This window comes from Elaeis guineensis, chromosome 2, assembly GCF_000442705.2.
Source record: "Elaeis guineensis isolate ETL-2024a chromosome 2, EG11, whole genome shotgun sequence".
In the NCBI taxonomy this organism is placed as follows: Eukaryota; Viridiplantae; Streptophyta; class Magnoliopsida; order Arecales; family Arecaceae; genus Elaeis; species Elaeis guineensis.
The window spans coordinates 17388799-17460887 of record NC_025994.2 but is presented as its reverse complement, the minus strand read 5'-3'; the positions used below and the strand labels follow the sequence as shown (position 1 = coordinate 17460887).

At 36.5% G+C, this 72089-nt stretch overlaps 1 protein-coding gene, 1 long non-coding RNA gene and 1 pseudogene across 2 annotated transcripts; 2 read left to right on the top strand and 1 right to left on the bottom strand.

Annotated features, from left to right (window-relative positions):
- The first annotated feature begins 25068 nt into the window (after positions 1–25068).
- On the top strand, positions 25069–30960 carry LOC105060203 (uncharacterized; annotated as a pseudogene).
- Positions 30961–31372: 412 nt separating this feature from the next.
- Positions 31373–39806, bottom strand: LOC105060211 (kinesin-like protein KIN-14R). Its single transcript, XM_019848875.3, has 17 exons — positions 39519–39806; positions 39276–39356; positions 38434–39017; positions 38172–38340; positions 38030–38085; positions 37718–37913; positions 37564–37640; positions 37319–37418; positions 37098–37205; positions 36838–37014; positions 36464–36749; positions 36221–36382; positions 35919–36134; positions 35792–35829; positions 35525–35688; positions 35275–35400; positions 31373–32542 (listed from the first exon to the last, which is right to left on the bottom strand). Exons 1-17 carry the CDS (start codon positions 39559–39561, stop codon positions 31721–31723), a joined length of 3405 nt encoding a protein of 1134 aa, XP_019704434.1. The 5' UTR covers positions 39562–39806; the 3' UTR covers positions 31373–31720.
- On the top strand, positions 35646–37226 carry LOC140855587 (uncharacterized). The gene is made up of 3 exons (XR_012138539.1): positions 35646–35806; positions 36474–36725; positions 36853–37226. It is a non-coding gene; the product is annotated as an uncharacterized lncRNA (long non-coding RNA).
- Positions 39807–72089: the final 32283 nt, after the last annotated feature.

Here is a 72089-nt window from a genome sequence, read left to right as displayed (position 1 = left end):
CCTGAGGTACATCGATAATTCATCTTAAGTGTGTTATAGTTTGACTACACCATAACTCGATCTCCTAGTCATTCAGAACCCTGAGGTGTATGTTGGCTGTAGCATATTCATTGTAGGAACCAGATCGCACCAAGAAGGGATCGATCAACCTCGGTAGATGAGAGTAGTCCTAATGATGATCGAAAGATCGAATCCTTAAGCCCATTGCCATGGCAGAGTAAAATAATGAAAAAGAGTTTTCCATTGGAGTTTCACATCGGACTCAGATCAATTGATTGATTCATATGATTGATGTTGGGTTTGATGAGTTCACCTTAACCCTAATTCAGTCGGGACTCATGATAGAAGAACTCAATCACACAGGTAGCTACACCGAGAGGTTCGTCTTTATTTTTGATGGGTTGCACCATATATTACTAGGTGTCACTGGTAGATTTTGGGAGTAATTAGAATGATCTTGATGATTGATCATTCTAATTGTCTGAATCAGAAGAGTTCTGGTCCATTGAAAGGAGTTTCGATGATGTCGATGATGAGATCACGATATATCTCATTATCATACAAAAATGAACCTAACTGGATCACACAAATAAGAGTTAGGGTCTGGATATCATCAATTGAGCTAGTCCAGTTTGATTGATTTGGATTAGATCCAATTAGGTTCAAGAAAATCTTGCTAGCACACGATTGAGCCTAACTTTTTCCTCGTATAATCTTTTCTATCTCAACTGAGCTAAATATGATTTGACTCACCCAGAGAACCTTGAGAAAGTTTTTCACAGTCTGACTGAAGCTAGTCCAGCTCAAAAAGGACTTGTCTTAATTCATGAATGAATTCAGGACAACACCTGCTAATTCCTGTCACCTGCCATTTTCGTTTTAGGACATCGATCAAACGTTGACCCATGGACTTTGGACTGAAGGCCACTTGGCAAGAGGTCATTGGAGATTTTTTATGGAGTGTCCACCTGCTAAATTGGGCCTCAAAGTGGGTGCCATATTCAGATTGGACGTGCGCCCCAAGTGGATAAGGATAGAGTCCCATGAGATGAGGACTCTGATCCCTTGATCTACTTGGACTGTGGGGCGCCAATCTCACTGTGCTTATCCAGTGTTGGTGCCAACAGTAGGAGGGATTGGGAGATTTTTATCTGATATGATCAGATGACATCACTCTACCAATCAAAATTTTTTTTAGAATTAATTAGAATTTTTTGATTGGTCGAATGATGTGGCACTGCATGGTGCAGCAGGGTCTATTTAAACCCTGTCTGCGCCTAGGGTTTAGAGACTCTGCTCAATAACCAGCAAAAGCCTAAATCCTCTCCACTTCTCTATACCCCTATACTCCTCTCCCTCCCCTCTTCACGTCCAAGAGGTTGGGCATCCATCTGGTGCTTGTCCAAGGCATGGTGGCTTCCTGATTAGAAGGTTGTAGAGATTTGTCGAGAAGCTGCTGCTCCAGCTTCAGAAGATCTTTTGAAGATCTTCCAGATTAGATCCAGATCTGATTTTTGGAAAAAAAATTTGTGAGGAGAAGGTGATCCAGATCTTGCTTGAGTGGATACCGGTAGAGGCAAGCGACTGCGTGGCTATTTTAGAACCTCGGGCATTGCTGCGATCATCTACAGGATAATCTAGTTACCCTAGAGGTATTTCTCTATTCCTCATATTTTTAGATTTAATTTTAGATTTAATATCAGATAATAGGAATTAGATCTAATAGATCTTAGATCTAAAAATTATAGGATAATTTTTTAAAATATTCCACCCTAGATCTCATTAGATCTGGAAGATCCTACAAGAAAAAAGCCGGTTTTTCCTTCAACTGGTATCAGAGCCAGGTTGATGGCTCTATTTCAGATCTAATTTAGATCTAATTTTTATTTTATATTTATTTGATATTAATGAATTTTAGATGTCATATCAGATGTGATAGGATCTGAAATCAAAAAAATTTAAAATTAAATCTAAGTAGATCTAACATGTATGAGATGCATGACTAGACTAGGAGTAGTTTGATCTATGAATAGTCTTATAATTTTATATTTTAATATGATTAAAATATAAATTAGATCTAATTTATTTTTTATTTTTTTGATATTATAAATATTATATTCAGATCAAAAAATAAAAATAAAATTTTAATTAATACATAAGATTGATCTGTTGCATGCCTAGACTAGTTGTAGAATTGTTCTAGTAACTATCTATAATAGATTTTATATTGAATAGTTTAATTTAAATTATATTTTTTAGATATTATATATGATGTATCAGATTTGAAAGTATGCTAATTAGATCAGATTTTAATACATGAGATGTATGTAGGAACCAGATCTAGGGTTTCAGGGTTAGATCTTGAAACTTTTCAAGATCATACAGCGGAAGACTAAAATAAATCAAAATTATTTTTTAAAATTAGAAAATCTCTAGATCTAAGATCCTATTACATGATTATTATATAGTATTAAATCAAAAATTAAAATATATAAATATAGCATGAACTACATGTTGATCATATCAACATGTTTCTATACTATATCTAATGTATGTATTAAACAATAGATCAGATCTATTACCTTGCAAGTTAGATGTTCTAACCTCACTGATTCAGGCTTGAGGATGATGTTGCAAGCCACACACACATCCAACCTCTAGGAGTTGTCCACACGAGCCCACAAATCTCGATCAGAAGTCCTGCTTCAGAAAATCAGCACAGTATGCTAGTACTGCGCTGATCCTTCTTTGATGGTTGATTAGGTGCCTCCTTCTTCTTAATTTGGACTCTTCTAAAGATAAAAAGTAGAAGGAGGAGTTTCAAATCTGAGACACTCTCAGAAAACTCAAGATGGAGGGAGGAAAGATATGAAAACAAACAACCCTAGAAGAAGACCCTCTTCTTCTTCTCGTTTCTCTCTCTAGACACCCTAACTTGTGTCTTTTATATCTCCACGACCTAAAGGTATTTCTCTCTAATTTTTGGATGGCCCAAAGGTCTCTAAAATTTTATATTCTCCAAAACTTTCATGAAGAAACTCATTTTATACATAGAGATATGATAGAGTCCTTGTCTAGGTCAAATACCTAGTCAAGGCTTATCCAAATATGGCAAGATAAGGGGTGCCCAACTCTTGAGCACCTCCTCCTTATTTTTGTGTATAGATCACTAGCAAAGAGAGCATAATGTATACCCTAAAATCCACAAAAATTAAAAAAAATTTGGATAGATTCGGTGCAAAATTGAAAGAGTTTTGGATTTCTAAAACTCTATCTCATAGAATTCGAAATCCAAAACTTATTCCTTTTTTATTTGATCCAAACCACCTTCCATGTAAGAAAGAAGAGAGGAGACCTTTTGTGAACATAGGAGAGACCTGGGAGAGGGCTTTTGTCACACAAAATAAGAGAAGATTGGCGTTGAATGAGAGAGAGGGCGTGGGGAAGGCTTATGTGGTGCAAGGTGGAATCCTAGTCTTATTAGGATTCTATCTTATGACTTGTTTTAATTTGGTTTCTCAAACCAAATCAAACCAAAATTAGATCAACCCAATTAAAATAGGTCTTAATCCAATTAAAAATCTAATTTAATCAGATTAAATTAGATTAAAATCTGATTTAATTTTCTAATCAAATTAGAAATTAGATTGACCCAAGTCCTAGTTGAACTAGGACTAGTTTTTCCTTGCACTTGGCTTATCCAATAAACCAATTGGACTTGATCCAATCAAGCCCAAATCAAATCTAATTAAATCATATTTAATTAGACTTAATCTCAGCCCATTGACTTAATCAAATTAAGCCAATTAGCAATCGAATTGCTAATCGATCCTCCTGCAACACTTGCACTGGGTTAAATGTCAATCGTATTGATCATTTAACCTTAGAACGATTCTTATTCATTGATCAACCATCCGATCGGATCATGAACTTGAATATGTGTGACCTCATAGGTCCAAACCTAAGCTGGTAGCACAGGAATAAATTTTTGTACCAATCGAAGTGACCATCTAGCAATGGTACCCGACGATCGGATAGGTCGAATGTGTAGAACAACATCCTTAGAATCCATGCGGATATAGTTTTCATATAATTTATCCCCTTGACCAATATGATCATAGGACACCCCAGAGTTCAACTGTCAACTCTGATCAGGTTGTCCATATTGTATTTCAAAATATCAAATCCATCTGATGGATTATCCTGGCCAAGGTTTTGCTAAATTGAAATACAGCGTCTCATTCTTCTCCAACTCTTGGAGTGGTCAATCCCATCTCGATCACACTCTGACTTTGTAAGTACTTGACTGTGCCCAGAAGCCTTCCATCCCTGAATTAGAAATTCAGTTAGTCCAGTACCAAAGCACAGTGAGTTGCTTGCAAGTCACTGAGGTGATCTCAAGTCTAAGGGACACTTATACCTATATCCCATCAGAGATATTCTCGATAGCAGAATACTCTGGAGTTGGTCACGTTCAATGATGATGTACCAGTACATCTCACCTGTATGCCATACCAGTGTCTCCACACTCTTTGGTTAAGAGAACAACCAACTCATATGACCTACAGTGATCTATGCTCGATAGAAGCTATCGTCCTTATTAACAGCCTATCATTTGATCGTGAACTATTTAAGGACTAATCGATAAATCCTCTCTTTATCGAATCTAAATAATCCTAAGGACTTCATCATAACAACGGAGTTCATTAGAAGATGAAAGCTTATGATGAAAATACCAAATATATTTTATTTATTAACAAATCAATTACAATACTTGGTTGCTCAACCGTCAACAGCTTGACGATTGGCTTTTTGGGACATATGTCCCAACAACTCCCACTTATCCTAAAGCCACTCGCACAGTATCTAATACCCATCTTCGACTTGTGATTATCGAACTCCTTTATCGCCAGAGCTTTAGTGAAGGGGTCGGTCAGATTTTTCTTTCCGTCGATCTTCTGAAGGTCGACGTCACCTCGATCCACGATCTCTCAGACCAGGTGGAAGCGGCGCAAGATGTGCTTCGTCCGCTGATGTGCTTTGGGTTCCTTCGCTTGAGCTATGGCACCAGTGTTGTTGCAGTAGAGCAGGATCGGACCATCAAGGGACGGTGCTACTCTGAGCTCGTTGATGAATTTCCTCAGCCACACAGCTTCCTTCGCAGCATCCGATGCTGCGATGTACTTTGCTTCACAAATAGAGTCCGCCATAGTATGTTGCTTGGAACTCTTCCAGCAGATGGCTCCACCATTCAGAGTAAAGATATAACCCGACACGCTCCTGCTGTCATCATGGTCAGATTGGAAGCTAGAGTCTGTGAACCCCACAAGTTTCAGATCTGACTCGCCATAAACCAACCATTGGTCCTTAGTATTTCTCAAATACTTAAGGATGGCTTTAACCACTTTCCAGTGATTTTCTCCAGGATCAGATTGGTATCTACTTACTACTACTAGTGAGTATGCCACATCTGATCTTGTACATGTCATGGCGTACATGATAGATCCCATGGCTGAAGCATATGGGACTCTACTCATACACTCTCTCTCTTCAGGAGTTGTCGAACAATCCTTCTTAGAGAGAGAAATTCTTTGGCCTATCGGTAGATAGTCCTTCTTAAAATTCTCCATACTGAACCTCTTCAGTACAGTGTCTATGTACATGGATTGGGATAACTCAAGCATCCTTTTAGATCTATTCCTATAGATCTTCATCCCTAGGATGTAGGATGCTTCACCCAAGTCCTTCATGGAAAACTGTGATGACAACCAAATTTTTATTCTCTGTAGTGCGGAGATGTCATTCCCGATTAAGAGAATGTCATCCACGTACAAGACAAGGAATACCACAACTGGACCATTTGCCCATTTATAGATGCAGGGCTCTTCTCCATTCTTAATGAAGCCATACATTTGGATCACCTTATCAAAATGCATGTTCCAACTCCGAGAAGCTTGCTTCAATCCATAAATGGATCTCTGAAGCTTGCACACCTTAGACTCATCTGTGGATGTGAACCCCTCAGGTTGTATCATATACACCTCTTCGGTCAGCTCTTCATTCAGGAAAGCTGTCTTTACATCCATCTGCCAGATCTCATAATCCAGATGGGCAGCTATTGCAAGCATTATCCGAATAGATTTGAGCATTACCACAGGAAAAAATATCTCGTCATAGTCAATACCATAACGTTGACGATACCTCTTGGCGACCAGACGGGCTTTATAGGTCTCCACCTTTCCGTCTGCACCCCTCTTCCTTTTGAAGACCCATTTACACCCAATGGATTTAACCCCTTCAGGTGGGTCAACCAATGTCCATACATCATTGACCTTCATGAATTTCATTTCGGATTTCATGGCTTCAAGCCATTTCTTAGAATTAGGTCTCTGCATTGCATCCATATAGGTGATCGGATCCTCATTATTCTTATCAAGTTCGATGGGATCACCGTTTCGGATCAAGAAATCATAGTATCTGTCCGACTGACGTGGTACTCTATCGGATCGCCTTAATGGTGTAGGTACATTGGGCTCCGGATCTGATCTAATCATATTCGACTCAGGTCAGCTATTGGTGTCGGTCCTTCTACCTGTTGAACTTCATCAAGTTCAACCTTAGAGGCAACGGTTCCTTCACCAAGGAACTCCTTTTCTAAAAAGATTGCCTTAAGGCTGACGAACACCTTTTGTTCATCAGCATGGTAGAAAAAATATCCTTTTGTCTCTTTGGGGTACCCTATGAATGAGCATTTGTCAGACCTAGATCCAAGTTTGTCTGTGACTAATCGTTTGACATAGATCGGGCAACCCCAGACCCTAAGGTGTGAAAATGCTGGCTTACGTCCCGTCCATATCTCATATGAAGTCTTAATTACAGACTTATTTGGAACCTTATTTAACAGATAACAGGCCGATTCGAGTGCATATCCCCAGAAGGATATCGGCAAGCTAGCAAAACCCATCATGGATCGGACCATGTCTAACAGAGTCTGATTCCTCCTTTCAGACACACCATTATGCTGTGGTGTTCCTGGAGGAGTCCATTGGGAGAGAATCCCATTCTCTCCTAGATATGTAAGAAATTCACTAGAAAGGTATTCTCCTCCTCGATTAGATCGAAGAGTTTTAATACTCTTTCTAGTTTGTTTTTCTACTTCACTTCGGAATCGTTTGAACATTTCAAATGAATTTGACTTATGTTTCATCAGATAGACATATCCATATCGAGATAAGTCATCTGTGAAAGTTATGAAGTAGAAATATCCACCTCTAGCACTGGTGCTCATGGGCCCGCATACATCAATATGTACTAGGCCCAAGAGCTCAGTAGTTCTCTCATCTTTTTCAATAAAATGTGACTTGATCATTTTACCAAGAAGACAGGACTCACAGGTTGGAAGTGATTCACAATCACTGACTTCGAGGATTCTCTCTTGAGTCAACTTGTTTATTCTGTTCTTGTTTATATGTCCTAGCCTACAGTGCCATAAGTAGATATTTGACACACTATCTAATCTAGGGTACTTGCCAGTAGAATAGACTCTTATCAGGCTTGATCTTTTTGGTCTGGCTCTGCACTGATGTCCCAGCCTGAACTTGCACCTTCTTCACTTTCTTCTTCTTGTTCTTCTTCCCTTTCTCAAAGGATCGAGAACCAGAAGACGAACCTCCCACTGAGTTCACCGACTCCTTGAGGAGTTGGTGATCCTTCTCAAAGTTCTGAAGCAACCCCAGTAACCCATGGTAGTTTACTTCAGGCTTTGCCATTCTATAATGAGTGAGGAATGGAAAATAAGACTTGGGCAGCGAGTTCAATATTGCATCTTTCCCAAGCTGCTCATGCAAGGAAAAGCCGAGTTTGCTCAATCGTTCCATCAGCTCGATCATGTACAATACATGATCAGTGACAGAGGCACCATCCCGCATTTTGACGTTGAAGATGGCACAACTAGTCTTGTGCCTCTCCACGTCATCAGGTGTACCAAAGGCATCCTCCAACACTTGAAGCATGTCCTTTGGCTGAGCCATCTCGAATCTGCGACTGAACTTGCCGCTCATGGCAGCCAGCATGATACAACACACCGTGGTCCGGTCACTAAGCCACTTCTGGTAAGTGTCTCTAACTGTTCCACGTGCATTGACAGCTGGCCCCTCAGGTGCAGGATCCATTATCACATATAGGATCCGTTCATGCTCCAGGACTATCTTCAACTTTCGGTACCCGCTACCGAAGTTGGGTCCCACCAACTTATCATTGTCCAACAATGATCGGAGCGATAGGGAAGTGGCCATATTTGCACAAAGGAGAACCATAACCTAATTAGTAATTGATTTATTAAACCTAAAGATTTGGACTTTAATCAAAAGGTTTCTCTCACTATTTTATTCGAATTGGTAGCCTCTACCTCCAATTCGAGAAATTACCCTAATTCCTTAGTGGGTACTAGAATCCACTTAGACTGCACACAAGCCCAACTTTGGTTGGCCAACCCATGTACATCTAAGGGTAGGTTCATAACCAATTGTTTCTCTAAATAATTTCTAGTAATTTTAATTTTGCCCCAGAAACCTAATCAGTAGGCTTTGGCCTCCACTGTAAGGATCCGGTTAGGTCCAACCATTAACATGATCATACTTAGTGTATCTAACCAACGAATGATTAAGCCCAACTTTGGTTGGCTCACCTAACCACCATTAGAGAGACACTTCCAAGTCGTCATATGATGAGTGATAATTCCATTAGTCAACAAGCACCAGGTCTTTGGGTCTGCAATGATTATTGAGTAAATGGACTCATTATCAAACACCTTAATGGGAGGCTATGACTCAGTTATCTCCATAACTTTATCATTTTAAGGACCTAATAATTTTAGAAAATTAAATAATATAGAGGATGAGGTCAGATGAACCAGCTTATCATGATCCTCCCACTGGCTTCACCAAGTCAGCTTAAGGGAGACCATTAAAAGGGCCGGTCTAGGAGCACCTAAATCAGTCACACTGATTTACCTAGCTGACATGGGTCAGCTCGAATAGTCAAGTGATCCGATCAAAATATAATTTCACCAAGAGGCCAGGTAAGTTCGATCAGTGGGAGGGTCTGCCAAAGCTTGCCTTAGACACCATCAGAAATAGCCAGGTAAGCGGGCTCCCAATTAAAAACCACCGGTCTGGTTTACCTTAGACACCAACTGGTTTAATTAGTTTCGATTAGATCAACCTAACAGTTTGTGCTAGACCGCTTAGCCAAGAATCAAGTCCATTTGGTTCTCGTTAAAGACATGGACTTGACCAACTACAACTATTGTAATTGATCTAGAGAATCCTTGACCTAATCTAAGACAACAATTGATTAGATTTAGTTAATTCTCTAATTAAGTCCATCTTCAATCTAACCATAGGTCTAACCCAATTAATGGACCTAATTCCCACTAACCCATTAACCCAATGTGTTATGGTTTGTGTCTTAGGTTCTTCAATTCACAATCCTAGAACCTAATCAAACAACTTCTTAATTCTTAATTAAGTTTTGGGCTGAGGGTTGGGTTCAGCTTTTCAAAAAAATAATTTTCATATTTGTAAAACAATTTTACAATATGATTCTACCAACCATATTGCATGTTTGATTCATAATCAAGATACAAGTGAAATAAATATGAAACTACTTTAGATCTAATCTAAACAGGTTCATGTAATTGAAATAATTTCAACTTTAAACAATTTTTTTGCACAAAAATTATTAACAAAAAGATTTTATTTCAGATTTAAACATCTTTTAAATCTAATAAATCATAAATTTAATCTAGATCATATCTAACAAATTTTTGATTAAAGATAGATCTACACAAACTAGGACAACCTTTGCACTGTAAGGGGTAAACCTTACAGCAGGACAACCTTGCAGTTCGTGATTGATCTAAAATTTTAATTTTAGATTTAATAATTAGATTATAAATTAAATCTAATCTAAAAATAATCTAAGCATGTATAAATAATCATGTAATAAAGAACCTAGGCTCTGATACCAATTGTAGGAACCAGATCTAGGGTTTCAGGGTTAGATCTTGAAACTTTTTCAAGATCATACAGCGGAAGACTAAAATAAATCAAAATTATTTTCTAAAATTAGAAAATCTCTAGATCTAAGATTCTATTACATAATTATTACATAGCATTAAATCAAAAATTAAAATATATAAATATAGCATGAACTACATGTTGATCATATCAACATGTTTCTATACTATATCTAATGTATGTATTAAACAATAGATCAGATCTATTACCTTGTAAGTTAGACGTTCTAACCTCGCTGATCCGGGCTTGAGGATGATGTTGCAAGCCGCACACACGTCCGACCTCTAGGAGTCGTCCACACGAGCTCACAAATCTCGATCAGAAGTCCTGCTTCAGGAAATCAGCACAGTATGCTAGTACTGCGCTGATCCTTCTTTGATGGTTGATTAGGTGCCTCCTTCTTCTTGATTTAGACTCTTCCAAAGATGAAAAGTAGAAGGAGGAGTTTTAGATCTGAGACGCTCTCAGAAAACTCAAGATGGAGGAAGGAAAGATATGAAAACAAACAACCCTAGAAGAAGACCCTCTTCTTCTTCTCGTTTCTCTCTCTAGACACCCTAACTTGTGTCTTTTATATCTCCACGACCCAAAGGTATTTGATGTATTGCATTTTTATAGTAATTATTATTATTAGTTTTTAATGATTTTGATGAAATTGGTATAATAATTAACTAAATAAATGTAAGAACTGATATGTTTTATGTCAATTGCAGTAATTGAGTCAGGTCACACCTAATTGGGCTTAACCATATTTTAAAGGTCAAATTAAGTGAAATTGGTTGAGTCCGATTCAGCAGGATTTGTCACCGGAGTCATCAGGTCTTGCATCAAAATCAGAGTCTACTCAAAGCAGAATAACCAAATCAAGATATCAATGGACCCCACACCTTATCCTTTTTGGCATCATCAGTCCAGAAAAGAAACTAGAGGTGCAGAAAATAATCAAGCAGTTAATCTCTCCATCTAGTCAACCAATCTAAATTCTGATATTTGGTGTGAGGACCCCTAAAAGGTAAGCTACAGGACTTCAAATTGAGCAAGATTAGATCCTACAGAATTTTGAGAGAAGCAAGAAAGGAACATAATTTACAGAATTGAATTTGATTTCAGATGAGGTGGCTACAGTAGGTTGAAGTTGGTACAATGTTGGACACAACAAGAAACACCGATACACCCAGATTCTTCTTAGTGTTTCTTGGCACAAAGATCTGATATGGCAACCAATTTTGGGTGGCAAAGAGCTATCTTAGAAAGAATTAAATGGAAGAAAATCAGAGTCCAAACTAATTCTGCATGAGGAGCAACTTAGAAAGAATTGGAACCAATTCTTGGAAAACTTGATTTGGGCAGCCAAACCTTACTTTGTTTTGCAGATTTTGTGGACCCAGAAAGGAAGAAATTCTTCTCCTCTAATTAACCATGCCTCCTTTCCTTCTTTTACTATGAAATCATAATAAAATCAAAAAATTTGGGCAGCATAAGGAGTAGATGGCTGGTGGTTGCTTAAAGCCTATCCAAAGGAGGAGAGATTCTATACCAAATAGAAAGAATGATATATAGAATAAAATCATGAAAAAATACACCTTAACCCTAGCCCTAGCCCTATTTAAGGATCCTAAAACACAGCAAAGGGGAGGAGAATCATCTTTGAAAGCTAGAAATCAAGCAAGGAGAGTTTGGAGTATCTGGAAGATTTGAAGAGAGGATTCATTCGGCTCTGCAATTCCTTCGAGTTTTTAATTCTTTCTCTTGTTTACTTTGAATTTATTTTCTAGAACTCATTGTTAGGATGATTTTGAGTTTTATTCAAGTAAACTTGAGTTGATTTTGATATGATGAAAAGCTAAATTTCTAGCTAGGGTACCTGATGTAGCTTGGATTAATTTTAATTCCAGAATCTTGTATTAATTTTCTTTGTTAATGCAATTATTTGTTATTTGCACTTAATACTTTTAAGTATTATTATCTTTGGTACTTATTGATTTCGATTTATAATTGGTACTGGGAAGGAAGATTATAAATTGGAGTTAATAACAAACATCATAGGAATAATAATTGGAGCAGAGTAGAAGATTTGACCTGTGGGATCTTGAAAATAATCACTGTGCTTATTGAATAATTGAAATCTATTTTACTATTGGAAGATAGATTATAGATTTTAATTAGTATATTTAATAAGACTCGGAGAGATTATTAAATAATTTAGGATTATTTATCCTTGCATTAATAATTAAATTTGGATTATTAATCGGAATAGCTAGAATTGATAATTGGTCCAAGTGAAATCAGATATACCCTAGTGCTTTATCAATCGAATTTTGATTCAGCTTTTATTGAGTTCTTTAGAGTTAATTTTATTTTCCACTGTCATTCAGTTTTGATCGTTTAGATATTAGTAAAATTAGCGTTCATTTTTGATAATTAAACTCAGTCCTCGTGGAACAATATCTTATTTATCATTATATTATTTGAGCGATTTCATGCACTTGTGAAATAGGCTAACAAGTTTTTGGCCCGTTCCGGGGACTGGTGCTTTAATATCAAGAATAGTTGATTTTACTAGTAATCTAGATATTTTATTTCTTAGATATTTAAAAAAAAAAATCACTGACATTTCATAACGCTTAACTAATATAGTATAACCAAAAATATAAAAAAAAAATCAAACTTGATTGGACATCTTGTTTCTTTGCATTGCATCTCCATAATTAACTTTAAGGGCACTTAACCCATTAATCAGATAAGGTGGGATTTGATCACCCTTCCTTAGCCCAAAAATACATCTTTCATCCTGCATAACCTAACCTTAATCTAAAATCAATTAAACGTTGGCCCTAGGATATTCGAGCTCAATAGGACAAGAAAGCCCTAAAGTTAGACTGGATTCGAATTGATTAATTGCTCGGTGTCTAAGGCAAGTGGTTTAAGAAGGTGGTTTTCAATTGGTTCCGTTGTCTGACCTGGCCAACTCAGTTAGTGTCTAAGGAAAGCAACAAGCAGGGGACCTCCCACATCTTACACTTACCTGGCCGAGATAGTTAGTCATTTTGGGCTTGGAGTGCTTGAAGGCGATCTTGGAACAGTTAGGAGCTGTCTAGATCTAGGTTAATCCTAGGATAGAAAGTCCATTTTGTGCTAACTTGTTTGCCATTAAAATTTAAACCTAATTAAAACACTCTTCTCTTTCATCTCTAGATTTAGGACTCCTTAGGACTCATCTCTAGAACTCTTTTCTCTCTCTTTCCTCTTCTCTCTCTCTTAAAAAAAAAAAGGATAATAATCTTTCAAAATTACAACTTAGAAAAGAGAATCGGGTCGACTTGTGAGAATTGAATCAAACCCCATTTCAAGTCAAGAAATTGAACGCATTGTAAACAAAATATTAAAGCAGTCAGAGAAGGAAGAAATCTGAGGCAAAAGTAGATCCAGAAATGTCTGAAGATCCAAGGAGAGAAGTAATCCTAGTAGGGAATAATGAGGTTGCTAGAGAGGCAAACCCCAGGGCACTGCGGGATTATGCCATGCCTACCGTGAATGGAGCTTCATCTAGCATCACAAGACCACCTGTGCAAGCAAACAACTTTGAGATCAAGCCTGCTTTGATCCAAATGATCCAGACAACAGTTCAGTTTGGAGGATTGCCCAATGATGACCCTAATGCGCACATTGCAAACTTTTTGGAGATATGTGATACCCTTAAGCATAATGGAGTGTCAGATGATGCAATTCGGCTAAGATTGTTCCCATTCTCACTTAAAGACAAAGCTAAAGCATGGTTACAGTCTCTTCCTGCTGGCTCGATCATCACTTGGAATGACTTAGCATAAAAATTTTTGGCAAAATTCTTTCCACCTGCTAAGACTGCCAAGTTGAGGACTGACATCCAAATCTTCGTGCAATTCGATATGAGACCTTATATGAAGCCTGGGAAAGGTTCAAGGATTTGCTTAGGAGGTGTCCACACCATGGGCTGCCTAAATGGTTGGTTGTGCAAACCTTCTACAATGGACTGAACAACCATACCAGAATTAATATTGATGCTGCTATTGGAGGTTCATTGATGGGGAAATCGCTTGATGAGGCCTATGATCTTTTGGAGGAAATGGCCAACAACAATTACCAATGGCCCAATGAGAGAAACATAGCGAGGAGACCTGCTGGGGTTCATGAGATAGACGCTATTACTGCACTCAATGCAAAGGTAGACACTATTTTCAAAAAATTAGATCATTTGTCTATTAATGCTGTCAATACTTGTGTGCAGACTTGTGAGATGTGTACTGGACAACATGCTACTCGAGATTGCCCGATTGACAGCTCATTCATGCCTCCAGTACAAGAACAAATACAATATGTAGCAAACCAAGGAAGGCAACAGAACAATCCATACTCAAACACCTACACGCCTGCCTGGAAGAACCATCCAAATTTCTCCTGGAGAAATCAACAGCAACAACAGAATTATCAGAATAGAGGACCACCTGATTTTCCACAGCAAGAAAAGAAGTCTAACCTGGAAGAATTGGTTGCAACTCTCACCAAGGCCACTACTGATTTCATGGGTGAAACTAAGGCAAACTTTCAAAACCAGCAAGCTGCCATTAAAAATTTGGAAATACAAATGGGACAGGTGGCCAACATGGTAGCTAACAGAACTCAAGGGTCATTGCCTAGCAATACTAAAACGAACCCGAAGGAGCATGTGAAGACAATTACCTTGAGGAGTGGAAAACAACTAGGGGAACAACAAGGGAAAGAGCCTGTTAAAGAACAAGTAAAGGAATAAACTCAAGAAGAGACTATGGTCAAAGAGAAGCTAAAAGAGAAAAAGGAAGAGCCAGTAAAGCCTTACAATCCACCAGTTCCTTTTCCTCAAAGGCTCAAGCAAAGTAAGGATGACATGAACTTTCTGAAGTTTTTGGAGGTCTTCAAGAAACTACACATAAATATTCTATTTGCGGAGGCATTAGCTCGGATGCCTAGCTATGCCAAATTCTTAAAGGACATCCTTTTCAAAAAGAGAAGGCTAGAGGACTATGAGACAGTCATGCTCACCGAAGAGTGCAGTGCAATCATTCAGAACAAGTTGCCATCAAAATTAAAGGATCCAGGGAGTTTTACAATTCTATGCAATATTGACAATATCGAATTCACTAAAGCATTGTGCGATTTAGGTGCTAGCATTAACTTAATGCCTTTATCTATTTTCAGGAAGCTTGGACTAGGGGATGTGAAACCGATCAGTGTCTCATTACAACTAGCTGATCGATCAGTGACATATCCTAAAGGCATAGTGGAGGATGTATTAGTCAAGGTGGACAAATTTATCTTTCCAGTGGATTTCATTGTCTTGGATATGGAGGAAGATAGAGAGGTTCTTTTGATATTGGGGCATCCATTCCTTGCAACTGGCAAGGCACTTATAGATGTCCATGAGGGTAAGCTTACTTTAAGAGTGAGACAAGAAGAGGTAATTTTTAACGTGCTTAATTCTTCTAAATATCCTCTTGAGAATGATGAATGTTTTAGATTAGATGTGATTAATAAATTTGTTAGTGAAATAATTGACAATTCTGAATATGACTTGATTGATGGTGTTAAAAATAAACAGCATGTTGATGTATTAAATGATGTTGAGAAAATACAGGATTCAGTAGAGGCTAAGCCAAACCCCAAGCTTGAGCTTAAGCAGCTCCCTTCTCACTTAAGATATGCATTCTTGGGAGACTCATCTATTTTTCCTGTCATTATATCTGCTCATTTGTCTGCTGAACAAGAGAAAAAATTATTGCATGTATTGAAAAAGCATAAGAAAGTACTAGGCTGGTCTATTGATGATATTAAGAGAATTAGTCTTAGTATATGCATGCATAAAATTTTAATGAAAGAAAATTACAAACCTTCAATTGAGCATCAACGTAGGTTAAATCTTAATATGAAGGAAGTAGTTAGAGCTGAAGTAATGAAATTACTTGATGCAGAAATTATCTACCCTATTTCTGATAGTAGTTGGGTGAGTCCTGTTCAAGTAGTTCCTAAGAAAGGGGGGATGACTGTTATTACAAATAATAAAAATGAGCTGATACCCACTAGAACAGTCACTGGTTGGCGTGTGTGTATTGATTATAGGAAGTTAAACAAAGCCACACGAAAGGACCATTTTCCTTTGCCTTTTATTGACCAAATACTTGAGAGATTGTCCGGATATCCCTTCTACTATTTTTTAGATGGTTATTCAGGATATTTTCAAATTTCTATTGTACCTGAGGATAAAAAAAAAACTATATTTACTTGTCCATATGGAACATTTGCATATAGGAGAATGCCATTTGGGTTATGTAATGCACCTGCAACTTTTCAAAGATGTATGATGTCTATATTCTCTGATATGGTTGAAAAATTCATTGAAATCTTTATGGATGATTTTTTAGTTTTTGGTCCTTCTTTTGATATGTGTTTGACTAACCTCTCCCAAGTTCTACAGCATTGTGAAGAAACTAATCTTGTGTTGAACTAGGAGAAATGTCATTTTATGGTGCAGGAAGGAGTAGTTTTAGGCCATAAGATTTCATCTAAAGGGATAGAAGTAGACAAAGCAAAGGTGGAGGTCATTGAAAAATTACCACCACCAACATCTGTTAAAGGAGTGAGGAGTTTCTTAGGGCATGCTGGCTTCTATAGAAGATTTATAAAAGACTTCTCTAAAATTACCAAACCTCTTTGTAATTTATTGATCAAGGATGCACCTTTTAAAATTACTGATGAGTGTTTGGTTGCTTTTAACAGGTTAAAGAGAGAATTAATCTCAGCTCCTATCATCACTGCACCTGACTGGAATCTACCATTTGAGCTCATGTGTGATGCAAGCGACTATGCTATAGGAGCAGTCTTGGGACAAAGAAAGGAGAATAGACTTCATGTGGTGTACTATGCGAGTCGAACACTGAATAATGCACAGTTGAACTATGCCACCACAGAGAAAGAGTTGCTCGTCATTATTTTTACTTTTGATAAATTTAGGCCATATCTTATAGGAGCAAAAATAATAGTTTATATTGATCACTCAGCAATTAAATATTTACTTGAAAAGAAGGATGCGAAACCGAGACTAATTCGTTGGGTGCTCTTATTGCAGGAATTTGACTTGGAGATTAGGGACAAGAAAGGAGTAAAAAATCTTATAGCAGATCACTTGTCTCGGTTAGAGTTAAGTAAAAAAATTGAGAACAATGAGGTACCCATTAATGAGTCATTCTCTGATGAGCAATTATTTGCATTACTCACATCTAGTACACCCTGGTATGCTGATATTGTTAATTTTAAGGCATGTGATATTATTCCTCCGAAATTTAATTACCAGCAAAAAAAAAAAATTTTACATGATGCAAAATATTATTTTTGGGAGGATCCATATTTATATAAGTATTGTCCAGATCAGCTTATTAGGAAATGTGTGCCTGATGATGAAATTAAAAATATTTTAAAATACTGCCATTCATTAGAGTGTGGAGGCCATTTTGGACCCAACAAAATAGCTGCTAAAGTATTACAGTGTGGTTTTTATTGGCCTAACCTGTTTAAAGATGCTATTACTTTTGTTTCTTCTTGTGATCGATGTCAAAGAACTGAAAATATTTTTTTTAGACAGGAAATGCCACTAACCAATATCCTTGAAGTAGAACTGTTCGATGTATGGGGATTAGATTTTATGGGGCCTTTTCCACCTTCTCATTCAAATTAATACATCCTGGTGGCGGTGGATTATATATCCAAATGGATTGAGGCAGTAGCACTTCCCTCTAATGATGCCAAGAGTGTGCTCAAGTTCTTAAAGAAATACATATTCACACACTTTGGTATTTCAAGAGCTATCATCACGGATGGAGGTAAGTATTTTTGTAATCATTATTTGGATTCTCTATTGACAAAATACGGTGTTACTCATCGTGTAGGAACACCATATCATCCTCAAACAAGTGGACAAGTAGAGATCTCCAACCGTGAAATTAAAAGAATATTGAAGACTACTGTCAACTCATCAAGAAAGGACTGCTCCCTAAAATTAGATGATGCGTTATGGGCATATAGAACATCATTCAAAATGCCAATTGGGATGTCCCCGTATCGTCTAGTTTATGGAAAGGCATGCCATTTACCTGTGGAGCTAGAGCATCGAGCTTACTGGGCAACTAGGTTGCTAAATTTCAATATGGAAGCTGCTGGAGAGAAAATGTTATTACAGCTTAATGAACTTGATGAGTTCCGTCTCCATGCATATGAAAATGCAAGAATTTACAAGGAGAGAATGAAAAGATGGCATGACAAACATATTGTGAGGTGTGAATTTCAAGCAGGATAAAAGGTGTTGCTGTATAACTCTCGCCTAAAGCTATTTCCAGACAAGCTCCGGTCTAGGTGGTCAGGTCCATTTGAGATTATACAAGTTTTTTCACATGGAGCTGTTGAGCTGAAGAGTGGTGATAGGACCTTCAAGGTCAATGGGCAAAGGTTGAAGGAATACATAGATGGAGGATTTGAGCAACCAAAAACCTCCATATCACTGACATAATGCATTGGGATAGTCAAGCTAACGACTATAAACTAGCGCTTCTTGGGAGGCAATCCAAGCAAAATTCTTTTTATTTTCTTTATTTTTTGAGTCAATTTTAATCTTCACTATATTTTCAAGGTTTGAATAGACGTTATTCACTTTTTGTAGGCACATTGAAGAAGACAAGAGAGATGAAATGACTGAAGACGAGTTGCAAACTCACACAAGCGCATAGGCACGCTACAAAGAGGAGTACCCCTAACCTTTAAGAATGCCTTGCTATAATATGTATTGTGATGATGATCTTGTCATTGAGCACAATGTCTAATTCAGATTTGGGGGTGCATTTGCATGAGCATTTCGTGTTAATAATATAGGATTGCCATTATGTTTGTATTTTTGTCTTTATTTTTTAATAAAATTTAATTAAAAAAAAATTGGAATGTTGATTCATCGATCACTTGTAAGGATATAGAGGGGGACAATTTTACTTTTGTGTTATTGTTTGGCTATCTTAGCTTTAAATTTGAAAGTCAAATTCAGGGATTGATTGTTTTAAACTTGTAAATACTTAAATAAAATCTCGTATAGGAGATAGTTACTTTGCTTCGCCAATCCTATTTGTGAGCTTTGTTGCAATAAAATGTAGACAATTTACTTGTAAGAAATGATATAGGCATTCCTTTGGCATACCCTTTTTGACTCCTTGTATTTTTTTTTCATCCTATCTCATATCTACTGTTCATATTTTTTGAGAATAAATTGATTATAATGGTTAGAGCATACTGAATTTTTAGTTTTTCTTCCATTCAAAAAAAAAAAAAAAAGAAAAGCACAATCTACTCTGCTGTTTCAAGTTGCCTAGTAACTAGGAGCATTCATGAGCCCCATATTTGCTTTTATGTCAAACAGTGACTTGAATTATGAGTATGCAAAGCACTTTGAGTATATGACTTGCTGAGTAATCGGGTGCCTTCATCGCCAATGTCAGTATTCGCGTAAAAAGACAAATGATGACTTAAGGAAGAGTGCTAAAGTGTATAGGCTGTTCTAAAAGTATAAAATAAAATAAATAAAGGAAGGGATGTAAAGTATAAGTAATTGAGTATACTCTGATTTATTATGGTTAATTTATTTTTACTTATGTGACCATAACCATCATTCTTGTTGCTTGTTTTCTATTTTTTAACCTGAAAAAGTCCTATTGATCTCTTGAGTACGTTGTTTGCACTATTGGAGATGGGCTGATAGGATTTTACATTCAGGATTGGATGTTTGAACCGAATTATTTTATTAAAACCTAAAGGAAGCAAGGTAGCTATTGATTGTGCATAATTTTGTTTGAGTATGAATGAGTTTGGAATAGTTAGCTTGTGGGTTTGCCTTTCGGTTTTGGGTTGAGGTGGTTAAGCCATGGCATTTGGGTATTACTCCTTTGTGTCTAGATGGATTTTGAGTATATTAATGTTAAATAAAGTTTTTAGCATTAATTTTTTGAGATTCTCTATTTTTTATTTGGATTTTTTTTTTGCTTGGGGATAACCAAAAACTTAGGTTTGAGGGTATTTGATGTATTGTATTTTTATAGTAATTATTATTATTAGTTTTTAATGATTTTGATGAAATTGGTATAATAATTAACTAAATAAATGTAAGAACCTGATATGTTTTATGTCAATTGCAGGTAATTGAGTCAGGTCACACCTAATTGGGCTTAACCATATTTTAAAGGTCAAATTAAGTAAAATTGGTTGAGTCCGATTCAGCAGGGTTTGTCATCCGGAGTCATCAGATCTTGCATCAAAATCAGAGTCCACCTCAAAGCAGAATAATCAAATCAAGATATCAATGGACCCCACACCTTATCTTTTTTGGCATCATCAGTCAGAAAAGAAACTAGAGGTGCAGGAAATAAATCAAGCAGTTAATCTCTCCCATCTAGTCAACCAATCTAAATTCTGGATATTTTGGTGTGAGGACCCCTAAAAGGCAAGCTATAGGACTCCAAATTGAGCAAGATTAGATCCTACAGAATTTTGAGAAAAGCAAGAAAGGAACATAATTTACAGAATTGAATTTGGATTTCAGATGAGGTGGCTACAGTAGGTTGAAGTTGGTAACAATGTTGGACACAACAAAAAACACCCGATACACCTAGATTCTTCTTAGTGTTTCTTGGCACAAAGATCTGATATGGCAACCAATTTTGGGTGGCAAAGAGCTATCTTGGAAAGAATTAAATAGAAGAAAATCAAAGTCCAAACTAATTCTGCATGAGGAGCAAACTTAGAAAGAATTGGAACCAATTCTTGAAAAACTTGATTTGGGCAGCCGAAACCTTACTTTGTTTTACAGATTTTGTGGACCTGGGAAGGAAGAAATTCTTGTCCTCTAATTAACCATACCTCCTTTCCTTCTTTTACTATGGAAATCATAATAAAATCAAAAAATTTGGACAGCATAAGGAGTAGATGGCTGGTGGTTGCTTAAAGCCTATCCAAAGGAGGAGAGATTCTATACCAAATAGAAAGAATGATATATAGAATAAAATCATGAGAAAAATATCACCTTAACCCTAGCCCTAGCCCTATTTAAGGATCCTAAAACACAAGCAAGAGAGGGAGGAGAATCATCTTTGAAAGCTAGAAATCAAGCAAGGAGAGTTTGGAGTATCTGGAAGATTTGAAGAGAGGATTCATTCGGCTCTGTAATTCCTTTCGAGTTTTTAATTCTTTCTCTTGTTTACTTTGAATTTATTTTCTAGAACTCATTGTTAGGATGATTTTGGAGTTTTATTCAAGTAAACTTGAGTTTGATTTTGATATGATGAAAAGTTAAATTTCTAGCTAGGGTACCTGATGTAGCTTGGATTAAATTTCAATTTCAGAATCTTGTATTAATTTTCTTTGTTAATGCAATTGTTTGTTATTTACACTTAATACTTTTAAGTATTATTATCTTTGGTACCTGATTGATTTCGATTTATAATTGATACTGGGAAGGAAGATTATAAATTGGAGTTAATAACAAACATCATAGGAATAATAATTGAAGCGGGAGCAGAAGATTTGACCTGTGAGATCTTGGAAATAATCACTGTGCTTATTGAACTAATTGAAATCTATTTTACTATTGGAAGATAGATTATAGATTTTAATTAGTATATTTAATAAGACTCGGGAGAGATTATTAAATAATTTAGGATTATTTATCCTTGCATTAATAACTAAATTTGGATTATTAATCGGAATAGCTGGAATTGATAATTGGTCCAAGTGAAATCAGATATACCCTAGTGCTTTATCAATCGAATTTTGATTCAGCTTTCATTGAGTTCTTTAGAGTTAATTTTATTTTTCACTGTCATTCAGTTTCGATCGTTTAGATATTAGTAAAATTAGCATTCATTTTTGGTAATTAAACTCAGTCCTCGTGGGAACGATCTCTTATTTATCATTATATTACTTGAGCGATTTCGTGCACTTGCGAAATAGGCTAACAGTTGCCCCCTGAATTATCATGAGAGCCTTGTAGCTCTCAAGATGGTCGATCGGATCATTGGAGCCATCATATGACTCCACTTGCGGCATCTTGAACTGAGATGGGATCGACTCGTCCAAGATGTGCCGAGAGAGAGGCTGGGCAGTGTAAAAGTCGTAGTCATTGGAGGACTTCCGACCGTCCATCTGAAGCTGGTTGAGTCGGCGGTTGATTTTTTGAAACTTACATTCGTAGTCGTCGAACCACCGTTGCTGAAAAACTCCAGGGGTAGAAGCCCCTGACGAGTTTAAAGGAGAAGCAGAAGGTGTCCAGGGTCATTTCCCCTTCCTAATGCGATCGAGATGGGAAGAAGAGAAACGCCGCAAGTGGTAGGTGGCACAGCGAAAGTACCGAGAATGCCGCTGTTTGTCTCGATGGGAGAGCCAAGATGGTCGCACCGGAGAAGGAGAAGGTGATCGCCGTGGATGACGGTGGCTGTGTCTGGACGGCATCGACTGTGCCATCGGTTACTCCACCGACGGCTGCTGTTGGATTTGTTGTTGTTGGAGGCTTTTGACTGCCTCCGTGAGAACATTCATTTGCTGTACAAGTGCAGTGATCTGAACGTCCATGGTGATCACGGGATGTGAGAAACTAGGCTCTGCTACTGGAAGAGGGAGGAACTTCTTCCCGATAGGAAGAGTGCCTCGCTGATCTGGTTGTAGTCGAGCTTGGGCTCTGGTCTTCATCATGGTGTATATGATCTTCCCCCTTCTTGATGTGCTAATCTGTTGTGGCCAACTCCTCGTCGCCTGTCGCTGGAAATGAGCACCTGCAAGACAATATCCACATGGACCGGATTGGTGTTCGACAGGATCCTCCGATACTTAAGTCAAAGAAGGAAGTTGGTGAACAGTAGTTTTTGAATGTAGAAAGTAGTAGAGTTCTGATCTCGAGCTTGCTTACTCGTACTGCTCACTTATCCTCCATTTTATAGATGATTCTAGTGTAACCGTTGAGCATGTGGACTCACTTTTTATGACGCTAAATTATCGGGCTATAAATATGAAATTAGTGGGGTGTTAATTTTTCTTAATAGCCATGACACATAGTTGATAACCGTTTGTGACGATTATGGTATGTTGAGCAGATTAGCCGGCCATATGTCGGTAGACTCTATGAGCGACCGTCGGCCAGTAGTTCTGTTATGCCGATGGTCTAAGTCGTTCACTGTCGATCGGTAGTAATTGAATCATTAGTCGGTCAGTCGATATTAGTCGGCCAGCCGACAGTAAGTCGGTGCAGTTCACTCAGTCAGTCGATGAAGAATCGGAACCACATGATTAGCTAATGTATAGTCGGAGTCGTGGTGATCAAAGTCAGAGGTCAGTCGATTTATCTCAACAACCGACAGTACCATTTTTTGAATATTTTCTTCTAATTTTTCTTCTATTATTATATATATTCCCATTCTATACCACCATCTGTAAGAAAATAAGAGAGTAAGAGTTTTAGACTTGAGAGCTTCTCTTTTGTGTGAGATTTGGGTGTATTGGGATTTTGGGTTTGAAAGATAACTATTTATTTTTGTACTTTATTTTATTATAATGGAATTCTTTTGTTCTATCCTCACCTATGGAGTAGGCACACTGCCGAACTATGTAAATTACTGTGTCAGTGTATTTTCTTCTTCTCTCTTTTTCATATTTTCATAACAAAGGAAAAGAAGAAAAAATTGAGAGATAAATCCTTTTCCTACATAGATTGTCGTGTTTTTTTCTTTTATCTTTTTTTATTATATTTTTTTTAAAGATCTATGGGAAAGGATAGCACTTGAGAGGGACTAGAGGGGTTTTTGATGTTTCGATTAGATTTTTTTTTCCTCAAGTAAATGGGATTTTGCCTGAGTTTTGGCGGTGTGAATTGGTTCCTTGAGGTTTTGAGAGCTTAATCTTGATAAAACTATGATATTTTGTAGGGTTGGGGATTGTTGATCGAAAAGATTCTTGCTTGTGTACAAAATTTTCAATTTATGGGGCTCTGTTCTACAATTTTTTTTTAATATATAGGAATTTTGGATATATCCGATTTGATCCGTCCCGATCCATTTTTGGAGCCTAAACCAATTCAATCCGATCTGAGATAGGGCAGATACGCATATGGATTTTTTACTGATGGGACGGATATGGATATCAATCGATCCGATCTATATCCGACCCATTGCTATCTCTAGTATTCGATCCGTTTTCAGCCATATGGCCCAAACCTTGAACCTAAACTATATTAATTTTTAGTCGATATTTGGGCCAAGTTTGTTTAAAATTTGATATTTTTATGCCCAAATCCGATCCATGATCAGCCCTAGGTGAGATACAAGAATTTGCAGGGGGCAAGATGATAGAATACAGGCTTTGGAAGGGAACCATTACATAATGTGCTCTAACTAAGGAAACAAACATAACTAAGGGCTAGCTATTTACCTCCCGTTGACACATCTTCTCAAGTTCTTGACTGGAGGTTTCCTTTGCTTCATGCTGGTCTCCAACATAAGATCGTCGAGAGCAGTTTCTCAAAGCAGCACCGCTTCTCTTGTTATCTCTTGTTTCAGTCCAGAATAGATTCGAGGAAGAAAACAACAATGCCGTTGGCTGGTTCTCTATCTCATGTTATCAAAACTGATTCAAATTTTATTCATTTATTATTTTATAAAAAATTTTAGAGCCAATCATTGGGCTCATTCTTGAACCATGGATTCCATCTTGGTCCAAAAATAATAAATCAAATTATGCAGACACCTCCAACATAACTCAACTTGGGTATAAACCCATGCACAAGGACCATCGACACAGTGCAAAAGATACACCTTATAGAGCTATGCAGGCCAAATAGGAAGATTATGTGGTAGCTCTTCATTTTCAAGATAAATACACAACAGAACGATGCCCTCAACCTATATTGCTCCCAATGCCCAACATGGATTCCTATCCATATAATCAAAAATTAAGCATCAGGACCAGGTTGGCTATTTTGTTCCTTGACGTAGACCCAACCCCATCCAATTTGCATGCCCTCCACCTCTCGTTTGCTCTCTGGATAGCCGAAAAGAGGGAGAGGGGAAAGAAGAAGAAGAGGAAGAAAAAAAAAAAGGACGATGGTGGGGTGGGCTCCTACGAGAAGTTATTTGGGGCTTTTCCCTCAAAACCCGGCGATGGAGAGACCCTAACCCTAGCCCTTGAGCCCCTCTTCTCCTACGCCTCCTATACCGCTCCCATCAAGTCCGTCTCCGCCTCCGGTGGCGCCGACGACGCGATCAAGATCTACGATCTCGCCTCTGCCGTCGAGCTCGGCACCCTCCTCGACCACTCCGGCGTCGTCACCGCTCTTGCCTTCTATACGTCCCCCCTAGCCCCCTCCCTCCCCCACAACCTGCTCAGCGCCTCCGATGATGGGGCCGTCTGCATCTACGATTCCGACCCTTTCGTCCACCTCAAGACCGTCGGCGCCCACCGCCGGCGCGTCGCCGACCTCGCCGTCCCCCCGTCGGGGAGGGTGGCGCTCACCGTGGGCCAGGACTTGTGCCTCGCCCTGCTCAACCTGGTGAGGGGGAGGCGGAGCTTCTCCTGCCGGCTGGCCCAGGGGGCGTCGATCGTCAGATACGGTGCGGAGGACGGAGAGAGGTTCTTCATGGTGGCAGAGGGGAGGATCTCGGTGCACGATTCGGAGGACGCGAGGTTGATCCATGAGCTAGACGCTCCAGACCCTCTGCATCGCACCCGCTGAGGTATTTGATTAAAAGAATAAAAACAATTTTTTTCTTATTATGCAGTCAATTTATGTGGTTCTGTGATAATTCTGCCAAACTAAATGGGAAAATGCATAATTATTTTATTTTTAGTTTTATCGATAAAAATTTCGGCACAATGAGTGAAAAAAGATCAGAAAATTGGTTCTTGGGGAACAGTTGCCCAAAATAATTATTTTTTTTGGGAAGGCTTGAATTTGGACTTGTTATGCTGCTTTATGAGAACTGAAGTAATGTTGTTAGCAGCTTGATTACTCTGTGCAATGAAAGCAGCGTAAAGAATGGAAAAAATCAAAAGAAAATAGCCTTTTGTATAACCCTGGTGTTAGACCAAGTGAATAATATATTCACCACTTATTGTCCGAACTGGTTCATCTCTAATCCCCAAGTATTGATCAAACTCGTGCCAAGTCCAAATGAGTAACTTGGACATTTTGAGAAGAATTGAATTATACCTTTAGGAATGTGGCAACATGTTAGTTTTTATACACTCATATTGGATATGGAATTTAGGTTTCTACGGAACCCCTCAATTTTTCATTTCGAGCAAGGAAGGGAAGTGCATGCTATGGGAGCTGTATTGTGGTGGTTGTTGATGGTTTTAGCTCTTTACTTCAAGATTGGATTAATTAAAAACAATACATAGGAAGAAGTTGGTTTGATGAGGTAGTTTGTGTAGGTTTTGTGCTTATTTGTTCTTTCTTCAGTACAATGATAGCAAAGAAAAAGAATGCAATAGAGAAATTAGTTGTGGAGACAATATGAACAGAAAAGAATATGGTCTTTGCGAGGTTATTTTCCTTATAAAACTGTCATTCTTTACTTTTGTCTTGGGTTATTTGGGTTTGTTTAGCTGTTTGAGGTGCTGACATGAAGGGCCCACCAATGCCTTAGTAGTTGCTGGTTCTTGAAGGATACTTCTAGACTGTTTAGATGAATAGTTTACCGGAAAGAATCCGAATGCCCTACATTGTGAACCTAAAAGAATCTGATGCTTTCCTATGTTCTCTGATTTCTTTAAGCCTCTAGATCACTAGAATGTATCTATTTAGAAACATAAAAAATATTTAAGGAACTATTTTCTTGAGATAGAAATTCTCTCAACTTGTTTTTCGAGTGGATTGATATTTAATAGTTAATTGCATTCGTTGAATAATTTCTTTCTTGGGTTAACCATGTCACTTCTTCAACAAAGTAAACAGTTGGTGTCCTATAGATCAACATGGGCATGGACATGTTTAGTTTACTTTGATCTTTAGTATAACTCAAATATGTGCACCACAATGTATCTGATTATGTAGAGTCCTGTCATGTGATTCTTTTTTTTGCATTTGAAGAATCAAATCCCCTATGCTAATTGTTGGCACCAATAATTTCACAGATTAGGAACTTCATGTCATTCTCTTTTATAATCATTTTAGCTCTGCAGTCAAATTGATTTGGTCTGTATGTTTTGTTCTATTCCTTTTATGTTCTTATGATAGATAAACTTGAAGATGATGCCTAACACTTGTAATATACCAGAATGGACTCCTTTTTACTGGTGGAGAGGACTGCTCTGTCACTGCTTGGGACACAGCAAGCGGGAAGGTTGCATACTGCATTCACGATGCACATTCTACTCGTGTAAAAGGCCTTGTTGTTTTCAAGAGAAGTAATGATGGTCAGACTTCTGAAACATCTAATTTTATAGTGTCTGCATCATCAGATGGTGTCATACAAATTTGGGATGTTCGGATGACCTCTAATGAGAAGCCAAATCCGTTGGCGGTGGTTAATACAAAATCTAGGCTGACTTGTCTTGCTGGATCTTCTTTGAAATGTAAGTTCCTGAATTCTCTCTCTCTCTCTTTCTCTCTCTCTCTCTCTCTCTCTCTCTCTCTCTCTCTCACACACACACACATATATATAAAATATTCTTTCTATTCTTATTCTAAGACCTTGCAATCTTAACAGAGTTACTTGTTCAGTTCTTTTGGATGTGTTTGATAACCATGACAAGAGCACTGCTATTGCTTAATAATCTGCATTTTACCCCCAAACATAGACAAGGTAAAAAATGACTTAATAATCTGCATGTTACCTCAAACACACAAGTCAAAAATGGATGTTGACAGGCAAGACTTTGACATCCATCCAGTCTAGTATATTATGTGCAGTCAACTGTTACCTGTAACATTGTAACATGAAAACATAGGCAACTTTTTGGTTCGCATTTTACCACTCAAGCATGTTGCCCAAAACATGAATAATTCTTAATACATCCAGAGAATTTCTTCTATCTTCCCACTCTTTTGGGCATTATTTTATTGGCGTTGGCAGAATCTTGTGGTGAATTTAAATTCAAGATTACTTTGGTCTTAAATGTTTCCCAGCTTAAGGCCTTCATCCCAAAATTATCAGAAATTGGTAGTCTGTCAGCTTCAAATGGCAGAATGTGGCATTGCATGCATTGGTGCATGGAAGCAAGAATCTCGCAACTCTAGTCAGACAAAAGTTTGGAGGAAAGACCTTGCTACCTAAATGAAGTTACATGTTCGGTTCTCTTTGCAGCTATCTTTTGGATGTGTTTGATAAGCAAGACACCAACACTGCTATGCTTAATGATCTGCATGTGACCCCAAAAATACACAAGGTCAAAAATGGATGTTGACAGGCAACACTTGGACCAGTATTAGGTCTGGTATATTTTTTGCAGTTGACTATTACCTGTAGGCTGTAACATTGTAAAATGAAAATATAGGCAACTTTCATTTTGCATTTCACCACTCAAACATATTTTCAAAAACATATATAATTCTAAACACATCAGAGAATATCTATTATCTTTCCACTTTTTTGGGCATTATTTTTATGGACGTCAGCAGAATCTCCTGGTGATTTTAAATTCAAGATTACTCTGGGTTTTAAATGTTTCCCAGCCTAAGGTCTTCATCACAAAATTACAAGAAATTGGCAGTCTGTTAGCTGCAAATTGCAGAATGTGAGCCAAATGTTTTGCATGCATTTGTGCGTGGAAGCAAGAAACTTGCGCCTTTAACAGGACAGAAGTTTCGAGAAAAGAGTCAACATCCTTAGCTAGATCTTTTTGAGAATCATGGCTAAATGTGCTGTTATATCAAACCAAAGAACCTGGCCCTTCTGTACCGATAAAAATTGTCCCATTTAATCTTGTTATAGATAAAACTGAAAAAATAATAATATCACACAACAACATATTTCTTTTCTAAACAGTTTATCTATGAGGTCAATTATATTTGCTGTTTGTTTGTACCGGTAACTGGTAGTTTGCCTATATATTGGAACATTTATTATCGTTAACCAGTGAATAGGGTGCACAGAAAATGTTCTTTTTAGAATGGGCTGACATAGTATATCTTGTTTTTGCGATTTTCTTGTATGAACAGTGTCTCTTGAATTTGAAGTTTCAACTGAATTTCTAAAGTTATTGTTGTCTATAACCCTGATTAGTACATGAAACAAGTGGTTGAAATGTGAAATTAAATTAGCCTAATTTACTGCTTCTTAAATAAATGGTGATGCTTGAGCACTATTTTTGGCAAATTAGGCTTTCTTTCTTTGTTGGTTGTGGGGTAATATTAGTTTTGGTTGTGTTGAGACAGTCACAGTCTTTAGAGTTCAGTTTTAGAGTTGTTTAGGTGTGCATGTTTCATAGGGATATGAATATTGCATGCTTCTAACCTTTTCACTTCTTTCTTTGTTGTGTTCTCTACTTATTTGAGTCAAAGTGTTTGCAGTGCTGCAGAAACAGTCTTTTGAACATTGGAGTTGACCTTCAGAAACAAAATCCCAAACAACCGATTATCTTGCTTGAAGGGGAAAGGAACCTGTATTTCAGTGTGAGGAAATGATATAGTCATGTTTGAGTAGCAGTGCTCTAGGAGTTCTACTTACCCTTTTAAGGAGAGGATTTTTTCCATTTTAATTTTGTATTTCTTTGAATACGACAGGAGTATTCCAGCGGTATTGTAGGTGTGACATCTTCCTCTCAGGGCCTGACTGCTTTGATTGTTATGGATCATATTAACGTCACCGGACAACTGATGTTTATGCTTGGAAACAGTAAACTAGTCCTTCCAATGACCTTAGCTTTAAGCAGTATAAGAAATTTTTCCTTGGAACTCTTGAAGGCGTAATTAACAAACCCAGTTGACTGATAAGTGGATTTGACTTTTGTTTTCTTCTTTTTTCATGCATTTTTTTGAAAAAAGAACTTTTGGTAATGTGTTTGATGTCATTGGAGAAAAGCCACTTGCCTGCAGAAGGAACATCTATTTTCCGCATATTATGTCAATAAACTCTCTCCCTGAATTTATGTAGGTATCTTGAACCTTTTATTTCCTTATTTTTGAAAAAATAATCTTAATATCAACCATTTTAGGGTCTTTTTGCCATGATTGTTTTTGTGCTTTTGTTTCTACCCAGATTTAGGGAAAAACCACATGGATATTTATGTTGAAGATAACATTTGCATAAAACTTCAGTTATTCCTTGCTTTTATTTCACTCTTTTTGTAAAGCAATAAATCATTGCTAACAAATGACCTATAGAATTTTACAAACAATTTCAAAAAAACAAAAGGGTTTCATCATAGATGTTGTTCAGCCTAGTTATTTTTCTTCTTAGGTTTTTGAATACAATAGGAGAAAACAAGGCAATACCAAAAGGATCCTTAGCTATTCAAATATCTGCTTGAACTCTTATCTGGTTGTTAAACAAATGCTTCCTTATTTGTGTACCTTTCTGTAGCTTCTAAAACTTAATCGCACCTTTTTTATTTCAGGACTGTCTTTGGACCAGAATACTGTGGCCGGACTGATGTTACCATTGCCATCCATGGCATTTCTAAAGTTAGGATCGGCTATACTTTTAAGAGTGGAGCGGTTTAAAATGTTCTCCAGATCAGTTTCAGGGGGGAGGTACTGTATGATGAAAACATGAGCATACAATGAGTGGGAAAAAGAAGGCTTACTTTTTTGGTTTTGTAGTAATGACCTTAATTAAATGAATTTGCTATTCCTTTTTCATTCAAGTTATCCACTTTTTGAATCCATCTGTAAAAAATATGAAGGTGATCAAAAACTAATGTACTTTCTACAAAATTAGTATCCGTATGGATATTAATTTTAGTATTTATTAAATATCTGTATCCATATTCGTATCTATTAAAAAATATAATACGGATATAGATACGTTTATATCTGATTTATCTTCATTCTTGCCTGTTATGAAAGAGATGGAAAAAAAGCATGTTGACAATTTGGAATTGTGAGATTAATGCCACAAAATTATTATACTCTTGACAGGCTATTGGGAAATAAACACTTGAGGAAAATTAATTGGAAAAGATACCCATATCTGATGCAAAATCCTATCAAGATATCAATCCTAAATCTAGATTAAGACCTTTTCTTCACAGCAAAACATCACAACAGCAAAGCAGTGAGGGGGTCAAAGCCTCAAATTGGGCCTAGTGAGAAATTTTTATTTGCTAGTACAGGGATGAGGGCCTCCAGTTATCTATCAGAAAAAGACACCATTACTTGCAAATTCTGAATTTGATTTGGACAGAGGAGAGAGGTTAAGTACATTTCTGCATTCTGTTAGAAACCATCTTCACATATATGGTGATTTTCATTACATACAAGAAGAAACTAGGTCTTAGAGAGCAACATTGCTGGTTAAGAGACTGCACACAACAGGGTCAATGGGGCTAGTTACAAACTACCAATCTCCCTCCTAAATGTAACTGTGTCTCATATCATCAAGGATAATGACACGAACAAATCAGAGAATGTTCCTGACTGTTGCCCCATGATTCCAGCCTCTCTCCTTTTCCTTCTGCTTCTGCATCGTTAGTTTGTCAGCTCTTGCACCATTACTTATGGGCACTCTCCTTGTCTTCCTCCCACTTCCACCAATTGAGAGCCGGACCTTTTCTACCCCTCCAATGGTACCTCCCCTTCTAATTGTCTGTGGCAATGGAGATCTGATAATCACCTTCTTTTGGAGGCTTCTTCTAAGTATGCTGTTAATCTTTTTTGTGCTTCTGGGCTGGGGACCATCCTTACCATTGATGGTTGGCAATGGTGAATGCAATGGTGGTGAAGGATTGCCCATACTAGGTGGCAATGGTGGTGGCGGTGCCACCACTGCTCTCGAGGTAGGAAGTGGAATAAGCGAGTAACGACGGGGTGCCGGACTGGCTGGAACCTGGCGAGCTGTATAGAAAAGAGAAACTCTACTGGCCTTTCTTGGGGTTTGCTCTTCAGCCAGCTCTGGCTTATTTTCCTTGTCATTTGGTGATGGGAAACACTTGAGAATGTTAATGTCGGTAGGAGGCAGCAGCATAGGCCTGTTGGTGTTGTTCTCAACAAGTGGTCTCATTCCATTACCTAGCTCTTTAATTGGTGTTAGTTGTTCTCCAACGTGGTTGTGAAATTTTTCTGACAATGGTTGAATAACCGATGGAGGATTCATCAATGATATGTTCGGTTCTTCTTGCTCTTTTAGTTGCTGCAACTGCTGTTGGTTTTCCGCTATTTTGGCATCAACATGCTGCCTTGCCAACTTTCGTTCAATTAGTAATTGTGATTCCAACTCCTTAACCTGCGAAATAGACTAGAAGTTCAGGAATTGCTGATATAATCTCACGAGAGTCACAACAAAGTTCACCCTACTGATCTCTGCAGAAACAAAAAAGGATTTATTTTCTGAGCAAAACTATTCCTCATTTGACCTGCATGGCTGATGAAATTAGATAGAACATTAATTCCAAAATAATAATAATAAGGATATGATGGTTATTACAAAATCAAGCAACTACAGTATTTAGCCAGTCAAACAAGCAAAACAGAACATGCACCTATATAAAGAAGGGTTGACGCTATATGTATGCAACATAAGAAATACTTTTCCTTCTATTCAACTTCTTATGAACAGTGGATATTTTTCTTTCTCCTCCAGTGCAAGAAGAGGACATAAATTAATTTCACTTGCAAGAGACACGAAATTCTCTTCTTTAGAGAGCCAGGAGCAAAAATGGTTTCAGTCTGAAGAAAGTAGGGAATATCACAAAATGGTTTTATTTCCTTATGACCAAGAGGAAGGAAAAGCTGTAACAAGTAAACAAGCTAAATTTGGGATAAAATGATATTTGCTCTGCAAAGTGAAGGGTGTTTGAAAATTAATAATACTTGTTCGTGTCGTATAAATAGGTAGTTGCAAAGTTATCCAGAATGGATCAACTGCTCCTCTCAACATTTACGCATGTTTGTTATACTTCTCACATGCATGTGCCTTGCTGCAATTTATCTCAAGCCTCAACATACTGACAAAATCTCAGATTGTCAATTTAATAGGAAAATCAAGTCCTGAGGCAATATTCAAAGACACTTGGTGCTGCAGTGCCATTGTCCAAGCATCTCAAAGCATCCATCAACAACTCATAAGAGTTAAGACACCCAAAACTAGAATACTTTTATAAAACATAAATATTTAATTTATAAATATAAGATTGACAGAAACATGTTTGTTAATAAACTATTTTGACTATTCAGTTGCACTATCAACAACCTTTGAATTCATAACAGTGGGTAAGGCACTGAAATACAACTTCCTGTACATCAAGTTAATATCCTTCATTACTCCAAGTTTTCACAAGCTTGTATGCACAAAATTGACAAGATGCACCAAAAAACTATAAAAAGTATCAAAGACATTTCATTACTGGTAATCCAAACTTGGCGTTCATGTTCAATGGTATAGAAGTGTCAATGCTTCAAAAATTCTGAAAACTATAAAGCATTCGAATAACATTGCATTTAAATGAGAAAAATGATTTGCTAGTAGCTTAGGAAGACTTGTCTAACAATCTTGGATCTCACCCAGAAAATCTAGCCAAAAGGTACCATTTTGTTTCCTTGGCACTATCTTTGTATAAGTACCCAAGACCTCTCCAACACACAACTAATGTATAATAAAACACATGCGTAACCAATCCATCTCTCCTATTTAAACACAAGCATCTCCTCACCAGGCTAAAGGTTTAAATCCAACCAAATTCAATCAAAAACACCACGATCAGCCCATGGTCAGCCTCCAAAAGGCTTGTATTGTAGTGCTCTCTAGTCCACATGGGCCACGTGCTAGAGATCTATTCTGATATCTCATATAATGATCTAGGAACTCAACTAAGAAGGCCCAGGTCGTTGTCGCATGGGTAATAGATAGTAGTGTTTCTATAAAGGCTGTGGATTAAGACGCAGTATGGGAGTAATAAATATTATGTTTTTGCATTTGTGCCATGTTGGACCACTGTCTTCCAGGATTCTGTTGATTCTTGCTTGTTTTGGCCCACATAAGTGACCACGTTCCAAGATTGGAGCTTTATAGCTTAATTTCAACAGAAACTTCATTCTTCACAAAGTTGAAAGGTATAAATATTATCTTACAGATATTGCCCACAAAAGCAGTCTTGGGACAACATCAGCTATAATAACACTTTGGTCTCGATGCAGCAAGTTTACACGTTGTAAAAAAAAATCATCCTTATTAACCAAAACACAATAGGCCTAGGTTTCTCCAGTTCATTATAATGTTAGATCCTCTGAAAACACCCTGAGGAATATCCATGTAAGTGAAAATAGAATGACCTTGAAATGTTGTCTACTCACCAAATAAAGATATAGCAAGGAAATATAGATCACAGTGATGTGCCTTTATGCTGTCACAGCAAGTACCAGTTAACTACCATTCCAAGTCTAACCTTTTTAAAGTGTCAAATATATGCTCGAGACAGTTAATATTCAAAATATCCAAGCAACTTGCAGGTAATGTCATATTTTTAAAATAATAAAATGCTAGTTCAGCTAGACAGCAAGGTTCAAAACACCCATAATGGCATTCTATATTTCCTCCTTTTTTTTCAAAAAAAAAAGGAAAAAAGAGGAAACTTTTGCCTTTGTAACTTTGCTGAACATGAAAGCCTGCCTGTACCTGATTGATTTGTATCTTCTACAACTAGATAGTTCATATGGGCCATCCGTCAAGCACCCCCAGGTTATGCTTAAAAAATTCTGGTGTCTACCACAAAGTTCATGTGCTCAAACTTTGTGTTACCCAAGAGAACTCATAAGGTATAATCTGGGAGTGCCTGAGATATGATTCAATTGCAAAATATGACTGAGTAAATGACAACTAGATAGAAGACAGTTGTTTATTTAAAATTATCGAGCAACCAATTAAATAAAAGTCTGATCAATGGAGAGTCAGTATGCACTAGTTTCAATCATTCTGTTCAACATATTTTCTGATAAAATAAGATAGGAATGAGTTCATACTTTCTCTTGAAGATTTGCAACAGCAAGATCTTTTGTCTTGTTCTTCATTTCAAGATAATGAATTGTGTCTTCCATTTTAGTTATTTGGGCATCTTTGTTCTTGCTATCCTGTTTAGCCTTCCCAACCTAGCAATTAGCAGACAGAGATATAAGAATACATGCAAAAAATGAAACAATGAAACTCATTTTACCATAGCTTGATAAGTCATTATTAATGCTGACAACTAGGTTCTTGCATGTAGATATTCACCATTTGTTTGTATCTGAAAAGTTCACTAACATCAACTTGTTTCTTGGCAGGGCCAAGTTCAATTCCCCTCACTCTACTAGCAAAATTCAGAGAGCAAAGAGTCTCTCCTACATCATTCTCATTAGGGCTGATCTGCACAAACATCAAAGTCTTCGAGTCGCCACCTGAATTATTACTCTGGACTTAGTCGCACTAAACCCTGATAGGAAGCGTCAAACATGACAAAACAATATGGAAACAAGAAATAGAGCAGGAATAATAGAGTACCCAAAGAGTCTTGAAGTAAGTGGGTGAGCTTTGAGTTCCTACATATATTCAGATGGAGACTATCTTTCAGAACATGCAACTTGAGATAAATTGATTAGGTTATCGCAGAGAATCTTCATTTACTAACCTGAAGGGAATGTGTGGGCTTTTAGTTGCAAGTGCAGATATTACATCACCTAGTGCAGAAAGTGATTTGTTGATGTTTTGTGCCTCTTTCAGTCGCTCTCCTTGAGCATCCGTCTTTGCCACTCTCTCACTTCCAGCTAGGTCGATGAGCCACAATTTACTTCTTGTGCACTCTCCAGTCATCAGATTCTCCCCTCTTACCATCACACAGTGGATACTGAAAGCAAAGAGGCATTTCAGACAAAAGCCTTCAACTATATATGATTGAGAAATCATGTTAAATTATTTTTTTTTTTAAATGACCAGTGTGATCGACTGCTATGTTCATTAGCATTCGTTGAGCCCACAGCTCTGGCTTTGCTGCCCATTTGTAGCACTTCCCAGACCTCATCCATGTTGCTCACATGAGCTTCGACCAGTCCTGGAACATGATGAACTCCTTCTGCAACTTGCCTTACTTCTAGCCTGTCAATAAACAGCATAATAACAGATTTCACATATAAGTTCAGGTGTGAAAGTTCTGACAGAATTTAACTTCTTTATTACCTTTTTGCAGCAACTCCAGGCTGAGATCCCATTAGAAGTAAATCATGTATTTGTTCATTGTAGACCTCCAAGACACTTACAGTTATTTCATACTGGAATAACCCTTGCCTTTCTCTGATAATTTGGAAGAGTTGCTCAAGAGTCCTATAGTTAACTCCTCGAGCTTCTTCAGTTCCTTCCATTGTGAATGTTTTGCCAGTTCCTGTCTGCCCATAAGCAAATATGCAGACATTGTATCCATCCAACACTGATGTTGCAAGAGGTGAAGTTTTTTCAAAAACCTTTTCTGTTCATAAGGTTAGATAATGTTCAGTCCATGAATTTGTTAAGCCATGTTATCGAATAAATAAAGACAAATGATTTCAACTGATTACCTTGATCTTCTTCAGGGCTGAAGACACTGTCAAACTTGAAGACCTTCTTGGAAGATACATGGCCTTTGACAATAAGTTCACCATCTTTGGCAGATTCAAAATCAACCGCCACAGAAGCCCCTCCAGCAATTTCTTCAGCATTAAGAGGCCGGCAGCGGCAAAAAACTCTGATGTTTCCTGCAACATGAATAGTTTTGCTGTAAGCTGTATGTTTCTCATTTACGTCAGTCCATATTATTCTAAATCAATTGTTGACCAACCTTTTAGCTCTATGATTTTATTGTATAGGTCTTTTCTTTCCTTTGCTTCTTCAACATATTTAAGTTTAAGTTCTTTGTACTCCTTTCCCAGGTTGAGATGATGATCCACTGCCAATAAGAAGATAACAATGTCTCATATTTTTCATCAATCATAATTGCTCTAATGAAATCGATACATCCCTAAAAAAATAAGAAATGACACATTAGATAGGTGAACTTACTAGTGGTTTGAATGGTAGTAGTCATATGGGTAATATCTGCAAGGAACCTCCTGTATTCTAGTGCCTCCTCTGACAGCTTTGCATGCTCGAACTTCAGCAACTGTTGCATTCACTTTTGTTACTGAATTTAAAAGAATGGAAATAGATGCCTACTCATGAGCCATTTATGCCAATGAAAATAAAAGACAGGAGATCGAGGCAAAGTAGAATTACTATATAGTAACTCGAATGAAAGATTTAAGTACTTTAAATTTCTCACTCAGGTCTGCTAGAGATTGAAACCATCGACTTTTCTCCTTCACTTGCCCTTCTACAGCAAAAGCTGCGGCAAGAAGATGCTTAGGTGTTATGTATGAAAGGATTTCAATTAGAAAGTCTAACCTAGAAAAGTTATGATACCTAAAGAACCAACATGCATTGATTTGCGCATGAGCTCCATCTGAAGTTCCTGCAGTGATGCCCAGGCCTTCTGACATTCTCTACTCTTAAGTTCATTCTCCTGTTTTAGATCCTTTACTGCTCTTTTGCATTCTATTTGCTCCTTCAAGAGCAAATCATAGTCTTGTTTCAGCTGCCTACATTCATCGCATTGTTGCTGTAAAATTCAACATTTTAGTTCAGAAATCATTCAACATAGACTTCTTATGCTATATGATACTTATTAGAACATTTCTTGAAAACAAGACAATGATAGCCTTATATCACTCCTACCTGTAATATTTCTCTCTTTGTGGCCAATACTGGTTCGATGTTCCCACCACTTTTTCCTGATACTTACAAGATGTTGAAACCATAAGTCCCAGCACTCAAATAAGAAAATCATAAAGGAAAGACTAAGAAAAGGAAAATCTACCTGCAGCATAATCGTGTCTTATTGAAATGCCACAAAGAATAGGTTTTCCTACTAACCCTTCAAATCTAATTGTCAACCCCTCATCCATGAGAATTGAAGCTCTCAGAGCTGATAAAATAAGTGGTTGGTTTGAGCCAACCTGTGCATAGATGTCTATTGCAGAGATGACCTGCAAAAATATGCATTGAACAGGGATGAGAGTGATTCTTTTTCAAAAGAGAGAGGGGGGGAAAAAAAATCACTCACATCAGAACTTCCTTACCTTCTGTTCCTGTATAAAGACATCAAAAATTCTCATTCCTGGTGGACCACAAGGGAATATGATCTCCGCAAAATGCAGGTCAACAAGATAATCTCCTGATTCCAGGTTCTGGAATTTATATGAAAAGTTCCCTACTCGAGCAGACTGATACAATGCCAGTCCTTTGCCATCCCCAATTGCTGCATCTTTCCTGATAACATCTCCACCTGTGTAGAAGCTATCCTTTTGGTACTCAATACCACCACAAACTATGGATTCATGAGTCCCACCTGCATTTATACTTATCAAGCTATCCTGGACATCTGGTATTACTCCAAGATCGAGAGAAACTTCTAAGGTTTCATTTCTACTCAAAGATCGCATCTCTAGAGATGATCCCGTCATTGTTGGAGCTAAGCCCCATCTTGGTCTCAAATTATCAGACTCTATGTTGCAAAAGAGCTCAAGAGGAGCAATTCTATTCCTCTGGTTGCTCCTCCTGATGTAATCCGGCGTTTCTTGGATCTGGTCACAGGGGATATCCGGCGGGCTCGTGCAGACAATGAGATCTGGAGACGTCGAGAACCTAAAAAAATTGGAACCGCCTGCAAATGCCCTACCCTTTGAGAACCCAAACCAAAGGACCAACCTTTTGCACTATTCCCACCATTTAAGAAGAAGGTGGCTTCAAGAATTGTTTAAAACTCGTATTTTTTTTCAAGAATCCGCTTAAATAAAGAAAATCTACAATAGTAACGATCACATACGGATAGTTAATGATCATTAGATCTTCTGTATTAGAAAGAAAAGGTCAGACAGGATTTGTCAATTCCAGACATCATCAAAGAACTCAATGAACTTACCGGTGGTGGAGTCATGCAAGTTGAGATCACTGGTTTCAGCCATGTTTGCAGCTTCTTGGATCTCTTTTCGCCGAGAATCACCTGAAAATGGTCATTAAATGGAATAAAGAAGGAATACGATAACCAAGATTTCAAATTGATCGAATCAATTGGACATTAAACTTCTCCCCTTCCCTTAAAATGCTCTATCTTTGTTAGATACATAAGAAATCTAGATGGAAGAAAATGGGAAGGAAAACATACCGGTCGCACCGTTGGGAGGTGGGTTTTTTCCAGTTGTTGCCATTTCTCCCAATGCAAGATTTCTCCTTCTTGTCTGAGAGGCAGCTTTCCCAGAGAGCAGGAAACAATGCCAACAAGGGTTATAGATTGATGGAAACTAAGATTGACGCGAAGGGTTGGAGGGAATGGATTTGAAATAAAGATGAGAAAAGAGAAGAAAGAAAAGGGAATGGCGGAATCTCCGAAGAAGGGCTTTTTAATCTTTAGAGGAGAACGAATTGAATTCCCTAGTTTGGAGAAGGAAGAGAGAGAGAGAGAGAATCGACCGTTAGGGTTTTTTTTTTTGAAATTTGAAAACTTCCACACACTTGCTAAATTACCGTAATTAGAGCGCGATCAATGCCGGCCGAAGATCCTTGTAATCAGCGCGACTGATGCGAATGTTCGGCTAGGATTTCGTGTCTTCGCATCATAATGCTTATGAACCCGAAGAGATTTAGACGATCCTGGCCGTCTGATGGATGGTCCCGCCTACTCGGCGTTCCCTCATCAAATTCCATAAATGGATCTGCTCTTTCGATAAAACAGCAATTTCTGTATTGCGCCAATGAAGATACGAAACGTACACTGACATCAGTTTGTCGTGCGTCCGTTGGGAGTAGCGCGGGGGGCATGCCGCTGCAATTATAGCAGGGGATTTATTTCCTACCGTGCCTGGGAGTGCGCCGGTCCGTTTCACGCTTTCCTCCTGACTCCGTTAGAAAAAGCGGATACAAAGAATCCGAGGACCGGGGGCCTAAAAAGAATGGCCATTAATACAATATTTCACATGGATATCGTTCAGAATATTTATTTAGTCTTATTAAGTTTTGACTTTGGTAAAAAAAAATGTATTCATCTGTCTGCTAGTTTTTGGCAAATGGTGGTTTTCTGCACCGAGGACAGGTTGACTGACTTGAATGGTGAACATCGTGTTGTGTTTATGAACACAAGTTTGTCTGAAGTCGGTGCCCTGGCCTACCTATGTTCTATAGCAACTAATAAATGGTTGTTGTGCACCCAACCCCTCAGGTTAGATGGCCTTCAAAAGGAGAAAGGTGTTAAAAATATCTGTTTTAAAAAACTAATCTAATTTCTTGAGGCTTTGCTAGAGTTCTCTGCCCTTTACTCATGATGCTTTCATTGTCCTTCAAATTTATTTTTAAATTTCATAAAATGAATTATTTTTAAATATTTTAATATATAAATTTTATTAAAGAACTTTTTCTCTTGTAAGTTTTTGGCGCAACTTTGCTATTGCTATCGTAATATATATGCGCTACTAATCTTTTTTGCAATGAAAAATAAAGGTGGCATGAAAACTCATTAGATTTCACATAATTATGGTCTAAATGTTAACTCCCAGGGGTATACAATCTAGAGTAGTTAGGTGAAGTGGAGTAAGTTGAAGGAGAAAGGGAGGTTGTGAGAAGCAGTTCCATTGGATCCGATTCGACATGAAGTCGGCAAGTCTTATCGATTTTACCGAAAGTTTTCAAAAAGAGAGAAAGAGAGAGGCGGAGGGGGGGAGAAGACGACTTTAAGTGAAACAAGGGAACTATGTCCCCTGTTAATCCACGGGTGAGAAGGGGGAGAGAGATAAGGATCAAGGGTGACCGATGACAGCCATGCACCGATAGGAGAGATTGGATCGATTTTATCGGACGAGATTTGGCTTCATCCAAGGAGAAATGAGCCTATCCCTTCCCATCCTTCTCTATTTAAATCCACCACCTCCTGATCGAATCCACCAACGAAGCCTTTCCTTCTTCCCCATCTCCAACGGTCTTCATGTTGCTCTATCGAGAATCGCAACATCTTTAAAATCTGATCCTTGCTCGTTGAACCACTGTTGCTCTATTCCAAGAGCTTTTGGGTATGAGATCCATCGGAATTTATCCTTGCTAGCTATTGTCATCACTGTCACTAACATCTTCGGTAAGCCTCCCTTCTTCTCTTTTCTTTCCGATCTTAAATATTGCTATCATGGCTTAAGGAGCAGTGCCCCTTTTTTTTTCTTTTTTTTTTTCCTTTTGAATCCCCTATCGCCACCAGTCGGACCATCACCCTTGACATTGCCACACCAACCCGCCGGCCGCTCTAGTCGTATCACAGCAAACCCCTCCATCCTCTAGTTGTCCATTCCAAAGCCCTTAAGAACTTGGGTTCGGCTAGGGGAGAAAGAGAGAGAGAGAAACAAAGAAAAGAAGAGAGAAAGAGAGAGACAGATTTAATCTTTTAGTGAAGCTAACCTATTGAATAGACTCAATCTGATTGAGTTTAGGTCAAACCGAACCATATAGATCTAACTTGTAGATCAATCCAATCCTGATCTAAACCCGAGCTAGACTAAGAATCTCTTTCTCTTGTCACCTAACTTTTTTTAATTAAAGGCTAATATCCTAGACAATTTGTTTGATCAGAGCCTTTGTCATCCAAAGAGCACCAAATCTAGGGATCGAGTCATGTGCCACTTTTAGATTTAGTTGTCGGTAAGTTTTTTTTTTATCTCTAGATTATTTTTATGCATAATCATATGTTTAAAATTTAGATTTTATATATAAAAATTTATCAAAATATTTAAAAAATATTAAAGTTTGAAGGTATATATTTATTCATGAAGAATAATTTAAAATATTGGATCAAGCATGGTGTCACCTCTGCATGATCCAAAAATTTGAAAGGAGATGATTTCTTGATTTTAATATCGCATGGTATTTAAATTATACATGTTTATTCTTGCATAATTTTTGAATAAAATTATTTTTTTATTTTTAAAATTGAGATGTGGGAAGCTTGACTTGATATTATTATGAAAACTGATATATATGATGATGTATGTGTTGAAAAATTATGTTCTAAAGTCAATCGTTAGTCTGTTGACGATTGAGCTTATTATTGTAATTATATATAAATTATTAAATTAATAAATATTATTTAATTTTTTTATTACTGTGTATATCTTATTTTAAACTTCTATTATGTGATGAAGTCCTTCGGACTATTTGATTCGATATAAGAGGATATATCGTTTAGTCCTTAAATCTTAAGTCACGATCAAATGATATACTATTATTAGGACAATAGCTATATCAAGTATAGATCATTGTGTGCCATGTACATTGATTCTCCTCTTAATCAAAGAGTGTAGAGGCACTGGCATGGCATGCAAGTGAGACATAGGAGTATCTCTCACTGAACGTGACCAACTACTAAGCACTATGCTATCAAAAATAGCTTACGAAGGATATGGGTATAAGTGTCCTTTCGATCTGAGATCACCATGGTGACTTGCAAGCAACTCACCATGCTTTAATGCCAGACAATCTGAATTTTTAATTATGAAAGATTTTTGGATACAGTCAAGTACTTAAGAAGTCGGTGTGTGAGTCGAGATAGAATTGACCCCTCCGAATAAGAAGTTAATGTTTCAGTATATTTTAATTCAGTAAAACCTAGATCGGAGTAATCTATGTGAATGAATTTTAAAAATTAAAATACAATGTGGATGACCATATCAGGGTTGATAGTTAAACCTTAAGTCACATTGAGTATTTGAGTCAAAGGGATGAATTATATGGTAACCATATGCTAATGGATTCTTGAATGATGCTTCACAATCTTTCGACCTATCCAGACATCGGATATCATTGCTAGATGGTCACTTTGATTGATATAAGAAGATTGTTCTTACACTATCGATTTAGGTTCGAATCTATAGGGTCACACTCAAAAAAAATTTTCTGACTGATTATATGGCTAATCGATGATTAAAAATTATTCTAGGATAAAATAATCAATTCGATTGATGATTAATCCTGTGCAAAAGTTGCAATAAATCAATTCGCTAATTATTGATGAATTGTAGGAGAATTGATTAATAATTAGATAACTAATTAGTTCAATTTGATTGAGCATTAAGGTTTGGATCAAATCTAATTGAATTGGATTTAATTTGGTTTGATCCGATTAGGTTATGAGATGACCTAATCGCTAAGGGTGTTCAATTCCTAATTTGATCAAAATTTGAGCTTGATTAATTTTTAATTTAATTAAAATTTAATCGAAACTATTTGCTATCTTATTAGATTAGGTTTAGTGATCTAATTAGATCTAACCTAATTTGGTTAGATTAAGAATCTAATTGGATGAGAAAATAATTTGAATTCAAATCCCTTACGCCTCCTTTCTCTGCACCCTCTTATTCTTCACGTGAAAAAAATTTTTTACATGAATTTTTTTCATACCCAGAAGCTTTTTCATGTTCACATATGATTATTTTTGAATTAAAAATTGGTTGGTTTAAATTTGAGTTCAAATGGGTTTGAATTTGAATGAAAACCTAGAGTCCAAATTGAGTCCAAATTGAGTTGGACTCTTCTCTTCATGCCATCACCTTTCTCCACACATAAAGTATTTTTGTGTAAGATTTTTTATACTATTCTGATGTTAGTCAACCCTTCTCTAATTTCATAAGATGAAGATAAAGTTTGGTTCAAAATTTAATTCAAATTTGATTTGAATTGGTGATAAAGATCAAACAATATTTGAAATTGAACCGAAACTACCTTTTCCTTATTCTTATCTTCAATGGGATGCCACCCTTAAGAAGGGATCAATTTTGTGCGAGATTAGTAGTGACTTTGGTGTGAGAAACCTAAGAGTTGGGGCGTAAAAAGTTGAGAGTGGGTTGGGCTTCCGTGCGTGAGAAACAGAGGAAGTGTTCTTCCTCTCGGGCGTGGGTGTAGGGTCTAGGGTTTCAACTTTAAATTTTGTGAGAAGAAAAATACAAGAGTGAGTTTTGTTCAATCTTTCACACCACCACTTCTTTGTAAAGCTTCATCTTCTGATCCAGAAGAGTCTGAGAGATTCAAAGAAAGGAGCATAGATCAGCCATCTAGAGTCTTCGACATGAGCTAGCACTCCTGCGAAGGAAGATCCGATCAGAGCTTCGAGTAGATGATCTGTAGAGGTCGGACAACCTGTGTGGCTGTTCGACATCAGCAAAAGCTTCATACCATGCCTACCAATAGTGAAGATCATCGACCTATGAAAAGATGATGAGTTCTGAACTCAACCGATATGATCTAAAGATTAGATCAGATTTAGGACATCGATGTGATCGATGTAGTTTTTTATTTTATATCAATTTTTATATATAAATTTTTTATATCATAAATTTTTAATTGATAGTTTAGATCTGATCTAAGATATATTTAGAAGATTAAAGTGTGTAATTTTTTATTGTTCGCTATAAAATTTTAAAAATATATGCTTTGAACTATCTATTTTTCTATCAATTGGTATCAGTGCCAGGTTTTTTATGATATGAATTTTTTGCATATAATCGATATTACATGTATTTAGATCTATAATTTAATTTAGATTAGATCTGATATATGATATTTAAATCTAAAATTAATTATAGATCTGATCACATAAACTGATATAAGGTTGTCCTACTGTAAGGTTTACCTCTTACAGTGTAATGGTTGTCCTATTTTATGTTGATTTTTATAAAATCTAATTTTAATTATTTAGATTAGATCTAAATAATTAATTTAAAATTTGAATAATGCAGTAGTCTGATTGGATAGATCTTCAAAGCCATCCGATCATAGGAGAAATTAGGGTTTCATTACTTTATCTATCCATTCAATGGGATCTCCTATGGTATATAGGGATGCTGCACGATCTTTTTCATGATCATGAATAATGAAAAAAAATTTTAAAATTTTATTTTAGATTTAAAATAATATATATTAGATCTAAAATTAGTATTTTGATCATTAGATGATTGATTGTAAAAATATTTTATAAAATTAAAAATTATTTTCAAGCATCGAATTTGAACCCATGTTAGCCCAAAACTTAATTGAGAATTAAACGATCTAGATTTGAGAATCAAAGATCTAAGGCATGAATTTCATAATTCATGGGTTAATAGGTTAGCTCGAGTCAAGTTCATTTAACTGGGTTAGACCTAGGATTAGAAATCATTGATAATAGACCATATTAGTAATTGATCAAATCTAATTAAAAGTTAATTCTAATTGGATCAATTTTTTCTCTTGATCAATTTTAATAGTTGTAGTGGTCAAGTCCATATCTTTGATTAGACCAATATGGACTTTGATCGTAGCTCCATGGTCGAACTTAAGTTTATAAGTTGATCAAATTGAAAATGACTAACCAGTTAGTGTCTAAGGTAAGTATGGCAGCTTTGATCGATGGTCATTAATTGGGAGCTATTCATATAGATTGAATCTATATCGAGTTAATGGTATATCTCTCCCACTGATCTCACTTATCTGCTTATCTGACCAATATGATGAATCATGTTTTGATTAGATCACTTAATGATTAAGATTGATCCATGCTAACTAAAAAATCAGTATGATTGATTTAGATGTCCCTAGTTCAACCTATCTTGAGTCCTCTTTATGACTTTATGAAGTTAGTGGGAGAATTTATGATTGGTTGGCTAGACCAGCTTATGCTTAATCTTCTTTAATTTGATTTAGTGAAGTCAGTGAGAGGATTAAGATTAACTGGTCAAGTATTTTCTCATCTCTCAATTCAACTAATTAAATCTTCTAAAATTATTAGGTTCCTAAAAATAAAATAGTTATGGTGATAACTAGATAATAGGTTCAACAGTTTCGATGATCATTGGAGGCGCTACACGTTTGGTGCTCATCTGGCTGTCAGAATTATCATTCATAATATGTTGATTTAGTTGTGTCTTTCTGATGATGATCAGATTGATCGAGCCATACTCAAGCCTGATCACTCATTTGTTAAATGCACTAAATTCTGGCATGTTAATGGTTGGACCTAATTAGAACTTTCAGTGAAGGCACCACACGTCTGCTGAAGAGGTGTCTAGGGCAAAATTGAATGTTAAAAATTATTTGATGAAAAAATTGATTAAGAACCTACCCATGGATGTACAGAGATTGGTCGAGCCACACTCGGACCCATGTGCAGTCCATGTGGATTTTAGTACCCACTAAAAAATTAATGTAATTTCTCAAATTAGAGCTAGAGGCTATCAATTTGAATAAAATAGTGAGAGAATCTTTAGACTAAAATTTATATCTTTAGACTTAATCAATTTATATACTAATTAGATTTTGATTTTTTTTTTATAGTTATGGCCACCACTTTATCGCTCCGATCACTATTAGATAGTGATAAATTGATAGGATCAAATTTCGATAGCTAGTATCAAAAGTTCAAAATAGTCCTGGAGCATGAATGGATCTTGTATATATTGATAGATCCGACATCCAAAGGGCCAGCTTCGAATGCATGTAGCACTGTTAGAGATAATTATCAGAAGTGGCTCAATAATCGAACTACAATTCGTTATATTGTACCGGTGACAATGAATGATGAGTTTAGCCATCGTTTCGAGAATGCTCAGTCACAGGATATGTTGTAAATGTTGAACGAGTATTTTGTTATATCCGATGATGTTGAGAGGCACAAGACTAATTGTGCCATCTTCAACACTCGAATGAGGGAAGGAATGTCAGTCACCGATCATTTACTGTGCATGATCGAGATGATTGAGTGCTTAAGCAAGCTCACTTTTCCCTGTATAAGCAGCTAGAGAAAGATGCCATTCTGAACTCTCTTCCCAAGTCCTATCTCTCTTTTCTTACTCATTTTCGAATGACAAAGCTTACGGTCAACTACCATGATTTGCTGGGATCGCTGTAGAACTTTGAAAAGGATCACCAGCTCCACAAGGAGCCAGTGAATATTGTGGGAGGGTCTTCTTATGGACGTTGATCCTTTAAGAAAGGAAAGAAGAATAAGAAGAACAAGAAAAGGGTGCAAAATGCTGGAGCACCTGTTGCTCCTAGATTGATTTTGATGATTACAAAGCAGATTGAAGGGATACAAATAATTTTAAAATGAAAAAGTCCTTATGCTCTTCAAGGGCAAAATCATAATTTCACTGAAATCCTGATTTGATAGTACCATTTGGTAGAACAAATAATTTGAAATCTATTGGTGAAAATTTTATTGTGTTTGGACTTATATTCTTGAAGTTATGAAGGTTTGAAGTGCATGAGTCGACTCATGAGTCAACTCATGGCACTGTGAGCTGATTGGCACGCAAAAATTCTCCTTGGCACGCTAGTTTTCTGGCTTGGCACGACCTGTGAGTCGACTCATGAGTCGACCCACAAGGCATGAGTCGACTCATGAGTCGACCCCTGCTAATTTGAGCCAAGAAATTCCAGAAAAGCATTCTCTGGTTTTTGCAACAGAGGTCGACTCATGAGTCGACCCCTGAAGCATGAGTCGACTCATGAGTCGACCCCTGCGATGGGAAATGTCAGCAACGGCTATTTTTTTGCCCATTTTAATTACCATTTATGCTTCCTAAAAATCCTCTAACGGCTCTTTATCTACCTAAATTGTTTTCTCTTGCTTCTAATGCTACAAAATGCTTTAAATGGTGAAAGAAATTGCAGATTAAATAGCGGATCAAACGTGAAATTAAAAAAAAAACGAGGAGCAGAGAAAGAGAGAGAAGAATAGAAGAAAGGATCCGAAATTTGCAAGAAAAAGCCTGAGATCAACGAAAAATCCAAAAAGAAAAAGAGAGAGGATCCATAATATACCAGAGAGATTGTGAAAGAGAAAAGCAAGATCTTTTCAAGGAGAGAATTATTCACGCCTATTGTTTCAACCTTGATCTAGAGATCGTTCAAAGCTTTCAAGAGATCTTCAATCAACAATCAACCTCTTCTCAAGCATTCAAGCGTTCATCCACTTTGAGAAAATCTGAAAAAGGGGTTCTTCATTTGAGTAAAGCTTTTATTGTTATATTCGCTCATTTAAAGGAGCTGTTATTGTATTAATTTGTGCTCTAAATTTTCTAACTCTTTGTGAGTTTTTGTTCTTGTTTTTGGAGGATTTCCAAAACAAGGAAAGGTTGATCCGAACCTGAAATCGGAGTGTTTTGGGTTTACTTGTACCCGGAAAATAAGTGTTCTAGCTTGGGATAGCTAGTGTCGGAGTTTCCGATGTTTTGTATTCGGGTTGAATACAAAGGATAGTGGATTGAAATTCTCAAGTAGGATCTTGGGGAGTGGATGTAGGTGCAAGGTTAGCACCGAACCACTATAAATCCTTGTGTTTGTGGTGTGCTTTATCTCTTCACTTTATTTCTTTATTATATTCTTGCATTCCTACTTTAGGTAATTAATATTGAATTAAAGTCTTTGTTTTGATCTTCATAAGTAATCTGTTGGGCTTAAAATTTTTAGAAACCCAATTCACCCCCCCCCCTCTTGGGTTGCATAGCTGGGCAACAAGTGGTATCAGAGCCGGTGCTCTAGCCCTTCTTTGATCTAACAATCAAAGAGCCAAAGATCTATGGCAACCCATGTTGGAACTTCTCTAGCCGAGGGGCAATCAACAAACCGACCTCCACTTTTCAATGGGTCTAATTACACCTATTGGAAAGCTCGGATGAAGATTTTCATACAAGCACTCGACTATGATATGTGGAGTATCATAGTGAATGGTCCTCACACACCCATCAAGATTATAGATGGTGAGGAGTCAACCAAATTCGAGAAAGAATGGGATGAGGTTGACAAGAAATTGGCACAATTAAATGCCAAAGCCATGAATGTTCTTTATTGTGCACTAGATGCTAGTAAATTTAATCGCATTTCTACTTGTGCATCTGCTAAAGAAATTTGGAATAGGTTAGAAGTCACCCATGAGGGAACAAATCAAGTAAAAGAGTCTAAAATAAACATGCTTGTACATAAATATGAATTGTTCAAAATAGAGCATGATGAGTCCATAACTGCTATGTTTACTCGTTTTACTGATATAATCAATGGTTTAAAGAGTCTTGGCAAATCTTATACTAACAGTGAACTTGTAAGAAAGATTCTCAGGTCACTGCCAAGAACTTGGGAAGCCAAGGTGACTGCCATCCAAGAAGCAAAGGACTTGAACACTCTACCTCTAGAAGAGCTTCTTGGATCCTTGATGACTCATGAACTTAGCATGAAGCAACATCAAGAGGATGAAGTCAAAAAGAAAAGAACCATTGCCCTCAAATCCACAACTTCGCCTGATTATGAAACGGATGACTCTGAAGATGAAGATCAGGATGAAGAGATGGCTCTCATCACCCGGAAATTTAAGAAGTTTCTAAGAAAAAGGAAACAGGGGATGAGAAAGAAATTCACAAAAGGGGATCAAAGCAAAGAAAAGGAGAAAGATCAACCCCCTATATGCTACGAGTGCAAGAAGCCAGGACATTTCAGATCCGAATGTCCACAATTGAAGAAAGGTCCAAAGAAGTTCAAAAAGAAGGCAATGATGGCGACCTGGAGTGCGAGTGATGACTCAAGCTCCGACGAGGAAACCTCAACAGAACAAGCTAATCTGTGCCTGATGGCACATGAAAATGAGGTAACTTCTGAATCCACTAGTGAATTTACTTTTGAAGAATTGCATGAAGCATTCTATGATTCAATTGATGAATTAAAGAAACTAGGGAAGAAAAACAAAGAGCTGAAATTGGAAAATCAGTCCTTAGTGAAACAAGCTGAAAATCTTTCAATTGAAAAATTCACCTTGATTCAAGAAAATTAAAACTTAAAGGATGAAATGAACAAGCTGAAATCTATAGTAGATAAGTTCACCTTAAGTTCAAACAAACTAAATATGATCCTTGAAAATCAGAAAGCTATATATGATAAGGCTGGACTTGGTTATAAACCCCTGAAGAAACAAAAATTTCTGAAGGATATTTATTCAAGTAACAAGTCTACAAATATTACTTGTTTTAAATGTGGAAGAATAGGACATAAATCATACACATGTCTTATTAACAAATATGCAAACACAAAGAAAATATGGGTTCCAAAAGGAACCATTCTGACTAATCTGAAAGGACCCAAGAAAGCTTGGGTACCTAAGACAGAAACGTGATCTTTGCTTGCAGGTGTGTCTAGCATCCCAAGAAGGAAACAGGAAATGGTATCTTGACAGCGGATGCTCGAGACACATGACTGGTGATGAATCACAATTCATCACGCTTGATGCTAAGGATGGAGGGATGGTCACTTTTGGAGATAATGACAAAGAAAAGATCATCGGGATAGGTAACATTGGTATCACTCCCTCCAAATACATTGAGAATATTTTATTAGTTAAAGGTTTAAAGCATAACTTACTTAGCATTAGTCAATTCTGTGATAAAGGATATAAAGTAAGTTTTGAATCATCTGTTTGCATTGTGACGAGTCCTATTAACGATGGCATTAAATTTATAGGACATAGGCATGGCAATGTTTATATGGTAGACTTGAATGATTTAACTAAATTAGACATGCAATGCCTAGTTTCTTTAAATGCTAAAATAAATGAGACTAGTTGGCTGTGGCATCGTAGACTTGCACACATTAGCATGCATTCTCTCTCAAAATTTATTAAAAAAGATTTAGTTCTCGGTTTGTCAAAACTGAATTTTGAAAAGGATAGAATTTGTGATGCATGCCAATTAGGTAAACAAACTAGAGTATCATTTAAATCCAAAAACACTGTTTCAACTTCTAGACCTTTAGAGCTCTTACATATGGATTTATTTGGACCAATAAGAACCACCAGTCTAGGAGGAAAATGATATGGCTTTGTAATTATAGATGATTATTCTCGTTTTACTTGGGTTTTCTTTTTAGCTCACAAAAATGAAACTTTTCAAATTTTCACGAAATTTCATCGAAAAGTCACTAATGAAAAAGGGTTTTCAATTCAAAATATTAGAAGTGATCATGGAACAGAATTTGAAAATCATGACTTTGAAAATTTTTGTGATGAAAATGGAATTGGCCATAACTTCTCTGCTCCTAGGACACCCCAACAGAATGGGGTAGTAGAAAGGAAAAACAGAACCTTAGAAGAAATGGCCCGTACCATGCTTTGTGAAAGCAACCTTCCAAGATATTTTTGGGCAGAAGCTATTAACACAGCATGTTACATTTTAAATCATGCTTTAATTAGATAATTTTTAAAGAAAACCCCCTATGAACTTTGGAAAGGAAGAAAACCAAATATTGCATATTTTCATATTTTTGGTTGCCGATGTTTTGTATTAAATAATGGCAAAGAAAAACTTGGTAAATTTGATGCAAAATCAGATGAAGCAATCTTTCTAGGTTACTCCTCCACTAGTAAAGCATTTAGAGTGTTCAACAAAAGAACTTTAGTAGTTGAGGAGTCCATACATGTTGTCTTTGATGAATCTAACGATCTTCCTTCAAGGAAGAATGAGGGTGTTGATGATGCAGATCCACTAATAGAAGGTATGAAGGAGATCACTTTGAAAGACTCAACAACTCCAGAAGACAAGGATCAAGAAGTCAAACAAAATGAGAAAGGTGAAGAAATTCAAGAACAACCTCAAAGTACAAATGACTTATCCAAGGAATGGAGGTATGTTCACAACCACCCTAAGGAGTTAATAATTGGTGATCCTATGCATGGGGTAAAAACACGTTCTTCACTTAGAGATGTACTTAATCATTGTGCATTTGTATCTCAACTTGAACCTAAAACTTTTGAAGAAGCTGAGAATGATCATAACTGAATTAATGCTATGCAAGAAGAACTTAATCAATTTGAAAGAAATAATGTTTGGACCTTAGTGAAAAGACCTAAAGATTATTCAATAATTGGTACAAAATGGGTCTTTAGAAACAAATTAGATGAGCATGGAAATGTAATTAGAAATAAAGCAAGACTGGTTGCTAAGGGATATAATCAAGAAGAAGGAATTGATTTTGATGAAACCTTTGCACCTGTTGCTAGATTAGAAGCCATTAGACTTCTACTTGCTTATGCTTGCTTTATAAAATTCAAACTATTTCAAATGGATGTTAAAAGTGCATTTTTAAATGGATATATTTCTGAAGAAGTATATGTAGAACAACCCCCTGGATTTGAAAATCATGCTTTTCCCAATTATGTCTTTAGATTAAATAAAGCTTTATATGGTCTAAAACAAGCACCTAGAGCATGGTATGAAAGGCTAAGCAAATTTCTACGAAATAATGGTTTCTCAAGAGGCAATGTAGATACAACCCTATTTATTAAAAGAAACCAAAATGATATGCTAATTATACAAATTTATGTTAATGACATAATTTTTGGGTCTACTAATGAATCCCTTTGTCAAGACTTTGCTAAGCTTATGCAGGGAGAGTTCGAAATGAGCATGATGGGAGAACTCACCTTCTTCCTCGGACTCCAAATCAAACAATCAAAAGAGGGAATCTCCATCACCCAAAGCAAGTACACTAAGGAACTACTCAAAAGATTTGGAATGGAGAACTGCAAACCAATTGGCACACCAATGAGTCCCTCAAGTAAGCTTGACAAGGATGATGAAGGTAAAAGCGTAGACTTAAAATACTATAGAGGTATGATTGGCTCATTATTATATCTAACTGCAAGTAGGCCTGATATCATGTTTAGTGTTTGCTTATGTGCAAGATATCAATCTAATCCTAAGGAATCTCATTTGAATGCTGTTAAAAGAATCCTTAGATACTTAAATGGTACACAAACTATAGGGTTATGGTACTCTAAGGACTCATAAATTAATTTGTTAGAATATTCTGATGTTGATTTTGCTGGATGTAAATTAGATAGAAAAAGCACAAGTGGAACCTGCCAATTTCTTGGAGTAAACCTAATCTCATGGTTTAGCAAGAAACAAAATTTGGTGGCACTGTCTACGGCTGAGGCCGAATACATTGCAGCCGAAAGTTGTTGTGCTCAAATCTTGTGGATTAAGCAACAACTCGAAGATTTTGGAATCAAACTTAATGAAACACCAATAAAATGTGATAATACTAGTACCATAAATCTATCTAAAAATCCAATTCAACACTCAAGATCTAAACATATTGAAATAAGACATCATTTTATAAGAGAACATGTTCAAAACAAAAATGTAATTCTTGAATTTGTTTGCACTGAAAATCAATTAGCCGATATCTTTACAAAGGCCCTTAGTGAGGATAGATTCTGTGAAATTAGAAGAAATCTAAGAATTCTAGATCCATTTGTCTGAAATTTCTCAATTTCCAAAGAATAGATGTCAAAAACTCTTAGAACTCAATTTTCAACATCTATCCTGGTCCCAAAAGCTCAGATTTATCACTCTAAAAACTTATCATTGAGCAAAATTCTTTCACTCAAAATTTTGAATTTTTCTGGAATTTATTCATATTTTTCCTGATTTTCTGAACTTCATGAGTCGACCCCCATGAGTCGACTCAATGGCAAACTTGTAAATCCCACAAACTTCCATCGGGTTCATTGTTTTTAAACGGGAAACCCTGTTTGTGAGATGACTCATCTTCTCATCGTCTTCCTTCCGAAAGCCGTTCTTTCCAACTCTTTTTTTGCTCCAAATCCAAAAATCAATTCTGAGGCAATTCTCCCTCCTACTCTCCACCAAAAATTGCCTCCTTGGAAAAGAGATTTCTCGTGCTTTCTCGCATTGCTCGGCGCGGGTGGAACGTGCCCTAGAACTTCACCGTTCATTCAAAATCCGCTTCTTTTCTCCTCCAAAATCTCTCTTTATTCTCTTGTGATCCCTCCTCCACTGAATTCAAGTCTCCTTGTCTGCTACTTTATTGGATATGGCTCCAAAGATGAAACTTCTCCAAAGAAGAAAATCAATCTGTGAGCCTGAGGAATTTATCCGAAAGAAAAGGCATGCTCAGTCTTCTAGTGTTCCCACTCCAGTTTCAGTACCTGCTCAAGGTCCCTCTCAATCCTCAATAAGCCCCAGTGTAAATCCTCTTTCTGATAGAAAAGTAGAAATCGAGAAAAATATAGACTTTCGGTTCTTTGAGAAAGAAGGCTTTACTTTTGCTACCAAGATCAAAAATCAAGGATGGGAACTTTACTGCTCCCTTAAGGAAGTCACCTATGTTGATATAGTCAGAGAGTTCTACCAGAACCTAAATTATGAAAATGGGTCAGTGACTTCAACTGTAAAGGGGATTGACATATGCTTGGATTCTAGGATATTGGGAGAAATACTTCAGTTGCCTAGTGAAGGATACTCATATATGGAACTCCCAATTAAAGAAGAAGGGATCAGAATTATCTTAGGAGAAGCTTTTTCAGGAAATTTAAACAAATTGGAAGCAAAGCTATTATCCATTGAGATGAGGGTCCTGCATCAGATTGTAACAAAACTCTTCTTTCCTAGGAGTGGTAGACATGACTTACTGTCCGGCAGAGATGTATGTGTCATGTTTCATGTCATCACTCAGACCCCCCTAAACCTCCCCGCACTTATGATAGAGGCCATGAGAGAAACTTTGAATAGATCCAAGGCACACTTGCCTTATGGTATGGCTCTTACTAGAGTATTCAGGAGGTTTGGAGTTAGCTGTGAGGGGGAGACACCTACCAAGCTCTCACATGTGGACACTTTCAACCAACACAGCCTGCACCGAATGAGAATTACAAAGACTGTTGGTGGTTGGATCAAGGGCTCTGAAGAAAGAACTGAGGAGAGAGTTGAGGAAAGAGCTGAAGGCAGAACTGAAGGCAGAGTAGAAGAAGAAGGTCCATTTTCTCCTGTACATGACTTCAGGGCAGCTTCACCAGATACCCAGTTCATTCTTGATACTGAGGCTGGCCCTTCTGAGTTTACTAGGATGCCCACACCAGTGTATCAGCCAGAGAGCAGAGCACCTCATTCAGAGTTCAGACTGGCTGATGATCAGATCGAGCATATTTCACAGCGTGTGGCTTCTTTGCTGTCTAGCCAGTGGAGTAGTACTTCTTTTGCACATGGAGCTACCTCTTCTGATCAGACCATTACTCCCCACATCTCCACTGTATTTCAGATGATTTCAGATCAGTCCGTCAGGATACAGCAGCTTGAGGACACAGTCTGGAGACTGACTGGCAGAGTTCTTGACTTGCAAGGGCAAGTCCTTGCATTGGCCCATCCCCAGCCACAGGAGTCTACTATTGAGGTCACAGACCTCACTGCAGAGGCTGGCAGGCTCAGAGGAGCACTAGAAGGTGGATATGAACTACTGAGGAAAGAGATCCGAGGATCGAGTGAGCATGCTACCACCCAGTTCACTGCTCTACTTCAATCTATTTCCAGAGCACTGAACGTACTTGATTCTATTAGACTCACCCTTTTTGTTCAGTCCCTAGCATCTCAGCGTTCTCAGCCACCCAGTTCATCTCGCCCTCCTACTCGTGGCAGAGGCAGACGGGGTAGAGGACACACTTCTGATCCATCATCTCCTCACCCTATATCTGATGACTCCGATCATTGACTTATCTTGATCTTTACTAGGTCCTAGGAGTTAGTATCTTGTTCTAGGATCTATACCTCGGGGCCATGTATTGACAATTAGCTGGTTGAATTTTATTTTTAAGAACTATGTATTGAAACTATTATGATATTAATGGAATCATCTTTTACCTATATTTCTACCTCTTTGTAATGATCATATTTTGGTTATATATTTTTTTCTTGTTGAAATATTGTCTTCTCCTTGTTCTTGTTTGCTGTTGATAATTGCTATATTAAGGGGGAGCAAACATCTGTAAAAAACTCTAAAGAGGAAGAAATTAAAGAATATTTCAGAAAAAGAAAAGGAAGAGTTAACTATGTTTGATGATGTCAAAAAGGGGGAGAAATTAAATAAAAAATAAAAATTAAAATTAGACAAAAAGCAAAACCCTAAATTATGAGAAAAAGGGAGAGAAATTAAATAAAAATAAAAATTAGAAGATTAAAACAAATATTGAAGAAATTAAACAAAAACAAAGATTGGAAGATTAAAACAAATATTAGAGAAATTAAACAAAAACAAAGATTGGAGAGATTAAAACAAATATTGAAGAAATTAAACAAATATTGGAGAAATTAAACAAAAACAAAGATTGGAAGATTAAAACAAATATTGGAGAAATTAAACAAAAACAAAGATTGGAAGATTAAACAAATATTGGAGAAATTAAACAAAAACAAGGATTGAAAGATTAAACAAAACTTTGAGAAATTTGGTATCGAAATTTGGTATCAGACAGAACTTAAACAAAAAGTTATCCATCAAAAGCAAAATCATAAGTACAATGCAAATAAGTATTTTTTATGCTCTGATATATTTCAAAATTCAAACTTGCTCTGATACATCTTTTGAAATTTTATTCATCTTGATACATCTTAAAAAATTTATTTTACTCTGATACATCCTACAATTTCTTTTAACTTGCTCTGATACATGATAAAATTTAATCCGATACAGTGTGAAGGTTTCTCTGATAAATTATGACATTTGATCTGATACAGTGAGAAAGTTTCTCTGATATATATATTTTTTTGCTCTGATACGGTGTGAAATTTTCTCTGACATTTGCTCTAATACACTGTGAAATTTTCTCTGATATATTATAAAATTTTTTTGCTCCGATACATTATAAAATCTTTTCTGATATCATTGTAAAAATTATTTTTCTTGCTCTGATACATTGCGAAAGTTATTTATCTTCTCTTGCTCAAAATGATTTAATACCCTTTTCAAATCTTTAAGAAAATGGACAAACTATTTTTTGTATTTATATTACATGCCAAAAGAATCATACTCTTTTCAAGCATATACACCTATAATGGATTCTTTTGAAATTAATGCATTAACATAAGTATTTTTGTTCAAATATTTTGTCATCATCAAAAAGGGGGAGATCACCCAAGCCCAATCAGACCAAGAAATTCAAGTTCGATCAGAGTCAGATAGAATACTTCTACTACAAGAAGAAGGGATACTGAAAGAGAAATTATCCTTAGTACATTACCTCCTTGGATCCGAACAGGCTGAGAAAGAAGCAAGTTATTGCTAGATAAGGTAATTATATGATAACACCTCGTAATTTCTTAATTTTTGATTTTACTACCTAGATATTAGATATCGAAAGTCTTTTTAATATTTATAATTTATTGCAGGATCTGTAGGTCAGTAGGAGATTTGAAAAAGGTGAAAGATTCCTTAATGTTAGAGATGGAAGATCAATTTCAGTTCTAACATTAGGGACTGTTAAGCTTGTATTCAAATCTAATATAATTATTCTTAGTGAATATCACTTTTATCCTTTCTTTTTATTGAATATTATTTCTCTAGGCTTTTTGGCTAGTACGGTTACAAAATTTTAATAAAAAAATAATTTTAATATCATTATGAATGATGTTAATGTGATGAATGGACAGCTGAATAGTGGTATTTATATATTGTCGCAACTTATTAGTGTAATGTACACATTCAGCAAATATCATAGAATTAGTGATGTATCCGATATCTACCTTTAGCACTATAGGTTAGGTCATATTAACAAGAATAGAATAAATAGGTTGATCCAAGAGAGAATCTTCAAAGTCGGTGATTGTGAATCACTTCTAACATGTGAGTCTTATCTTCTTGAAAAAATGATCAAGTCATCTTTTATTGAAAAAGGTGAGCTAGCCAGTGAAGTTCTAGGTCTGATACATATTGATGTATGTAGATCGATGAACACCAGTATCAGAGATGGATATTATTATTTTATTATATTTACAGTTGATCTATCGAGGTATGGATATGTCTACTTAATGACACATAAGTCAGAATCGTTTGAAATATTCAAACGATTTCATAATGAAGTAGAAAAATAAATTGAAAAGAGTATTAAAATTTTTTGATCCGATCGAGAAGGAGAATACCTCTCCAATGAGTTTCTGACATACTTAAAAGAGAATGAGATTCTCTCGCAATAGACCCCTCCTGGAACACCACAGCATAACAGTGTATTGAAAAGGAAGAATCGAATCCTGTTAGACTTGGTTTGGTCCATGATGGACTTTGCAAGTCTGTCGATCTCTTTTTGGAGATATACACTCGAGTCAGCTTGTTATATTTTAAATAAAATTCTGAGTAAGTCCACAAGTAAAATATGATATGAGATGTGGACAGAGCATAAGCCAGCACTCTCTCACCTTAGGATTTGGAGATTCTAGTTTATGTCAAATGTTTGAAAACTGACAAGCTTAAATCTAGGTCTGACAAGTATCTATTTATAGGGTACTCAAAAGAGACTAAGAGATATTACTTTTACCTTGCTAACGAACAAAAGATGTTCATCAGTAATAGGGCAGTCTTTCTAGAAAAGGAGTTCTTTGGGAAAGAAACTAATGCCTCAAAGATTAAACTTGATGAAGTTCGATCGATAGAAAAATCGACACAATCTAGTAAACTCATAGAGTTGGACTTGATTAGATCAAATTTGAAACCTGTTGTAGAAATATCTTTGAGGAGATCGGTAGAGTACTGCATCAACTAGATAGATACTATGGTTTCTTGATCCAAAATGGTGATCCAGTTGAACTCGATGAGAACAATGAGGATTCAATCACCTATATGAATGTGATGCAGAGGTCTGACTCCGATAAGTGACTAGAAGCTATGAAATTTAAAATAAAGTCTATGAAAGTCAACAATGTATGGACATTGGTTGACCCATCTGAAGGGGTAAAATTCATAGGATGTAAGTAGATCTTCAAAAGGAAGAGGAGCACAGACAGAAAGGTAGAGATCTATAAAGCCCGTCTGGTTGCCAAGGGTTACCGTCAGTATTGTGATATTGACTATGATGAGATATTTTCTCCTGTGGCAATACTCAAGTCCATTCAGATAATGCTTACGATAGTAATACATCTGGACTGTGAAATCTAGCCAATAGATGTAAAAATAGCTTTCTTAAATGGGAAGCTAGAAGAAGAGGTGTATATGATACAACCTGAAGGTTTCATATCCACAGATAAGTCTAAGATATGCAAACTTTAGAGATCCATTTATGGACTTAAGTGGCATCTCGGAGTTGGAACATATATTTTGATAAAGTGATCAGAATATATGACTTCATTAAGAATGAAGAGGAATCCTGCATATACAAGTGGGTTAATAACTCGATGATAGTATTTCTTATTTTGCATGTGGATGATATTCTCTTAATCGAGAATGACATCTCTGTATTACCGAAAATAAAAGTTTGGTTGTCATCACAGTTCTCCATGAAAGATTTGAGAGAAGCATCCTTCATCCTTAGGATGAAGATCTATAGAGATAGATCTAAAAGGTTGCTTGGATTATCCCAGTCAATATATATTGATATTGTGCTGAAAAGGTTCAGCATAGAGAATTTCAAAAAAGACTATCTTTTGATAGGCCAAAAAATTTTTTTCTCAAAGAGTGATTGTCCAACAACTCCTTAAGAGAGAGTGTGTATGAGTAAAATTTTATATACTTCGGCAGTGGGATCTATTATATACGTCATGATATGTACGCGATCGGATGTGGCATACTCACTAGGGGTAGTGAGTAGATACCAGTCCGATCCAGGTGAGAACCTCTGGAAGGTCGTAAAGATCATCTTTAAGTATTTGAGAAATACTAAGGATCAGTGGTTTATCTATGGAGAATCTGATTTAAAACTTGTAGGATTTAGAGACTTCAATTTTTAGTCGGATCATGATGACAGTAAGAACGTGTCAGGATATATTTATACCCTGAACGATGGAGCAATCTGCTAGAAGAGTTTCAAGCAGCATACTATGGCCGACTCTACTTGCAAAGGTAGAATATATTGCGACATCCGATGCTGCGATGGAAGCTGTGTGGTTATAAAAATTTATTAACAAGCTCGGAGTGGCACTCTCCCTTCATGGCCCCATCTTGTTGTACTGCGACAGCACTAGCGCTATCGCTCAAGCAAAGGAACCGAAGTCACATCAGCGGACCAAGCACATTCTGTGCCACTACCATCTGGTCTGAAAGATTGTGGATCGAGATGATGTCGAGCTTCAAAAAATTGATGGAAAGGAGAACCTGACCGACCCATTTACTCAAATCCTCAGTGTCAAGGAGTTCGAAGACTATAAATCAAAGATGATATATGATATTGTATCGATTGGCTTTAGTCCAAATGGGAGTTGTTAGAAATTATCCCAAAATCAATCATCAGTCTGTTGATAGTTGAGCTTATTATTGTAATTATATATAAATTATTAAATTAATAAATATTATTTAGTTTTCTCATCACTGTGTACATCTTATTTTGAACTCTTATTATACGATGAAGTCCTTAAGACAATTTGATTCGATATAAAAGGATATATCGTTTAGTCTTTAAACTTTAAGTTCACGACCAAATGATATACTATTATTAGGATGATAGCTATATCAAATATAGATCGTTGTGTGCCATGTACGTTGGTTGTCCTCTTAATCAAGGAGTGTAGAGACACTGGCATGGCATGCAAGTGAGTTGTAAGAGTACATCTCACTGAACATGACCAACTGCTAAGCACTCTACTGTCAAAAATAGCTCACAAAGGATATGGATATAAGTATTCCTCTGACCTGAGATTATCACGGTGACTTGCAAGCAACTCACTGTGCTTTGGTGTCGGACTACCTGAATTTTTAATTCAATGATAAAAGATTTTTAGACACAGTCAAGTACTTGTAAAGTCGTTGTATGAGTCAAGATGGAATTGACCCCTCTGAATAAGCAGGAGTTAATGTATCAGTGTGTTTCAATTCAATAAAACTTCGACTGAGATAATCCATGTGAATGAATTTTAAAAATTGAAATACAATATGGATGACCATATTGGGGTTGACAGTTAAATCTTAGATCGCCTTAAGTATTTGGATCAAAAGGATGAATTATACGATAACCATATGCCAATAGGTTCTTGAATGATATTTCATAATTTTTCGATCTATCCAGATGTCGGATATCATTGTTAGATGATCACTTTGATTGGTATAGGAAGATTATTTCTATACTATAAACTTAGGTTTGAACCTATGGGGTCATACTCAAAAGAAGTTTCTGACTGATCATATAGCTGATCGACGATTAAGAATCGTTCTAAGATAAAATAGTCAATTCGATTGATGATTAATCTTGTACAAAAGTTATAATAAATCAATTTACTAATTGTTGATAAATTATAGTAAGATTAATTAGTAATTAGATTATTAATTAGCTCAATTTGATTGAGTATTGAGATTTTGATCAAATCTAATTGAATTAGATTTAATTTAGTTTGATCCGATTAGATTATAAGATGACCTAATCGCTAAGGATGTTCGATTCCTGATTTGATCAAAATTTGAGCTTGATTAATTTTTAATTTGATTAAAATTTAATCAAGACTATTTGTTACTTTATTTGATTAGGTTTAGTGGTATAATTGGGTCTAACCTAATTTGATTGGGATAAGAATCTAATTGGATGAGAAATAATTCAAATTCAAATCTCTTGCGCATCCTTTCTCTGCACCCTCTTATTCTTCATGCGAGAAATTTTTTTTTTATGCCCAGAAGCTTTTTTATATTTACATCTGATTCTTTTTGAATTAAAAATTGGTTGGTTTAAATTTGAGTTCAAATGGGTTTGAATTTGAATGAAAATCTAGAGTCCAAATTGAGTTGGACTCTTTTCTTCATGCCATCACCTTTCTCCATGAATAAAGTATTTTTGCATGAGATTTTTTACACCATTCTGATGATGGTTGACCTCTCTCTAAATTTATAAGATGAGGATAAAGTTTGGTTCAAAATTTAATTCAAATTTGATTTGAATTGGTGATAAAGATCAACCAACGTTTAAAATTGAATCGAAACTACCTTTTCTTTATCTTTCATGGGATGCCACCCTTAAGAAGGGATCAATTTTGTGCAAGATTAGTAGTGATTTTTGGCATGAGAAACCTGAGAGTTGGGGCATAAAACATTGAGAGTGGGTTGGGCTTCCGTGCGTGAGAAACAGAGGAAGTGTTCTTCCTCTTGGGCATGAGGTGTAGGGTTTAGGGTTTCAACTTTAAATTTTGTGAGAAGAAAAATACAAGAGTGAGTCTTGTTCAATCTTTCAGACTATCATCTTTTTTTAAAGCTTCATCTTTTGATCCAGAAAAGTCTAGAAGATCCAAAGAAAGGAGCTTGGATCAGCCATCTAGAGCCTTTGACGTGAGCTAGCACTCCTGCGAAGGAAGATCCAATCAAGACTTCGAGTGGATGATCTGTAGAGGTTAGACGATCTGTGTGGCTACTCGACATCAGCGAGAGCTTCATACCACACCTACCAATAGTAAAGATCATCAATCCATAAAAAGATGATGAGTTCTAAACTTAACCGATGTGATCTAAAGGTTAGATCAGATTTAGGGTATCAATGTGATCGATGCAGTTTTCTATTTTATATCAATTTTTATATATAAATTTTTCATATCATAGATCCTTAATTGATAGTTTAGTTTGGATCTAAGACATATTTAGAAGATTAAAATGTTTAATTTTTTATTATAAAATTTTAAAAATATATGCTTTGAACTACTCATTTTTTCATCAGTATGAAAATTGATTACTGTAAAATTGTGAGAAAAACTCTTTAGTTAGACTATGACTTGAATCTAGTCAATGGGATTGATCATTAGCCACACATCAAAAATGTGTTTCTTTTGAGCTTAGCCAGTCAGGACAGATTGCTGGCAGAGCTAGTTCTTTCGGACTTAGCCAATTGAGACTGATCACTGGCACATGCTGATGTATTGCATATATATATATATATATATTAAAATTAGTCTTTTTATCTTGTCATGGGGCTAATCATGTCTGTATGAATCAGAGCTAGTTTCTTTCGAGCCTAGCCAGTTAGAACTGATCACGGACACATATTGATGTATCACGTATTTGTTATTCAGGGACTATCTCTTTCGGACATTGTCACAGGGCTGATCGTGGCATAGTTGCCAAAGACAGAGAGAATTTTTGACTTTTACTGATGTATATGGCATGTTTTGAAAAAAAATTATGTTGTTATACATTACCATTAAATTATTATATTTTGAAAAGTAATTATGGTTGATCCCTCAAAGATATTAATAACTTACTGAGCCCATAAAGCTCACCCATTTTTTTTTTATTTTTTCAGATCCAGAAGATTCTATGGAGCTTGGGACCAAGCAGTGAGGAGCATAGGATCTTAGAGGATATTTGTTTGGTTTATTTTTGAATATATTTTGATCTTGATTATGATAAGATAATAATAAATAAAAATTATTAGATTTGCTTTCACTACCATCTGAGTTAGATTGATGAATTGAGAAAAAGATAGGTCTTGTCTATTTTTTAGGATCTTGTCCTAAAGAGTGTGCGGTCATCACGTGTCCGATCCGAATATTGAATTTGGGATGTAACAAAGTGGTATCAAAGCTTAGGTTAAATATCATAAAAGCATAGATTAGTAAGAGTGGGGTAGAATTAGGATCTTAATTGATTATGTCAAAATAAATATGGATGCTTAAAGTTGATTGAATTGTTATATAATATCTGAGTTTTCTTTATGGATATAAACTATGATCCTTAGGACTGAAGCATAGAAGATTGACGTAACTAAAATTTTGAAGAAGTCATCGAGATTAAATGATCGATATAGGATGATATATATATATATATATAGAGAGAGAGAGAGAGAAAGAGAGAGAGAGAGAGAAATTAATAGGTCGTATTATGTTGTGTTTGCCTTGGATTTACTTTGAGAGTTTTATCTTGATATGATTATAGAATATGATAGCAATTTTGATTTTATGGATGCAATTTGGAATTGATGGGAAATTAGAAGAAAATTGCTTTTCTTGTTGAAAAAGATAAAATAGAATGAAGATAAATATAAGGATGAATAACTATCATAAATAATTTTTTTGCCCTAATGTTTTAAGTGAATTTTTTAAAATTAATTTGCTTCTCTAATTATGATGCTCTAGTAATTTATAGGATCATGATAAATAAGTCAAAAGTTGATTTTCTCAAAAAAAAAAGATTGATTTAAATTATCTAATTGAACTGTCAAGATGATCCAAAGTTGCTTGACTCAAATTAGGTTTAGAAGTTAATATCATGATCATATAATGGTGCAGATATGGCAATTATTTTGAGGAATAATTATGATCCAATATATTTAGATGATAAAATCTTTGTTTGAATTTTATAAAATTTTAATCGAGGATCATTAAAAAATTTTGAATAATGTTAATCAGAGTTATACAGTGGAAATGTGGTGGTTGAGTCATTTAAAAATTGATCAAAAATATTGATGGTGGTCTAAAATGTATTATGATAGAAGATATAATTCTCCAATAAAAAAAAGATTTTTATTTATAGAGAGAATGTAAGCACTATAAATTCTTAGGCTAATTATGATATGAATATATTGATTGTGCAAATGGATGATTTGACCACCTTATATCTAAGATTAATATATCATTAATTGAATTTGGTCTATTTATTAAGTATCTGAATAAATTTAGTGTGATTCGTTCCTGCCTTATGATCTCAACTCTGATGAAAGAATCATGATGCTGATATTTTATCTCACCAAATTTAATGATTCAATTCTAAAATTATTTTCATAATTATAATGGATCATTGTTATGTATAGCCATTACTATATAATCATGATCACTTTTATAGCAATCTGATGATTTGATTTTAATCAAGGTAGGCCATTATCTTATATGGAATCATAACTTTATTATAGTGTTTATGCCGAATTTATTTCAAACTCTATTCCAAACATAATTTATTTTAATAATTGATCTTGCTAGAAGATTTTTGCACCCAATTGATCCTTACTCAATCTTAATGAATATACATTCTTATCAAAATGATGATCTCAATCTCAAAGTCTTGATCGCTTAATTAGTACCAAACTTATTAGTCCATATCTTAATTTTAAGTATGATTGAAAATTTTTGATCTAGTAATCACACTGATTTTGATCGAGGAGATATGAGATCTTTATTTCTATATCTAGAATTGATGTGGAGATTCCAAATTATGAAGTATTTTTGAAAAGAGTCTGTGCTTTGGTATACAAATATGTATGAGCATTGTGGTTGATCCGAGAGGTCAGAATTACTTGCGAGCATTGTAATAACATGATCATGTGTTCAGTTTGAAAGGAATGCCAAACTAGGATAAATTGGTATATGTAAATTTTGGGATTCAGCACCTTCCACTTTGAAAGATCTAGATTTCTCAATTTTGAAGATGAACTTTTTTTTAAGGGGGGGGAGAATGTGAGAACCGATCTCATTGGATCCGATTCAATGTGGAGTGGGCAAGCCTTGCCGACTTCACTGGAAGTTTTCAAAAGAGAGAGAGAGAGAGAGAGAGAGAGAGAGAAAGGTGGAAGGTTGGGGGAGAGGACGACTTCGAGTGAAATAGGGAATCGTGTCCCTTGTTAATCCACGATCGAAGGGGGGGGGAGATAAGGATCAAGGGTGACTGATGAAAGCCATGCACTGATAGAAGAGACTGGATCGATTTTGCTAGGTGAGATTCAGCTTTATCTAAAAAGAAATGAGCCTATCCCTTCCTATCATTCTCTGTTTAAATCAATCACTTCCTGATCGAATCCACCACCAAAGCTTTTCTTACCTCCCTTTTGCTTCTTCCCCATATCCGGTGGCCTTCATGCTACCCTGTTGAGCATCGCGACCTCACTAAAACTCGATCCTTCCTCATTGAACCACTGTTGCTCTATTTCGGAGCTTTTGGGTATGAGATCTATTAGAATCTGTCCCTGTTGGCTGTTGTTATCATTGTGGCCAACATCTTTGGTGGACTTCTCTTCCTCTCTTTGCTTTTCGATCTTAGATATCGTTGTCATGGTTTAAGGAGCAGTGCTCTTTTTTTTTTTCTTTTCTTTTGAATCCCCTGTCACCACCGGTTGGACCATCACCCTTGACGTTACTGTGCCAGCCCGCCGGCCACTCTAGCCATATCACAGCAGACCCCTCCACCCTCCTATTGTCCATTCGAAAGCCCCTAAGAACCTTGGGTTCGGCTAAGGGAGAAAGAGAGAGAGAGAGAGAAATAGAGAAAAGAAAAGAGAGAGAGAGAAAGAGAGAGGAAGAGAGAAACGGATTTAATCCTCTGGTGAACCTAATCTGTTGAGCAGGTCCAATCTGATTGAGTTTATGTCAGATCTGACTTGTAGATCAATCCAATCCTGATCTAAACTGGGGGCCAGACTAAGATTATCTTTCTCTTGTCACCTAATTTTTTTAATTAAATGCTAATAGTCTTGACAATTTGTTTGATCAGAGCCTTTGTCGTCCAAAGAGCACCAAATCTAAGGATCGAGTCACGTACTACTTTTGGATTCGATTGTTAGTAAGTTTTTTTTTATCTTTGGATTATTTTTATACATAATCATGTGTTTAAAATTTAAATTATATATATAAAAATTTATTAAAATATTTAGAAATTATTAAAGTTTGAGGGTATATATTTATGCATGAAGAATAATTTAACATATTAGATCAAGCATGGTATTACCTCTGCACGATACAAAAATTTGAAAGAAGATGATTTTATGATTTTAATATCACATAATATTTATTTATACATGTTTATCCTTGCATAATTTTTGAATAAAATTATTTTTTTATTTTTGAAATTGAGATGTGGGAAGCTTGGTTTGATATTATTATGAAAACTGATATATATGATGATGTACAAGAAATTGATTTCTATGAAGTTGTGAGAAAAACTCTCTAGTTAGACTATGATTCAGATCTAGCCAATGGGATTGATCATTGGCCATATGTCAAAAATATGTTTCTTTCATATTTAGCCAGTTGGAGCTGATCGTTGGCAAAGCTAGTTCTTTCGAATTTAGTCAATTGGGGCTGATCACTGGTATATATTGATTCGTCAAATGTATAGATTTCAGAACTTGTCTCTTTACCTTATCATGGGACTATCGTACCTGTATGAATCAGAGCTAATTTTTTTTGAGCCTAGCCAGTAGGGGCTGATCGCTGGCATACATTGATGCATCACATATTTATTATTTAAAGGCTAGTCTCTTTCGGACCTTGTCACGAGGCTGATTGTGATCGTAGTTGTCAAAGACTGATAGAGAATTTTTAGCTTTTACTAATGTATATGGCACATTTTGAAAAAAATTATGTTGTTATATATTACTATTAAATTGTTATATTTTGAAAAGTAATTGTGTTTGATCTCTCAGAGATATTGGTAACTTATTGAGCTCCTAAAGCTCATCCTTTCTTTTCTATTTTTTTTGATCCAGAAGATTCTATGGGGCTTAGGACCAAGTAGTGAGGAGCATAGGATCTTAGAAGATATTTATTTAGTTTATTTTTGAATAAATTTTGATCTTGATTATGATGAGATATTAATAAATAAAAATTATTGGATTTGCCTTCATCACTATCTGGGTTAGATTAATGAACTGAGAAAAAGATAGGTCTTGCTTATTCTTTAATGCCTTGTCCTAAAGAGTGTGCAGCCATCACGTATTTGATACAAATACTAGATTTGGAGCATGACAAAGGCTCAAACTATTCCACTTTTTTCTTCTGTGAAAGTTATCTTTGGGCCTAGTCATGTAAATAGATTGGGAGAAGAAAATAGAGTATCTATGATAAATACTCTCGAAGTAAATGTTTATTCCAAACTATGCTCAAGTTCCCTTCCCTTTACTCATGATGCTAAATGGAGCAAAAATTCTATTACAATGACCTATTTATGATAAATCCATTCTCCTGAAAAGTGGTTTGCTCCATATGCTCGAGTGAATGTTTGCATGAAATTTAAGAGATGAAATTAGTGGGTTAAAAGACTTTTCACTTATACAACTCTTAGACATTACCAAATAGATTGCATGATTTGAAAGAATGGTTCTTTGTTTTGGGAGCCAGTTTTGGGGGTAAAGGTGTTGGATCAAGGGGAGCTGCAAATAGATTAGGTTAGACTGAGGCATGCATGCCTGACATAGATCCTACCTGATGTCATGTTTGGGTCATGGTTTTGAAGCAAGACCCATAATTAGTTGATAGAGTAGGTTAGGTTGGGTCCATAGAAATGTTCAGCTTGGATCATTCAGCTCAAGGCCAAGGTCAAGTATGAATAAGACCAAATCCAAAATGTTCGAGTTTAGGTCTAGATTGGATCAAATGGAATTGGATTTGCAGCTTGATGTAAGCATCTAACTATTTTTTATAAATAAACAAATAACTTATAATTAAATATAAAATCACTAAAAAATAAATAAAACTAAAAAGGTTAGACTTTCGGTTGAATATAACTCCCAGTTTGGACTCAGCTTTGGCATATGGCTTCTGAAGCATGTGTTGGCCACCAAATTGTTGTAATGTTACCTGGTTTTTGATGATGACCTTTGCACCGCCGCATGGCTTCTAACAACACAAATGGTGTAGTCAATTAGTTTTTAGGCCCTGAAGGTCCCATCTTGGGCCTGTGACAAGTTTGTCGTCATCAAAAAAAAAAAAAAAAAAAAAAAAAATATATATATATATATATATATATATATATATATATATGTATTGTTACGGTCAACTCCCTGTTACGGTCAAAGATATATATATATATATATATATATATATATATATATATATATATATATATATATATATATATTATTCCTCACAGATCGAAGTTGTGTCCGATGAAAATCCTCCGATGCTTAAGTCAGAGAAGATGTTGGTGAACAGCTAATAGGAATATTGAGAGTGGTAGAGTTTTGACCCAGAATTATCTTATCTGTGCTATTCGGTTACCTCTTCTTTTATAAATAATTCTGATATAATTGTCGAGCATGTGGTCCTGCTTTTTATTTCGCTAAATTATCAGACTATAATTATGGAGTTAGTGGATCGTTTATTCTCACTAAAGATCATGACGTGTAGTTGATAACCATTCATAATGGTTAAGAGGTGCATTGAGAAGATAGACCAACTATATATCGATAATAGTGATAAATTGGTAGTCTCGGAGATCTGAATGAGCATCGATCGATAACTCGGATACATCGATGGTCTTCGATCGGAGGTTGATCAAGTCGTTTGTTGTTGATTGATAATAGTCGATTGTCTATCAGTCAACCGATTATGAGTCAGAGTAGTATGTTCATTCGATCGATGTAGAGTCAGAGTCGGAGATCGATTGATTTGCCCCAATAGCTGCCCCCCACTCCCAAGTTCAAGATGGTCCGATGTGTATATCGTCACATGGTTGGTCACGTTGGATGAAGGGAGTCATCATATATTATCTCGAGCCCCGACTCAGCTGTTGTCCTTTATGAATTTTTTGAAATACACGAGTTTTTTTGATTGTTTTGTCATTTTGATGGCTGCAAAATTATTATTGGGCTGTCATATTGGTAGGATAATTCGGTATTAGACGTCTGTATCGGACGTCATTTCAGAAAGATCATTCGACATCGGATGATATGATCTTGACTAGTAGATTTGGCCATGTGTCTGAATGACATTGGGTCGGAGCTCTTCACGTGGATGACAGTGAGGTGGCATGATCAAGAGCAAGTACATCAAATCGTCCGATCAATGGTTAGTTCGGATGTTGCCACATGTCATCATCTGATGAAACTCCGATCTGATTGCTTCCATCCTCACCGTTGAGAAATCCTATATATATAAGGTCACTTTCGATCAGACTTTTACTTTATATTTTATCTTCATCCTCTGCTGCAGAAACTCTGTCGGAAGGTCACCTTAGTGCTAGAAGATTCCAGGATTCTTTCTCTGCCTTTTTACTTTTAGCTTTCAGGTTAAGTATTTTTGTCCTTTCTTCTTGGGTCCATCTCTTTTTTGTTCTCTTTAGTCTTCTTCTCTCATGGCTAGGGCTTCTTCTTTTCAGGATAGTCGGTCAGAGAATCTGACCGATGACTCTCTATTGGGTTTGAAAATGGAGGCCTCTTCACTATTCAAACCCAATATTGAATGGCTCCAAGAATAATATCGTATCCCAGAGCAATATCAACTCTTTGTGCCTGACATTAATGGTCGGATGAACTCCCCTCCTCTGGATCAGGTGGCCTTCTATGTCGAAGACGTTCAGGTGGGTCTTCGATTTTTGATTTCGAAGTTCATCCAAAATTTGCTCGACTATTATGGTCTTTGCCCTGCTTAGCTGACACCGAACTCGATCCAACTTATAATTAGATTTACTTTATTGTGTCGGTTAATACTAATCGAGCCTCATCTTTCTCTTTTTTATACTTTTTTTGTTCTCCGTCTCCATCCTAAGGTCAAGGGTTGGTAGCTCTTCAACCCAAGGAAAGGTCTTTCCTTCATCACCAATCTTCCATCGTCTATTCACAGATGGAAGAACCAATTTTTTTTTGTTGCTTCTTTTCTTCCCTGGGGCTTCCTTTCATGCTGGGGTGATCCAAAGATCGGCCCCAACGAGAACAGTCGGGTGGAGGTCGATAATCGAGAAGACTTCTACTGATTGAAGGACATGATGGTCTCACTGCAGAGAGAGCTGATGATCGGACAAGCTCTCTATGATGCCGATCTTAGTTCGATCATCACCTTAGGTATAGCCTAGTCGATCACTTTTATTTTTTCTTTGTTTGTTTCTGAATTGTACTGACTTTTTTGTTCTGATTGCAGTTGTGCAGCTGAGGGTATGAGTATCGACCATCGATATTCGTCAGCATGCTGTCAAGAAAAGGGCAGCAGCATCCGAAGCTAGACCTTTCCGACCATCGAAGAAGGGTCGGGCTCCTACTTCATTGGCAAAGGAATCTGACATACCATCGGCATCGGTTCTTGATCCAGTTTTGGCGCTGTCGGCCCCACAGCGCTCCCTGAAATATCATCCGTTGAGGATGGGGTGGCAGAAGAAGACGGAGCTGTCGTAGCACCATCGGTAGTTTCACCAACTGAGGTTCGGACCGAGGTAGAAGTCACGATCGAGCCAGACCAATCAATGGCTGCACCGATGGTTCCTCCAGTGGAACCCTCTCAGGTGTAGTCGAGCTCTGATTTTCTCATAGTTTCAAGTGTGGGGCTGCCGACAGGAGATCGAAAAAAGATATCGGTGACTTCGACAGATGACGAATCATCTATGGGTTACACTGTTCATTTGGACATCAAAGTTTCTGAGGATGAGTCGGCCTTGGCCAATCCGGCATTGGCCAAGCGGCTCATCATAGCTGCTCTTTTTCTAATTGATCGAAAGAAAAGAAAGAACAGAACCGTCACCAAGATGTTCTCCTCTTTCTACCCATTGATGCTCGGGGTAAGTTTTTCTTTGCAACCTTTTTTTTTTTAATTTGATCCGACTTATCTTTTGCTTGCAATTGGCACATGACATGTTTGACTTGAAGGTCGGCTATCGGAAGGTTACCGACTTCTGTCAGACATGGATGGACAAAGTGGTGGCCACCAATGCTGAGAAGGCGGCTCCCCTTGAACAACTTCGGACGGTGATCGAATAGGAGGTGAAGCTTTCGGAGGAAGTCTCTCATCTGACCACTGACCTTCAATCTTTTGGAGCCAAACTTGAGTTGGCTCATCAAGGCATCTTGTCTCTTAAGTCGAAGATCAAGAGCAAG

Coding starts and splice junctions, on each gene's coding strand:
- LOC105060211 (XM_019848875.3), bottom strand. CDS start 39,561: ATGGCAACAACTGGAAAAAACCCACCTCCCAACGGTGCGACCG. Junction 37,419..37,563: donor ACCTGAGTGAGAAATTTAAA/GTACTTAAATCT, acceptor TGAATGCAACAG/TTGCTGAAGTTCGAGCATGC. Junction 36,750..36,837: donor CAGCCCTGAAGAAGATCAAG/GTAATCAGTTGA, acceptor CCTTATGAACAG/AAAAGGTTTTTGAAAAAACT.